Below are 72,089 nucleotides of genomic sequence, written 5' to 3' on the forward strand. Positions count from 1 at the left end.
CTGTCATCTCTCTAAATAGATATAAGTGAAGCAAGAGAGTTCAATTCTTTCTACAAAAGATATGCCCACGCTCTAACAATTATAAGTGAAGCAAAAGAACATTCTACAAATGGCGGTTTTCTATGTAAGGAGAAACAGGCAATCCAAACTTCAAATGATATAAGCGAAGCACATGAAGCATTCTATAAAGCCATACTCAAACGATATAAGTGAAGTGAATAGAGCATTATATAAATCAACCAAGGACTATCTCATACCAGCATGGTTCATAAAATAAAAATGAAAACTAAATGCAAAAGACGCTCCAAGATTGCACATATCGCATGAACGAAACGAATCCGAAAACATACCGATATTTGTTGAAGAAAGAGGGGATGCCTTCCAGGGCATCCCCAAGCTTAGATGCTTGAGTCTCCTTGAATATTTACTTGGGGTGCCTCGGTCATCCCAAGCTTGAGCTCTTGCCTCTCTTCCTTCTTCTCACATCGAGACCTTCTCGATCATCGAACACTTCATCCACACAAAACTTCAACAGAAAACTCGGTAAGATCCGTTAGTATAATAAAGCAAATCACTACTCTAAGTACTGTTGCAAACCAATTCATATTTTGTTTTTGCATTGTGTCTACTGTAATATAACTTTCTCATGGCTTAATCCACTAATATAAATTGATAGTTTCATCAAAACAAGCAAACTATGCATCAAAAACAGAATCTGTCTAAAACAGAACAGTCTGTAATAATCTGAACATTCACCATACTTATGATACTTGAAAAATTCTGCAAAAATTAGGAAAAATAAAAATTTTGTATCGGAAGACAGTTCAAAAAGAATCAGAACCATTTGACGTTCCAGCTAAAAATGTAAAATCGTGCACTACAGCCAAAGTTTCCGTCCTGCACCGTACAAACCATCAAGCAAATGTAAACATCCTAAAGGAAAACCTTGGCACATTATTTTTATTTCTAAACTTTATAAAAGCGCACAACAGAAATAAATGACTCTCTAAAACTTCCGGGTTGTCTCCCTGGCAGCGCTTTCTTTAAATCCATTAAGCTAGCCATATAGTGCTCAAGTAATGAATCCACCCGGATCCCAAGGTATATCAAAGCCAATTTTAATTAACAATGATTTAGCATTTAGTAGTGAGCACAAAGTAACATATATCATGTAACAACGAAGTCTAAATCTCTTCCTATGCATCGGCATGTCATAAAAGAATAATTCATGCACACATAGTAAAGGCCAATGCATAGTATAAATAGTTTCTTGCAATTTTATCATATTGGAAACATAGAGAGTTGGACATATAGTTCCTCTCTCATAATAATTGCAAGTAGGAGCAGCAAGCACATGCGTATTATATCTATCAAAATCATCATGTGTAGTAGTAAAAGGCAACCCATCAATATAATCCTTAATAAGGGCAAACTTCTCCGATATAGTGTAGTTTGGAGAATTCAAAAAGATAATAGGACTATCATGCGTGGGTGCAATAGCAACAATTTCATATTTAATAGTCATCATAACAGTCATCATAGCAATCATCCTTCGGTAAGCACGAAGGGGAATTAAACAATGTATGAGTTGGAGAGTTACTCTCATTAGAAGGTGGGCACGGGTGATCAATCCGCTCTTCCTCCTTTTGTTCTACGCTCTCTTCCTCATCTTTTTCATCCAATGAGCTCACAGTTTCATCAATTTCTTCTTCCATAGATTCCTGCAAAATATTAGTCCCTTCTTGGACAGCGGAGACTTTCTCAATAAGCGCATTAATTTCGTAATTGTATTCATAATTCTCATAGCAATATTTGAGGATAACTAAATTTTCAGATGTATAAACAGCATCATCAAAATCTTCAAACTCTTTACACATAGATTCAATTTCATAAGCACCCATAAAAGCAACAAATTCTTCTATTTGTTCCACATCATAGTAATCATATATACCATTAGCATAAGAAGCTAAGGTTTTATTATCATTGAATTTGCATGAAAAGGGAAGGTGTGGAGCCTTCATCCTAGAGCAACAAGTATAATCATAACTCACGCATAATTGCCAAGCATACCACTTCAATATATGAATTTGATCCCATAATATTTTCCCCTTCGTGTCAAGCGATAATCCCTAAAGTATTCACGTTGATCCAACGTTACTCCCATTACATAATTGAATGGGGTTTTCTCAGGATTATTAAAGTAGTACAAAATATCTTTCACATAACCAGCATCGAAGGTTTTAGTGTTGGAAATATGCCCTAGAGGCAATAATAAATTGGTTATTATTATATTTCCTTGTTCATGATAATCGTTTATTATCCATGCTAGAATTGTATTGATAGGAAACTCAGATACATGTGTGGATACATAGACAACAACATGTCCCTAGTAAGCCTCTAGTTGACTAGCTCATTGATCAATAGATAGTTACAGTTTCCTGGTCATGGACATTGGATGTCATTGATAACGGGATCACATCATTAGGAGAATGATGTGATGGACAAGACCCAATCCTAAGCCTAGCACAAACATCGTGTAGTTCGTATGCTAAAGCTTTTCTAATGTCAAGTATCATTTCCTTACACCATGAGATTGTGCAACTCCTGGATACCGTAGGAGTGCTTTGGGTGTGCCAAACGTCACAACTTAAGTGGGTGGCTATAAAGGTACACTACAGGTATCTCTAAAAGTGTCTGTTGGGTCGGCATGAATCGAGACTGGGATTTGTCACTCCGTGTAAACGGAGAGGTATCTCTGGGCCCACTCAGTAGGACATCCTCATAATGTGCACAATGTGACCAAGGAGTTGATCACGGGATGATGTGTTACGGAACAAGTAAAGAGACTTGCCGGTAACGAGATTGAACAAGGTATCGGATACCGACGATCGAATCTCGGGCAAGTACAATACCGCTGGACAAAGGGAATTGTATACGGGATTGATTGAATCCTCGACATCGTGGTTCATCTGATGAGATCATCGTGGAACATGTGGGAGCCAACATGGGTATCCAGATCCCACTGTTGGTTATTGGCCGGGGAGTTGTCTCGGTCATGTCTGCATGGTTCCCGAACCCGTAGGGTCTACACACTTAAGGTTCGATGACGCTAGGGTTATAGGGAAAGTATGTACGCGGTTACTGAATGTTGTTCGGAGTCCTGGATGAGATCCCGGACGTCACGAGGAGTTCCGGAATAGTCCGTAGGTAAAGATTGATATATAGGAAGTATGGTTTTGGCCACCGGAAGTGTTCCTGGCATCACCGGTAGTGTACCAGGACCACCGGAGGGGTCCGGGGGTCCACCAGGTGGGGCCACCAGCCCCTGAGGCATACATGGGCCAATAGTGGGAAGGGACCAGCCCCTAGGTGGGCTTGGCGCCTCCCCACCAAGGCCCATGCGCCTGGAGAGAAGAGGGGGCAAACCCTAAGGGCAGATGGGCCCTAAGGCTCATGCCTGGTGCGCCTCCCTCTCCCCCCACTTGGCCGCCACCCCAGATGGGGATCTAGGGCTGCCGCCACCCCTAGGGAGGAAACCCTAGGTGGGGGCGCAGCCCTCCCTCTCCCCCTATATATAGTGGAGGCAAAGGGGCAGCCCAACACATGAAGTTCCTCCCCTATTGGCGCAGAACTACCCCTCTCCCTCCTCGTCTCGCGTAGTGCTTGGCGAAGCCCTGCTGGAGTCCCGCGCTCCTCCACCACCACCACGCCGTCGTGCTGCTGCTGGACGGAGTCTTCCCCAACGTCTCCTTCTCCCCTTGCTGGATCAAGGCGTAGGAGACGTCACCGGGCTGTACGTGTGTTGAATGCGGAGGTGCTGTCCGTTCGGCGCTAGGATCATCGGTGATTTGGATCACGACGAGTACGACTCCATCAACCCCGTTCACTTGAACGCTTCCGCTTAGCAATCTACAAGGGTATGTAGATGCACTCTCCTTCCCCTCGTTGCTAGATTACTCCATAGATTGATCTTGGTGGTGCGTAGAAAATTTTAAATTTCTGCTACGATCCCCAGCAATGGCATCATGAGCTAGGTCTATGCGTAGTTTCTATGCACGAGTAGAACACAAGTTGTTGTGGGCGTCCATTTTGTCAATTTACTTGCCGCTACTAGTCTTATCTTGATTTGGCGGCATCGTGGGATGAAGCGGCCCGGACCGACCTTACACGTACTCTTACGTGAGACTGGTTCCACCGACTGACATGCACTAGTTGCATAAGGTGGCTAGCAGGTGTCTGTCTCTCCCACTTTAGTCGGATCGGATTCGATGAAAAGGGTCCTTATGAAGGGTAAATAGAAATTGGCATATCACATTGTGGTTTTCGCGTAGGTAAGAAACGTTCTTGCTAGAAACCTATAGCAGCCACGTAAAAACTTGCAACAACAATTAGAGGACGTCTAACTTGTTTTTGCAGCATATGCCTTGTGATGTGATATGGCCAAAAGGATGTGATGAATGATATATGTGATGTATGAGATTGATCATGTTATTGTAATAGGAATCACGACTTGCATGTCGATGAGTATGACAACCGGCAGGAGCCATAGGAGTTGTCTTAATTTATTTATGACCTGTGTGTCAATATAAATGTCATGTAATTACTTTACTTTATTGCTAAAGCGTTAGCCATAGTAGTAGAAGTAATAGATAACGAGACAACTTCAAGAAGACACGATGATGGAGATCATGGTGTCATGTCGGTGACAACGATGATCATGGAGCCCCGAAGATGGAGATCAAAAGGAGCAAAATGATATTGGCCATATTATGTCACTATTTGATCGCATGTGATGTTTATCATGTTTTACATCTTATTTGCTTAGAACGACTGTAGCTTAAATAAGATGATCCCTCGTAATAATTTCAAGAAAGTATTCCCCCTAACTGTGCACCGCTGCGAAGGTTCGTTGTTTCGAAGCACCATGTGATGATCGGGTGTGATAGATTCTAACGTTCGAATACAACGAGTGTAAGCCAGATTTACACACGCAATACACTTAGGTTGACTTGACGAGCCTAGCATGTACAGACATGGCCTCGGAACACGGAAGACCGAAAGGTCAGTCCATCTCACGTGATGATCGGACACGTCCTAGTCAATTCGGATCATGTTTCACTTAGATGACTAGAGGGATGTCTATGTGAGTGGGAGTTCATTAAATAATTTGATTAGATGAACTCAATTATCATGAACATAGTCTAAATTGTCTTTGCAAATATGTTGTAGATGAATAGCTCACGTTGTAGCTCCCTGTTTCAATACGTTCCTAGAGAAAGATTAAGTTGAAAGATATTGTAAGCAATGATGCAGACTAGGTCCGTAGTCCGAGGAGTGTCCTCACTGCTACACAGAAGGCTTACGTCTTTGATGCACCGCTCGATGTGCAAACCCCTACAACGTCGTCTGTGGATATTGTGAACACCTGACAGACACATCCTGATGACTACTTGATAGTTTAGTGCACCATACTTTACGTCTTAGAATCGGGATTCCAATGATGTTTTTGAACGCCATAGAACATATGAGATGTTCCAAGAGCTGAAATTGGGATTTCAGGCTCATGCCCGTGTTGAGAGGTGTGAGACCTCTGACAAGTTCTTTTGCCAACAAGATGGAGGAGAATAGCTCAGCTAGTGAGCATGTGCTCAGAATGTCTGGGTGCTACAATCACTTAAATCAAGTGGGAGTTAAACTTCTCGATAAGATAGTGATTGATAGAGTTCTCTAGCCACTATCACTAAGCTACTAGATCTTCGTGATGAACTATGACATGCAAGGGATGGAGTTGATCCCGGAGCTGTTCGCGATGCTTAAGACCGCAAAAGGTAGAAATCAAGAAGGAGCATCAAGTGTTGACGGTTTAACAAGACCACTGGTTTCAGGAAAGGCAAGGGCTAGAAGGGAAACTTCATGGATGGCAAACCAGTTGCCGCTCCAGTGAAGGATCCCAAGGTTGAACCCAAACCCGAGACTAAGTGCTTCTATTGTAAGGGGAACGGTCACTGGTAGCGGAATTACCCCAAATGCATGGTAGATAAGAAGGCTGGCAACTTCAACAAAGTATATATGTGATATTAATGTGTACCTCACTAGTACTCCTGGTAGCACCTGGGTATTGGATACCGGTTCAGTTGCTATTATTGGTGACTTGAAGCAAAAGCTACGGACTAAACGGAGACTGGCTAAGGGTGAGGTGATGATGTGTGTTGGAAGTGTTTCCAAAGTTGATGAGATCACCATCGCACGCTCCATCTGCCTTCGGGATTAGTATTGAACCTAGATAAATGTTATCAGGTGTCTACATTGAGCATGAATATGATTAGATCATGTTCATTGCAATACAGTTATTCATTTAAGTTAGAGAATAATGGTTATTCTGTTTACATGAATGATACCTTTCATGGTCATGCACCCTATGTGAATGGTTCATTGAATCTCGGTCGTGGTAATACACATGTTCACGCCAAAAGATGTAGAGTTAATAATGATGGTACCACTTTCTCGTGGCACTGCCGCTTAGGTCATATTGGCGTAAGATGCATGAAGAAACTCCATATCGATGGATGTTTGGAGTCACTTGATTTTGAATCGCTTGACACATGCGAGCCATGCCTCATGGGCAGGATGACTAAGACCCCGTTTTCAGGTACAATGAAACGGGCAAGTGACTTGTTGGAAATCATACATGCTGATGCATGTGACCCAATGAGAATTGAAGTGTGTGGTGGATATCGCTATTTTCTCATCTTCACTGACGATTTGAGTAGATATAGGTATATTTACTTAATGAAGCACAAGTCTGAAACATTTGAAAAGTTCAAGCGATTTCAGAGTGAAGTTAAGAATCGTCATAACAAGAAGATCAAATTCCTACGATATGATCAATGAGAAGTTCTGAGTTATGAGTTTGGCAAACACTTAAGACATTGTGGAATTGTTTCACAGTTGAAGCCACCTGGAACACCACAGCGTAATGGTGTGTCCGGACGTCGTAATCGAGCCTTATGAGATATGGTGCGATCTATGATGTCTCTTACCAATCTACCGCTATTATTTTGAGGTTATGCGTTAGAGACAGCTGCATTCACTTTAGATAGTACACCATATAAGTCCGTTGAGACGACATCGTATGAACATTGGTTTGGCAAGAAACCAAAGTTGTCGTTTCTTAATGTTTGGGGCTGCGATGCTTAAGGCTTCAGCCGGAGAAGCTCGAACCCAAAGCGGACAAACACATCTTCATAGGATACCCAAAGGTTACAGTTGGGTATACCTTCTATCTCAGATCCGAGGGAAAATTGTTTGTCGCTAAGAACGGGTCCTTTCTCGAGAAGGAGTTTCTCTCGAAAGAATTGAGTGGGAGGAAGATAGAACTTGATGAGGTTGTCGAACCCTCACTTCAATTGGAGAGTAGTGCAACACAGAAAGATGTTTCTGTGGAACCTACGACTGTTGAAGAGGAAACTAATGATAGTGATCATGAAGTTTCAGATCAAGTTGATATTGAACCTCGTAGGTCGACAAGGATATGTACTACTCCTGAGTGGTACGGTGATCATGTCTTAGATGTCATGTTGTTGGACAACAATGGACCTACGAACTATGGAGAAACGATGGTGGGTCCGTATTCTGACAAATGGTTAGAAGCCATGAAATCTGAGATAGGATCCATGTATCAGAACAAAGTGTGGACTTTGGTGGACTTGCCCGTTGATCGGCAAGCCATTGAGATAAATGGATCTTTAAGAAGAATATGGACGTGGGCGGTAATGTTACCGTCTATGAAGCTCGACTTGTGGGAAAGAGTCTTTTCACAAGTTCAAGGAGTTGACTACAATGAGAATTTCTCACCCGTAGCGATGCTTAAGTCCGTCGGAATCATGTTAGCATTAGCTGTATTTTTCGATTATGAAATCTTACAGATGGATGTCAAAACAAGTTTTCTTACCAAGTTTTCGTAAGAAAAGTTGTATGTGATACAATAAAAGGTTTTGTCGATCCTAAGGATGCTAAAAGGTATGCTGGCTCCAGCAATCCTTCTATGGACTAGAGCAAGCATCTCGGATTCGGAATATATGTTTTGATGGAGTGATCAAAGCTTTTAGGTTTATACAATGTTTGCTAGAAACTTGTATTTACAAGAAACTGAGTGGGAGCACTACAACATTTCTGATAAGTATATGTGGATGACATATTGTTGATCCAAAATGATATAGAATTTCTGGAATGCATAAACGGTTGTTTGAAGAGTGATTTTCAAAGGAAGACCTGGATAAAGCTGCTTACATATTGGGCATCAGGATCTATAGAAATAGATCAAGACGCCTGATGATACTTTCAAAGAACGCACACCTTGACATGTTTTTGAAGGAGTTCAAAATAGATCAGTCAAAGAAGGGGTTCTTACCTGAGTTTTAAGGTGTGAAGTTGAGTAAGACTCAAAGCTTGACCATGGCATAAGAAAGAGGAAGGACGAAGGTCGTCCCCTATGCTCTTGTCATAGGCTCTATACGGTATGCCATGCTGAGTACCGCACCTGATGTGTGCCTTGCCACATGTCTGGCAAGAGGGTACAAAGGTGATCTAGGAATGGATCACCAGATAGCGGTCAAAATTGTCCTTAGAGGAATAAGGAAATGTTTCTCAGTTATGGAGGTGATAAAGAGTTCGACATAAAGAGTTACGTCGATGCAAGCTTAACACCTATCCGGATAGCTCTGAGTAGAGATACCGGATACGTATAATGGAGCAACAATTTGGAATAGCTCCAAGTGGAACGTGGTAGCATCATCTACAATATGACATAAAGTTTTGCGAAGTACATAGGGATCTGAATATGGCAAGACCCGTTGACTACAACCTCTCTCACAAGCATAACATGATCAAACCCAGAACTCTTTGAGTGTTTATCACATAGTGATGTGAACTAGATCGTGGAGTCTAGTAGACTCTTGGATGTTGGTAACATGGCGATGTGAACTAGATTATTGACTCTAGTGCAAGTGGGAGACTGTTGGAAATATGCCCTAGAGGCAATAATAAATTGGTTATTATTATATTTCCTTGTTCATGATAATCGTTTATTATCCATGCTAGAATTGTATTGATAGGAAACTCAGATACATGTGTGGATACATAGACAACAACATGTCCCTAGTAAGCCTCTAGTTGACTAGCTCATTCATCAATAGATGGTTACGGTTTCCTGACCATGGACATTGGATGTCGTTGATAACAGGATCACGTCATTAGGAGAATGATGTGATGGACAAGACCCAATCCTAAGCCTAGCACAAAGATCGTGTAGTTCGTATGCTAAAGCTTTTCTAATGTCAATTATCATTTACTTAGACCATGAGATTGTGCACCTCCCGGATACCGTAGGAGTGCTTTGGGTGTGCCAAACGTCACAACGTAACTAGGTGTCTATAAAGGTACACTACAGGTATCTCCGAAAGTATCTGTTGGGTTGGCATGAATCGAGACTGGGATTTGTCACTCCGTGTAAACGGAGAGGTATCTCTGGGCCCACTCGGTAGGACATCATCATAATGTGCACAATGTGACCAAGGAGTTGATCACAGGATGATGTGTTACGGAACGAGTAAAGAGACTTGCCGGTAACGAGATTGAACAAGGTATCGGATACTGACAATCGAATCTCGGGCAAGTACAATACCGCTGGACAAAGGGAATTGTATACGGGATTGATTGAATCCTCGACATCGTGGTTCATCCGATGAGATCATCGTGGAACATGTGGGAGCCAACATGGGTATCCAGATCCCGCTGTTGGTTATTGGCCGGAGAGTTGTCTCGGTCATGTCTCCATGGTTCCCGAACCCGTAGGGTCTACACACTTAAGGTTCGATGACGCTAGGGTTATAGGGAAAGTATGTACGCGGTTACCGAATGTTGTTCGGTGTCCCGGATGAGATACCGGACGTCACGAGGAGTTCCGTAATGGTCCGGAGGTAAAGATTGATATATAGGAAGTATGGTTTTGGCCACCGGAAGTGTTCCGGGCATCACCAGTAGTGTATTGGGACCACCGGAGGGGTCCGGGGGTCCACCAGGTGGGGCCACCAGCCCCGGAGGCATACATGGGCCAATAGTGGGAAGGGACCAGCCCCTAGGTGGGCTGGCGCGCCTCCCCACCAAGGCCCATGCGCCTGGAGAGAAGAGGGGGCAAACCCTAAGGGCAGATGGGCCCTAAGGCTCATGCCTGGTGCGCCTCCCTCTCCCCCCCACTTGGCCGCCACCCCAGATGGGGATCTAGGGCTGCCGCCACCCCTAGGGAGGAAACCCTAGGTGGGGGCGCAGCCCTCCCTCTCCCCCTATATATAGTGGAGGCAAAGGGGCATCCCAACACATGAAGTTCCTCCCTTGTTGGCGCAGCCCTACCCCTCTCCCTCCTCGTCTCTTGTAGTGCTTGGCGAAGCCCTGTTGGAGTCCCGCACTCCTCCACCACCACCACGCCGTCGTGCTACTGCTGGAGGGAGTCTTCCCCAACCTCTCCTTCTCCCCTTGCTGGATCAAGGCGTAGGAGACGTCATCGGGCTGTACGTGTGTTGAACGCGGAGGTGCCGTCCGTTTGGCGCTAGGATCATTGGTGATTTGGATCACGACGAGTACGACTCCATCAACCCCGTTCACTTGAACGCTTCCGCTTAGCGATCTACAAGTGTATGTAGATGCACTCTCCTTCCCCTCGTTGCTAGATTACTCCATAGATTGATCTTGGTGACGCGTAGAAAATTTTAAATTTCTGCTACGATCCCCAACATTTAGGAGGTTCCCCATCTCCATGAGCAGAAAGTACACCTAATGTTTTTTGTATTTCGTGTTCCATATCCATAACTAAAGATACAGAACAACTAAGAACAGCAAATAAAAATTACTTAGTGATAAAGCAAACAAGCACACAGGAGAATATTCACCCCACGCTATGACTCCCCGGCAACGGCGCCAGAATAAGGTCTTGATAACCCAAAAGTATAGGGGATCGCAACAGTTTTCGATAAGTAAGTGTGTCGAACCCAACGAGGATCTAAAGGTAGAACAAATATTCCCTCAAGTTCTATCGACCACCGATACAACTCTACGCACGCTTGACGTTGCTTTACCTAGAACAAGTATGAAACTAGAAGTACTTTGTAGGTGTTGTTGGATAGGTTTGCAAGATAATAAAGAGTACATAAATAAAAAGTAGGGGATGTTTATATAAAGAAATAATAAAGTAAATATAGCGAGTGTGGAAAAGTGGTGGTAGGAGTTGTGAAATTGCCCCTAAGCAATTGACTACTTTACTAGACCGATATCAAGTATTATGTGGGACAGGCCACTGCTAGCATGTCATCCCTGACTTGGAATTCTATGCACTTATGATTGGAACTATTAGCAAGCATCCGCAACTACTAATGTTCATTAAGGTAAAACCCAACCATAGCATTAAGGTATATTGGTCCCCCTTCAATCCCGTATGCATTAATTTCTATGTTAGGTTGAAGCTTCTATCACTCTTGCCCTCCAATACATAGTCCTATCAACATACAACTAACCCTAGGGTGTGATCCACGTGCGCAATCATATGATGGGCACCAAAGGACAGAAACATAACCACAAGCAAATTAAATCAATCATAGCAATTCATCAACCACCGATAGGACAACGAAAATCTACTCAGACATCATAAGATGGCAACACATCATTGGATAATAATATGAAGCATAAAGCACCCTGTTCAAGTAGAGGGTACAGCGGGTTGCGGGAGAGTGGACCGCTGTAGATAGAGGGGCGAAGGTGATGGAGATGTTGGTGAATATGGCGGAGGTGTTGGTGTAGATCGCGGTGATGATGATGGCCCCCGGTGGAACTCCGGTGCCACTGGAAGTGAGGGGGAGAGAGCCCCCCTCCTTCTTCTTCTTCCTTGACCTCCTCCCTAGATGGGAGAAGGGTTTCCCCTCTGGTCCATGGCCTCCATGGCACGGGAGGGGCGAGAGCCCCTCCGAGATTGGATCTGTCACTCTGTCTCTCTCTGTTTCTGCGTTCTGGTCTGCTGCCCTTTCACCGTTTCTTTTATATCCAGAGATCCGTAACTCCGATTGGAAAGAAATCTTCGCCGTGATTTTTTTCCAAAAATTAGCTTTCTTGCGGCCGAAGAAGGGCGTCAACCGTCTTATAGGTGGGTCACGAGGGTCAGGGGCGCGCCCCCCTACCTCATGCCCACCTCGGATACTGGTTCGCGTTGATTTTTCTTCCAGATTTTCCAAATATTCCGAAAAGTATCTCCGTCCGTTTTTATCCCGTTTGGACTCCGTTTGATATGGATATTCTACGAAACCAAAAACATGCAACAGACATGAACTGACACTGGGCACTGGATCGATATGTTACTCCCAAAAATAGTATAAAAAGTTGCCAAAAGTATATGAAAGTTGTAGAATATTGGCATGGAACAATCAAAAATTATAGATACGACGGAGACGTATTAGTCCTCAAGATGCCGGGAAGCGGCGGGATCATCACGGTCCCATGTGAAGAAAGAGATGCGGTGTGCTCCCTCGAGCGTGCCTTCCAAGCTGCAGCAATCGACGACCCCGACCAGCAAGGGCGAGGGCCCTCCTGAGGTCATCCCCAAGAAGAATAAGAAGTTGTGCCATGCAGGACCTTGGGAGGGTGGCGTCACAGCCGGAGTCTCGTCAGGATCAGCGCCCACTCCCGAGATGCCTCCCTCCATCGCATAGGAAGGCGCGCCCGGCACCCTTCTCGGGCAGGGCTAGGGGGCTTTCTTCTGGAAGGCCTCTGACCTTGCCCACATCACGAGGGACGCGCTTGGGCACCACTTGGAGGCATGCTTCACGTCATGTTTCCCTCAGGAGGGCACAGGGCAAGGATTGCCCACCGTTCAGGAGTTCATCACCAAGACCACCCAGGAGTTCATCATAGCAAGGGCCATGTGCGGCCACCGCCTCTCACGAGGCGCGGCTTCCCATCTAGGCGAGGATGCCAGGCTGCGCGTCTGCATCAACGTTCCTCGGGCTCAACTGGGCTGCTTCTCAAGAGCTTTTCTGGCCTTCGTGTGTGGGACGCTGCAAGGGCCCACCGCACAGCTACGTTCGCATGCCCTTCGGCCTGCCGAGCGTGTCGTCCACCTACCAGCGCAACTTGTGGCACATCCTAGCGGCTCAGGAGGCCAGGCACCACGCCGTCCTGATGGAGATGGAGACGGTCCTCAAGGAACCACCTGAGCCCCCAGAGCCTCCTGAAGCTCAGGGCCCCGGTAGCTTGTGAGGAGCAACCCCTTCGCTGCGCACCTTCAGCTGCCTCAACTCTCCATCGTCAACATAACCAGGTGACATTTCCAAGTTCATTTAGCTGGAAGCGCCCCTCAGGCTGCATCATTCCCAGGATGCGTGGGTTCGTCCCTGTGGCATGTATCCCTGTTTATGTCTTTAGTTTACCTTGTTGGGAGCGCCCCTCGGGCTGCATCATCCCCAAGACGCTCGGGCCTGACCCACAGGCATGTATCTCCCATGCACTTACTTAAGCCTGCTACTCTCATGTTTAATCTACCTATGATTACCACCTGCTCAATCGTCACCTCCCACGGGGCCTCCTCACGTCGGCACGGCGCTGGTGCACGGGTCCGTCCCTGCCACGTCAAAAAACCTGAGCGGTCGAGCTCTGGCTCGCGGCACGCCCCGCACAAGTCACCTCACCGCGCCCTCAGTGCCTTCACCCCCTCGTGGAGCAACCAGCGGCAGGCTAGTAAGCATAACGGCAGATCGTGTTCTTCCTTGTGCTGGCTCGCAAGAATCTCACGAGGATAACACCAGGTGGCACCATGAGCTCCCACCTCTTCCAAGTAATCCTAAAGGGGGGCTCCTGAGCATCGCGACTCAGGAGCTCTTACTGGCTCTCCAGCCCTCACCCCTGGCCTTGCCCATGGCACGCGACCTGGCATACTAGCGGCAGCTGAGCTTGCTCGAGGGCCGGGACCTGAGGACGTAGAGCACAAAGGAGAGCATAGCAAAGGGGAAGGATCGTATGGGCCTGACCTAGCTACGTTGCGGATGTTCGCGCACAGGTCAGGCACATCACGAAGAATCGACCCCGGAGCGCCAAGATATATAAGTCACGAGCTCCGATCAACTAATCGTTGGAACCTAGGGGACACGCTCGCTGCAGCCCTGTTGCGGCAACATCGCCTCCCTTTCTTATCTTACCACGACTGCTTGAGCGCTAAAGGGGACCCCCTGAGCATCGTGCCTCAGGAGCTCTTACTGGACCTCGGGCCGCTCACCTCCTGGCCTTGACCACGGCACGCAACCTGGCATACCAGTGACGGCTGAAGCTTTCTTGGGGACCGGGACCTGTCAGCGTAGAGCAACAAGATGTCGCAAGATTGGAAAGGGAAGACCGAGCCTAAACAGGACTTGCGCTCACAAGGATTCCAAAAATTGGGATAATATCAACAAATGACATTGCAGACTCTTTACACGCCCCCACGGGGTACTTCTCGATTCCTCGCGGGGAACAAAAGACGAGAACCTAGGAGAATCCTATCTACACACCCCCGCAACCGACGCCATCATCAACAATGGGCCGCGGGAGGCCGGCGCCAACCCCATCCAGATCAGCGACGGCGGCGGCCGGGCTTTGCGGCCCTGCTCAGGTCGCGGCAAGAGCTCGGGGGCACGTAGCTGTCGTCGCTCGTCTCTGGAATCTCGTAGAGCTTGGGAGAACTGCTAGACTCCCAAGAGTCGCTGCTGCTGGAGCAGCTGCGAGCGGGGCGCGCCTCATCCTGGTGCTCCCCTTCGGGGCAACACTCCAAGCAGCGACCCTCCGCGTCGAAGACCTTGAAGAATAGCATGGAGGCGCCGTCATACTTGAAGTGGATCGCGAGGGCGCCCTCCACACGGCAAACCCGAGCGGCCTCACCCCAGCCACGGGTCATGAAGATCTTGCCGGTGGAGACTGCTTCAACCTTTGCTTCGGTCGCCGGAGCGTCGCAGTCGGCACGCTGCAACCAGAGTTCGAGAGGCCCCTTCGGCGGCATCACGTTAGAGAAGAAGTGCGGGAAGCAAATCCAGGAGCTTGGGGCATCATCGCCCATAGCACAAGCTCGCGTGAGGAGTCCGCGGCATGGACTCCAGGAGCGACGGCACTCGTCGCCGCAACGCGTCGACCTTGGCCGTGGTGCACGCGTCGACGCTCGTTGCTCCTTCCACCCGATCCCCCGGCTTGGGCATGCAAGGGCAGTGGATACCCAGGAGGAGGCCGCTCGCACCAAGGCCTCATCACCACGTGCAAGGGCAGTGGATACCCAGCAGGAGAAGGCCAACCAGCGCCCCCCACGATCACAGGTAATGATGGTTGAGGGAGTCCTGGATTAGGGGGTGTTCGGATAGCCGAATTATACCTTCAGCCGTACTCCTGGACTATGAAGATACAAGATTGAAGACTTCGTCCCGTGTTCGGAAGGGATTTTCCTTGGCGTGGAAGGCAAGCTTGGCGATACGGATGTTCAGATCTCCTACCATTGTAACCGACTCTATGTAACCCTAACCCTATCTGGTGTCTATATAAACCGGAGGGTTCTAGTCCGTAGGACAACATACACATCAACAATCATACCATAGGCTAGCTTCTAGGGTTTAGCCTCTCTGATCTCGTGGTAGATCAACCCTTGTACTACCCATATCATCAATATTAATCAAGCAGGACGTAGGGTTTTACCTCCATCGAGAGGGCCCGAACCTGGGTAAAACTTCGTGTCCCCTGCCTCCTGTTACCATCCGGCCTAGACGCACAGTTCGGGACCCCCTACCCGAGATCCGCCGGTTTTGACACCGACATTGGTGCTTTCATTGAGAGTTCCTCTGTGTCGTCGCCGTCAGGCCCGATGGCTCCTACGATCATCAATGGCGACGCAGTCCAGGGTGAGACCTTCCTCCCCGGACAGATCTTTGTCTTTGGCGGCTTCGCACCGCGGGCCGATTCACATGGCCATCTAGAGCAGATCGAAAGCTACCCCCCTGGCCGTCAGGTCAGATTCGGAAGTTTAAACTACACGGACGACATCTGCGGGGACTTGATATTCGACGGATTTGAACCATTGCCGAGCGCGCCGCTCTGTCACGACGAGCATGATCTAGCTCTGCCGCCGAACATAGCCCTAGAGGCCGCACCCGCATCGGCTCCGACCCCTAGTTCGGAGCCGACTGCGCCGATCGAGGATGGGCGGTTGGACGCCACCTCGGGGGCTGCGATCCCAATGGCGGTTGAGCCGAACACCAGCCCCGTACTCTACAAGACTCGTGACTCCATGGAGCCAGATTCTTCTCCGGACTCCGAACCCTCCGCGCCCCTGCCGAGCGAATCCGATTGGGCGCGGATCATGGAGTTCACGGCCGCGGACGTCTTTCAGCACTCGCCTTTCGGCGACATCCTGAAATCACTGAAGTCTCTCTCTTTGTCAGGAGAGCCCTGGCCGGACTACGGTCAGCAAGGTTGGGGTATGGACGATGAAGAAATTCAAAACCCACCCACCACCCACTTTGTAGCCACTGTCGACAACTTAACCGACATGCTCGACTTCGACTCCGAAGACATCGACGGTATGGACACCGATGAAGGAGATGATGAAGAACCAGCGCCCACTAGGCCCTGGAAAGCCACCTCATCATATGACATATACATGGTGGACACCCCAAAAGAGGGAGAGGGCGATGGAATAGCGGAGGATGGTCCCTCCAAGAAACAGCAAAAGCGCCGGCGTCAGCGGCGCCGCTCAAAATCCCGCCAACACAAAAATGGCGATTCCAGCACGGGAGATAATAATACCCCGGAAAGCGCCGAAGAACATCCCCCCGAGCAAGATTTAGCACAGGAGGATGGAGAAACCAGCCCTCATGAGAGAGCGGCCGACAAAGAGGTCGAGGACAATAATTGTATGCCTCCCTCCGAAGACGAGGCAAGCCTCGACGACGGTGAATTCGCCGTGCCAGAGGATCCCGTCGAACAAGAGCATTTTCAATGCAGGCTTATGGCCACGGCAAGAAGCCTCAAGAAAAAACAGCAACAGCTTAAAGCTGATCAGGATCGGCTAGTCGATAGATGGACTAAAGTCCTTGCAGCCGAAGAGCATAAACCCGAACGCCCCTCCAAGTGCTACCCGAAGCGCAGGTTGCTACCCCGATTAGAGGAGGAAGCACTTGACGCGGCCGACAGGTCACCTCGTGGCCGCGACAGAGAGGCCCCATGGTCCTCCACCCAAGCCGCACCCCGTACCAAGGCACGGGAATATGCGCCGAACTTACGAGACATGTTGGAGGACAAGACAAGGCAAACAAGATCAATCTACGGATCGCGTAGGCACCCCACGGCTCGAGACGACAACCGTCACGCCGGTCACAAATTCGGCAGGGCCGAACACAATAGACAAAGCTCATTGGAGCTATGTCATGATATCGCCCAATACGGAGGCGCCGCACACCCATTGTGCTTCATAGACGAAATAATGGATCATCAAATCACCGAGGGTTTCAAACCCGTAAACATCGAATCATATGATGGCTCAACAGATCCCGCGGTATGGATCGAGGACTATCTCCTTCATATCCACATGGCCCGCGGCGATGATTTCCATGCCATCAAATACCTCCCACTCAAGCTTAAAGGACCAGCCCGGCAGTGGCTTAACAGCCTGCCAACAGGGTCAATCAGCTCTTGGGAGGACCTGGAAGCCGCATTCCTCGACAATTTCCAGGGCACTTATGTGCGACCCCCAGGCGCTGACGACCTAAGCCACGTAATTCAGCAGCAAGACGAATCGGCCAGGCAATTCTGGACACGGTTCCTAACAAAGAAAAATCAAATACTCGACTGTCCGGACGCAGAGGCCTTAGCAGCCTTCAAGCATAATATCCGTGACGAGTGGCTTGCCCGGCACCTAGGACAAGAGAAGCCGAAATCTATGGCAGCACTCACGGCACTCATGACCCGCTTTTGCATGGGAGAAGACAGCTGGCTTGCTCGTAGCAACAATATGACCAAGAACCCTAGTCGTTCGGACACCAGGGACATTAGTGGCAGGGCGCGTCGCAACCAACAGAAGCACCCCATCAACGGCGACAATGATAAGGATACGGCAGTTAATGCCAGATTCAGAGGCTCTAAATCCGGTCAGCGGAAAAAATCATTCAAAAGGAATTCCAGGGGCCCGTCCAGCTTGGACCGAATACTCAACCGCATAGTGATGACGACGAGGAGCCCCGGCCGCCGAACAACAATGGACAGAAGGGTTTTCCCCCACAAGAGTGGACGGTGAACATGATATACGCCACCCATGTCCCCAAAAGGGAGCGGAAGCGCGCGTTAAGGGATGTATACGCGGTAGAGCCAGTCGCCCCAAAGTTCAACCCATGGTCCTCCTGCCCGATCACCTTTGATCAAAGAGACCATCCCACTAGCATCTGTCATGGCGGATTCGCCGCATTGGTTCTCGACCCAATTATTGACGGATTTCATCTCACTAGAGTCCTTATGGATGGCGGCAGTAGCTTGAACCTACTTTACCAGAATACAGTGCGGAAAATGGGCATAGATCCCTCGAGGATTAAGCCCACCAAAACGACCTTTAAAGGCATAATACCAGGTGTAGAGGCCAGCTGTACAGGCTCAGTCACACTTGAAGTGGTCTTCGGATCTCCGGATAATTTCCGAAGCGAGGAGTGAATCTTCGACATAGTCCCGTTCCGCAGTGGCTACCATGCACTGCTCGGGCGAACCGCATTCGCCAAGTTCAATGCGGTCCCGCACTACACATACCTTAAGCTCAAGATGCCAGGCCCTCGAGGAGTAATTATGGTCAATGGAAATACCGAACGCTCCCTCCGAATGGAGGATCACACGGTGTCCCTTGCAGCGGAAGTACAAAGCAGCCTCTCCAGGCAGTTCTCCAGTCCGGCCATTAAACGTCCGGACACAGTCAAGCGCGCCCGGAGTAACCTACAACAAGACCGCCTGCCACATTCCGAGCAGGCGTAGCAATGCGGCCCCAACCCCAACCCCCGCAAAAAGGCAACGCCAGTACTTTGCGTACATAACTACGCCCTAGAAATACCATGGGCATAGGGGGAGGGGCACCATCACGGCATGCCCAAAACACGGCTTAAACCGCACCAGGGGTTGCCGACTTTTTTATACTTTTCTCTTACTTCCAGGACTCTACTCTTCGGAAGGCTTGTTCGGCAGTTCAATTGCCGCACAAATGATGCAAGGACCAGGGAAGCAGATAAGCCATGCCGCATTACGGAAATCCCAGGTGGTCTCTATCACGAGCAGTATACCTGTTTCGCATACTATCCCGCAGCTTGCCCCTGAAGCAGACATGTTAAATAGTCCAACTTTTCGTTTATCGCATCACTTGTATCGTTCTGCTTTGATCGCAGCTATTTTAATGAGCAATGCATAGCTTTTGTCAATTTTTTGCATTACCTTTTTTTAATAATATATATATATATGTTCCTTAATGAGATGTTGCACCCGTACACTTTGGTACGGCCAAAATACGCCAGGGGCGTCAGTACCCCTCAACATGGTGTGAGAAGTCCGAACACTTTAACCAGTGCGGCACCCCGAACTTATAGCATTATATGCATCGGCTCCGAATCATGTCTTGGGTCAATAGTTGGGTTTGCCCGGCTCCTAAGTTTTGGTGCCTTACGTTCCGCTATATCGGCTAAGGTAGCACTAGGAGAACCACTGCGATTGTGCCCCAGTTAAGCTGGGCCGAGCACCTCAGTGGAGAAAGCTAAAACTGACTGTCATGATGAAGCGAGAGCTGGTCGCTGTTCGAGAGATTTTTTCAAGTCCCTAAAGACTTATGCCGCTTCGGGCGAGGAGTCGGCTCTGTCCGGCCAAGGCGTGGATAGCGCCCCGAAATCGGTCTTCCGAATACTAGGGGCTTCGCCAAAATTTAAAATTATAGAATTCTATGGCTAAGTGAGAGTGTTCATGCATTATAGTCCGGTTGCCTCGTTCGTTGGGCTGAGCGCCTCCCTCGAAGGACCCAAATATGGGAAAAAGAGCGCCCAGGTTTATACCTGAACACCCCAGCACTAGCGGCATGGGGGCAGAAGCCGACGACTCGCCATCTCTCAGTATTGATAAACAGCCGCACAGAAGGTAATATTTTAAATTCAAGCAGCATTGCTTAGCGCATATGAACAAGTTTTCAGCGCACAGGATAACACGAGCGAGTTTACTCAAAAAATACATCCTTGGTACATTCATCCGCAACAAGGCGGGCACCCTTGAGAACATCCTTATAATAATTCTTGGGCTTGCGATGCTCTTTCCCCGGAGGTGGCCCTTCCTTCACAAGCTTCTCCGCATCCAGCTTGCCCCAGTGCACCTTAGCACGGGCAAGGGCCCTACGGGCACCTTCAATGCAGACGGAGCGCTTGATGTCTTCAAGCCTCGGACAGGCCTCCACCAGCCGCCGCACCAGCCCGAAATAGCTCCCAGGCGGAGCCTCTCTAGGCCACAGGCGAACTAGGAGGCCTTTCATGGCCTGTTCGGCCGCCTTGTGGAGCTCGACCAGTTGCTTCAGCTGGTCGCTCAGGGGCACGGGGTGTCCGGCCTCAGCGTACTGAGACCAGAACACCTTCTCCGTCGAGCTGCCCTCCTCGGCTCGAAAGAATGCGGCGGCATCAGATACACTCCGGGGAAGATCTGCGAACACTCCTGGAGAGCTCCGGATTCGGGTAAGTAACAGGTAACTCACGTTTATGTGTTTACTTTGCATAAAGAATGCCTTACCCGCCGCAATCTTCTTCACCTCATCCAACTCCTAGAGGGTCTTCTGGGACTCGGCCTTGGCAGACTTGGCATTTTCTATAGCTGCCGCGAGCTCGGACGCTCGCGTCTTCGAGTCAAGCTCCAAACTCTCATGTTTCTTCATGAGAACCTGGAGCTCTTGCCGCACCTTGCCAACCTCAGCCTCATACCTCTCCCGCTCGGTGCGCTCCACGGCCGCACTCTTCTCGGCCTCGAGCAGCGCTTGCTTAAGGGTCCCCACCTCGGACGTGGCCCCTGCAATAGCCATGTCAATCCTGTCATTTTTTGCAATTGCACCTTTATATATATATATATATATTCAAACAGGGTATTTCTTACCTTCCTTCTCCTCGAACTGCTTCTTGGCATGCCCGAGCTCTTGCTCAAACTTCTCGAGACTCTGCTTCAGCACGTCCACTTCCGCAGTCAATGCGGCGGATGCTAGCAGAGAAGCCTGCATACGCATATTGACTCCTTTTCTTAGACTCCTGCGAATTCTTTGATCCTCTATTCGGCTTTTCTTCCCAAACGCCCAACAGAGCATCAGGGGCTACTGTCTATGCGGTAACATTATTTGAACATTCTTTACTTACCTCAAAGCCTGTTAAAAGGCTTTTACAAGCTTCAGTCAGTCCGCTTTTGGCGGACTGAACCTTCTGGATCACCGCACTCATAATAGTGTGGTGCCCCTCGTCGATGGAGGCACCTTGGAGCACCTCCAACATATTGTCCGGCGCCTCCGGTTGGACGGAGGTCACCGGCATGGCAGGCTTGCTCCTCTTGGAAGGAGGTCGCCCGTCGGACTGTGGAACCATGAAGATTCCGGAGCTGTGTCCGGCCTTAAGCCGGACTTGGAGCCCTGGGGGGTTTCATCCCCTTTACTCCTAGGGTCCGGGAGGTCGCCTTGCGGCGCCTCCAGGACCACCTCCTCCTTGCTTGGAACCTGTTGGGACAACACTTCGTTGTCGTCTGCAGGGCGGGGGGATGAAGCCGTTGGAAGTGAGTTCACCTCCGACGGGTCCAGTGAGCCGCTCGACGATGCGTCGAGCTGGTCTTTGGGTGGGCTGCATAAACATATTTGACATAAGGAAAAGCTATGCGAAAAACGAATACTATGAATTACCCGGTATCCGGACACTTATGATTTTGCCAGGGGCTTGGCCCTGGGCTGCCACTCCTCTTCGTCATCGGTGGCGTCGGTGGAGCAGTCCGGAGGAAGGGTTTTCCCCTTCTTGGACCCTCCGGCCTCCTCGGAGAGGGCGGCCTTCCTTTTCTTCTCTCCTCCCGCTGGAGGGGGAGAGGTCTCTTCTTCTTCCTCCTCATCTTCACGAGAGGAAGGCGCTTCGGGACCGTCGGATGACGAATCCAACACCTCCTGGCGCCGGGCACTCTTTCGAGTCCCCGTGGCCCTTTTCGTGGCCTTCTTCTCCAGCACCACATAGGGCGCTGGAACCAGCAGCTTCGCCAAGCGAGCGTCCACTGGGCCTTCGGGCAGAGGAGCCGGACAGTTGATTTGTCCGGACGTCACCACGCAATCCTATCAAAGATAAGGGAACTCAGATCCCGCATAGAGTCAAACTATGAAAAACTGATACCCTATAAAAGGACAAAAACGGCTTACCGCATGAGCGTGATGCTGAGTATTGAATCCGCGATCCTTGGCAGCGGATGCGGGAGCCTCGGCGCCCTTGAAAAACACCCTCCAGGCATCTTCGTACGTCGTGTCGAAGAGCCTGTTTAGAGTTTGATGCTGCGCCGGGTCGAACTCCCACAGGTTGAAGGCCCGTCGTTGACACGGGAGGATCAGGCGGATGAGCATAACCTGGACTACGTTGACAAGCTTGAGCTTCTTGTCCACCAGGGTTTGGATGCATGTTTGGAGTTCGTTCAGCTCTCCTTTTTTACCCCACGACTGGCCGGTCTCCTTCCAGGAGGTAAGCCGCGTAGGGGGTCCGGACCGAAACTCGGGGGCTGCGACCCATTCGGGGTCGCACGGCTCGGTGATGTAAAACCACCCCGATTGCCACCCCTTCAGGGTCTCCACAAAGGAGCCCTCGAGCCATAGGATGTTGGCCATCTTGCCAACCATGGCACCTCCGCACTCCTCCTGGCTGCCGCGCACCACCTTCGGCTTGACGTTGAAGGTCTATAGCCATAAGCCGAAATGAGGGCGGATGCGGAGGAAAGCCTCGCACACGACGATAAACGCCGAGATGTTGAGGACGAAGTTCGAGGCCAGATCGTGGAAATCCAGGCCGTAGTACAACATGATCACCAGGACAAATGGATGCAGAGGGAAGCCAAGTCTGCGGAGGAAATGGGGGAGAAATACCACCCTCTCATGGGGCCTAGGAGTGGGGATGAGCTGCCCCTTCTCGGGGAGTCGGTGCACAATGCCGCTGGCCAGATATCCGGCCTTCCTCAGCTTCTTTATGTGTCCCTCCGTGACGGAGGAGACCATCCACTTGCCTCCCGCTCCGGACATGACTGGAGAAGGTCGAGGTGGTAGTGCGAACTTGGGCGCTGCAGCTCGAGTGTGCAAGAATGGATAGGCAAAGGAGGAAGAAGGTGTGGGTGAAAAGGTGGATCCTTATCCCCTTATATGGGTGGGCGCGACTACATGCCCCCACCAGCCTGGTAAAACTTGCTTATCTCCAAGCGCCGTAATCAAAGGCGCGGTTGGGTTACCATGCCCGTATTGATGAGAATCCTGGAATAAAGGGACACGATCTCTGCTTTGACAAGACGTGCCAAGGAAACCGCCTCGCATAATGCGTTGAGGTGGGATAATGAAACGATTTGGATAAAGGCTTGGTCGTGGCATGTCGCACCATGGAATACGTCAGCAGATTAGATTTGTGTTAGTATTATTATTCTCTCTATGGCAATATGTGGAAACTTATTTTGCAGAGAAGGACACTATCTTTGTGTTCAAGATCTTCTATGAAGTGCTTGGAGGAGGAACCCGCCTTGCAATGCCGAAGACAATTTGCGCACCAGAATCGTCGTCATTGAAGCCTGTTCAGGGGCTACTGAGGGAGTCCTAGATTAGGGGGTGTTCGGATAGCCAAATTATACCTTCAGCCGGACTCCTGGACTATGAAGATACAAGATTGAAGACTCCATCCCGTGTCCGGAAGGGATTTTGCTTGGCGTGGAAGGCAAGCTTGGCGATACGGATGTTCAGATCTCCTACCATTGTAACTGAATCTATGTAACCCTAACCCTATCCGGTGTCTATATAAACCGGAGGGTTCTAGTCCGCAGGACAACATACACATCAACAATCATACCATATGCTAGCTTCTAGGGTTTAGCCTCTCTTATCTCATGGTAGATCAACTCTTGTACTACCCATATCATCAATATTAATCAAGCAGGACGTAGGGTTTTACCTCCATCGAGAGGGCCCGAACCTGGGTAAAACTTCATGTCCCCTGCCACCTGTTACCATCCGGCCTAGACGCACAGTTCGGGACCCCCTACCCGAGATCCACCGGTTTTGACACCGACAATGGTTTTCCTTGCATGTCGCAGGGACTTCTCAAGACGGTCAGTTGCCGAGGCAACGTGGGGAAGCGGAGACGCCCACGTCCAATGAACCACCACGCGTCAACCGAGGCCGCGAGCTTTTGGGGCCCACGGTGCTCCGCGCTTGACCTTTGGCTTCGACTTGAAGCCAAGCCCGAGCGCACCTTGGGCCTAGGGGCTACTGTCGGTGTTCTAGGAATGGGGGTCCCCAGACTTGCCTGCCTGCGGCCCACGGCGTGGCTGAGCTAGCAGGTCTGTATGGCCCATCTTCATCGATGAGGTATTCAAGACCCTCGCGAGGGGCCAAGCCTCACGATGCGGACGACACAAGACCTCCTCAGGAGCGGCCTCGCCAGGCAGGCTCACAAGGGGCGGAGAGATCAAGGCAAGGCAAACCTTGTGAGGCCTTCGTGACGTGAGCCATGACGATCGAGACCAGGCGGGCGCCAGCGCACGCAGCGTCCTTGCTTCCTCTTTGGTGCCAAGGTGGCAAGCACAGGCGCGGAGTACCGAGGCATCAAGCAAAGGTTCCCATATCGGTGCAATGAGACCAAGACTAGCATGACGGCAAGACGGAGGTCACCATGGAGCCCAAGACAGCGTCACCACCAGAGCCTTTTCAGGCGAAGACTACTTTTGTCAGGATAAGCTGTACTAGTTGTCCCCTTTCAAATTGGTCTTTGTTGGCTCCCTTCCCGCTCAATATTTGGGGAGAGGACCAGGGCCTATATAAGTAGAACTGGCCACCACAGTAGAGGGAGAGAGAACTCATTCGGAAGCACCTCACCCACACAAGTTCGCCAATCACAAGAACACCTCAACCTCAGGAGGCTGTTCTTCCCCTTGTACTATTCATCATCAGCCCAAGAGGCAATCCGCCACCACCACACTGGAGTAGGGTATTACACCACAACGGTGGCCCGAACCAGTATAAATCTTGTGTCTTTGTCTTGTGAGTTCGTCGAGTTCGTCTGCAAGATCTTAGAGAGCTAGGGGGTGGATCGATAGGGAGAAAACCTTTGCACGCACCCCAGTGTTCGAACCGCGAGGGTTTTGCCGGACCCCGTGATCCGACATATAAGCCATGAAGAAAGCAATAGCAATAAAACTTAATGATCATTATGCTAAGCTGAAGGATGGGTATTGTCCATCACATCATTCTCCTAATGATGTGATCTCGTTCATCAAATGACAACACATGTCTATGGTCAGGAAACTTAACCATCTTTGATTAACGAGCTAGTCAAGTAGAGGCATACTAGGGACACTCTGTTTTGTCTATGTATTCACACATGTATCAAATTTCCAGTTAATACAATTCTAGCATGAATAATAAACATTTATCTTGATATAAGGAAATATAAATAACAACTTTATTATTGCCTCTAGGCATATTTCCTTTAGTCTCCCACTTGCACTACAGTCAATAATCTAGTTCACATCGCCATGTGATTAACACGAATATTTCACATCACCATGTGATTAACACCCATAGTTCACATCGCCGTGTGAAGAACACCCAAAGGGTTTACTAGAGTCAGTAATCTAGTTCACATCGCCATGTGATTAACACCCAAAGAGTATTAAGGTGTGATCATGTTTTGCTTGTAAGAGAGGTTTAGTCAACGGGTCTGCCACATTCTGATCCGTATGCATTTTGCAAATTTCTATGTCTACAATGCTCTGCATGGAGCTACTCTAGCTAATTGCTCCCACTTTTAATATGTATCCAAATTGAGACTCAGAGTCATCTAGATCAGTGTCAAAGCTTGCATCGACGTAACCCTTTATGATGAACTCTTTGTCACCTCCATAACCGAGAAATATTTCCTTGGTCCTCTTAGGTAACTAAGGATAATTTTTACCGTTGTCTAGTGATCCACTCCTGGATCACTATTGCACCCCCTTGCCAAAATCATGTCAAGGTACACAATATGTATGGTACACAGCATGGCATACTTTACAGAACCTATGGCTGAGGCATAGGGAATGACTTTCATTCTCTCTCTATCTTCTGCCTTGGTCGGGTTTTGAGTCTTACTCAACTTCATAACTTACAACTCAGGCAAGAACTCCTTCTTTGACTGATCCATTTTTAACTCCTTCAAAAACTTACCAAGGTATGTGCTCATCGAAAGTCTTGTCAAGCGTCTTGATCTATCTCTATAGATCTTGATGCCCAATATGTCAGGAGCTTCACCGAGGTCTTTCTTTGAAAAACTCCTTTCAAACACTCCTTTATGCTTTCTAGAAAATTCTACATCATTTCTGATCAACAATATGTCATTCACATATACTTATCAGAAAGGTTGTAGTGCTCCCACTCACTTTCTTGTAAATACAGGCTTCACCGCAAGTCTGTATAAAACTATATTCTTTGATCAACTTATCAAAGCGTATATTCCAACTCCGAGGTGCTTGCACTAGTCCATAGATGGATTGCTGGAACTTGCATATTTTGTTAGCACCTTTAGGATTGACAAAACCTTCTAGTTGCATTATATACAACTCTTCTTTAATAAATGCATTAAGGAATGCATTTTTGTTTATCCATTTGCCAGATTTCATAAAATGCGACAATTGCTAACATGATTCGGACAGACTTAAGCATCGTTACGAGTGAGAAAAACTCATCGTAGTCAACACCTTGAACTTGTTGAAAAACTTTCGCAACAAGTCGAGCTTTGTAGATAGTAAATGAAGATGCGCTCATATGGTGTCTTGCTAAACCATAGTTCATATGGTGTCATCTCCGAAGGTACCCAAAGGAAACCTAAGAAACCCAAATCGGAGGTGTCATCTCCGAAGGTACCCGAAGGTACAACAAATTTCGCAACCCCAAACTTTAAGAAATGATAGCTTAGGTTTCTTGCTAAACCACAGTTCATATGGTGTCATCTCAACGGATTTAGATGGTGCCCTATTTAACGTGAATGCAACTGTCTCTAATGCATAACCCCAAAATGATAGTGGTAAATCGGTAAGAGACATCATAGATCGCACCATGTCTAATAAAGTATGGTTACGACGTTTGGACACACCATTACGCTGTGGTGTTCCAGGTGGCGTGAGTTGTGAAACTATTCCACATTGTTTTAAATGAAGGCCAAACTCGTAACTCAAATATTCACCTCCATGATCAGATCATAGAAACTTTATTTTCGTGTTACGATGATTCTCCACTTCACTCTGAAATTCTTTGAACTTTTCAAATGTTTCAGACTTGTGTTTCACTAAGTAGATATACCCATATCTGCTCAAATCATTTGTGAAGGTCAGAAAATAACGATACCCGCCGCGAGCCTCAACACTCATCGGACTGCATACATCGGTATGTATTATTTCCAATAAGTCATTGGTTCGCTCCATTGTTCGGTGAAACAGAGTTTAGTCATCTTGCCCATGAGGCATGGTTCGCAAGTACCAAATGATGCATAATCAAGTGATTCCAAAAATCCATCCATATGGAGTTTCTTCATGCGTTTTACACGGCAGTGCCACAAATATGTTGTACTATCATTATCAACTTTGCATCTTTTGGCATCAATATTATGAATATGTGTATCACTATGATCAAGATTCAATAAACCATTCACATTGGGTGTATGACCATTGAAGGTTTTATTCATGTAAACATAATAACAATTATTCTCTGACTTAAATGAATAATTGTATTGCCATAAACATGATCTAATCATATTCATGCTCAACGCAAACACCAAATAACATTTCTATAGGTTCAACACTAATCCCGAAGGTAGAGGGAGTGTGCGATAGAGACTGTATCAATCTTGGAATCACTTCCAACACACATCGTCACTTCGCCCATAACTACTCTCTGTTCATTCTGCAACTCTTGTTTTGAGTTACTAATCTTAGCAACTGAACCGATATCAAATACCCAGGGGTTACTATGAACACTACTAAAGTACACATCAATAACATGTATATCATATATACCTCTGTTCACTTTGCCATCATTCTTATCTGCCAAGTATTTGGGGTAGTTCCGCTTCCAGTGACCATTTCCATTGCAGTAGAAGCACTCAGTTTCAGGCTTGGGTTCAGCTTTGGGTTTCTTCACGGGAGTGACAACTTGCTTGCCATTCTTCTTGAAGTTCCCTTTCTTTCCCTTTACCCTTATTCTTGAAACTAGTGGTCTTGTTAACCATCAACACTTGATGCTCTTTCTTGATTTCTACCTTCGCCGATTTCAACATCACGAAGAGCTCGGGAACCATTTTTGTCATCCCTTTCATATTATAGTTCATCACGAAGTTCCAGTAACTTGGTGATAATCACTAGAGAACTCTGTCAATCACCATCTTATATGGAAGATTAACTCCCACTTGATTCAAGAGATTGTAGTACTTAGACATTCTAAGCACATGCTCACTGGTTGAGCTATTCTCCTCCATCTTGTAGGCAAAGTACTTGTCAAAGGTCTCATACCTCTCGACACGGGCATGAGACTGAAATACCAATTTCATCTCTTGGAACATCTCATATGCTCCATGGCGTTCAAAACATTTTTGAACTCCCGGTTCTAAGCCGTAAAGCATGGCGCACTAAACTATAAAGTAATCATCATATCGAGCCATGTCAAACGTTCATAACGTTTGCATCTGCTCCTGCAATAGGTTTGACACCTAGTGGTGCATCAATGACATAGTTCTTCTGTGCAGCAATGAGGATAATCCTCAGACCATGGTCCAAGTCCGCATCATTGCTACTATCATCTTTCAACTTATTTTTCTCTAGGAACATATCAAAAATAAATGGGGAGCTACATCGCGAGATATTGATCTACAACATAATTTGCAAATACTATCAAGACTAAGTTCATGATAAATTAAAGTTCAGTTAATCATATTACTTAAGAACTCCCACTTAGATAGACATCCCTCGAGTCATCTAAATGATCACGTGATCCAAATCAACTAAACCATGTCCAATCATCACCTGAGATGGAGTAGTAATCAATGGTGAACATCTCTATGTTGATCATATCTACTATATGATTCATGTTCGGCCTTTCAGTCTCGAGGCCATGTCTGTACATGCCAGGCTCGTCAAGTTTAACCCAAGTATTCCGCATGTGCAAAACTGTCTTGCACCTGTTGTATGTGAACGTAGAGCTTATCACACCTGATCATCACGTGGTGTCTCGACATGATGAACTGCCGCAACAGTGCATACTCAGAGAGAACACTTATACCTTGAAATTTTAGTGAGGGGTCATCTTATAATGCTACCGACGTACTAAGCAAAATAAGATGCATAAAAGATAAACATCACATGCAATCAAAATACATGACATGATATGGCCAGCATCATCTTGTGCCTTTGATCTCCATCTCCAAAGCACCATCAGGATTTCCATCGTCACCGGCTTAACACCTTGATCTCCATCGTAGCGTTGTTGTCATCTCGCCAACTATTGCTTCTACAACTATCGCTAACGCATAGTGATAAAGTAAAGCAATTACATGGCGTTTGCATTTCGTACAATAAAGCAACAACCATAAGGCTCCTGCCAGTTGTCGGTAACTTTTACAAAACATGGTCATCTCATACAATAACATATATCACATCATGTCTTGACCATATCATATCACAACATCCCTACAAAAACAAGTTAGACGCCCTCTACTTTGTTGTTGCAAGTTTTACGTGGCTGCTACGGGCTTCTAGTAAGAACCATTCTTATCTACGCATCAAAACCACAACGATTTTTCGTCAAGTGTGTTGTTTTAACCTTCAACAAGGATCGGCTGTAGTCAACTTCGATTCAACTAAAGTTGGAGAAATAGACACCCGCCAACCACCTTTATGCAAAACAAGTTGCATGTCTGTCGGTGGAACCGGTCTCCTGAACATGGTCATGTAAGGTTGGTCCGGGCCGCTTCATCCAATAATACCGCCGAATCAAAATAAGATGTTGGTGGTAAGCAGTATGACTATGATCGCCCACAACTCTTTGTGTTCTACTTGCGCATATCATCTACGCATAGACCTGGCTCTGATGACACTGAGGAATGTAGCATGCAATTTCAAAAAAATCCTATGATCACGCAAGATCTATCTAGGAGATGCATAGCAATGAGAGGGGGGGAGTGTGTCCACGTACCCTCGTAGATCGAAAGAGGAAGCGTTAGCTTAACGCGGTTGATGTAGTCAAACATCTTGATAACCCACAAGTATAGGGGATTGCAACAGTTTTCGAGGGTAGAGTATTCAACCCAAATTTATAGATTCGACACAAGGGGAGCCAAAGAATATTTGAAGGTATTAGCAGTTGAGTTGTCAATTCAACCACACCTGGAGATTAATTATCTGTAGCAAAGTGATCAGTAGCAAAGTAGTATGATAGTTTTGATAGTAGTGACAGTAGCAACGGTAATGGTAACAGTGATAGCAGTAATTTTGTAGTGAGTGTAACAGTGATCATAGGAGTAGTAACTTAGCATAAACAATATAAGGTAAATTCATAGGCATTAGATCAGTGAATTGTTCGATGATATTCATCATGAGACAGTTATAACCTAGGGAGATACAACACTAGCTCCAATTCGTCAATATAATGTAGGCATGTATTCTATAAATAGTCATATGTGCTTATGGAAAGAACTTGCATGACATCTTTTGTCCTACCCTACCGTGGTAGCGGGGTCCATATTGGAAACTAAGGGATATTAAGGCTCCTTTTAATAGAGAACCGGAACAAAGCATTAACACATAGTGAATACATGAACTCCTCAAACTACGGTCATCATCGGGAGTGGTCCCGACTATTGTCACTCCGGGGTTGCCGGATCATAACACATAGTAGGTGACTATAACTTGCAAGATCGGATCTAGAACATGGATATAATGATGATAACATAAATGGTTCAGATCTGAGTTCATGGCACCTAGGCCCAAAGTGACAAGCATTAAGCATAGCAAAGTCATAGCAACATAAATCTAAGAACATAGTGGAAACTAAGGATCAAGCCCTAACAAAACTAACTCGATTACATGATGAATCTCATCCAACTCCTCATCGACCAGTGAGCCTACGAAGGAATTACTCACTCCCGGTGGGGAGCATCATGGAATTGGCGATGGAGAAGGGTTGGTGATGACGAAGAACGAAGATCCCCCTCTCCGGAGCCCCAAACGGACTCCGGATCTGGCCTCCCGATGAAGAACAGGAGGTGACAGTGGCTCTGTCTTGTGGGTCGCAATAATTCTTTCTCCTTGATTTTTTCTGGAAAAATAGGATTTTATAGCGTCGGTTTCAGGGTCTGCGGGGCCAGCAGGTGGGGACAACCCACCTGGGCGCGCCAGGAGAGGAGGGCATGCCCTGGTCAGTTGTGCCCACTGTCGTGGTTCTAAGTCTGATAGTACTGTAGGGGGGTAAGTATGGAGAGGCAAGATCTTAGCTATGGAGAAGTTGTAAGGACGCAAGGTTTACGAGTTCAGGCCCTTCTCGGAGGAAGTAAAAGCCCTATGTCTCGGAGCCTGGAGGCGGTCGACTAGATTATGTGAGTATGAGTTACAGAGGTGTGAACCCTTGTCTCGGAGGAGGGGTGGCTTATATAGAGTGCGCCAGGACCCCGACCAGCCCACGTTACGAAGGGTTCAATGTACATTAAGGCAGGGCGTTACTAATAACGCTAGTAATAAAGTGCTATGATGACCATAAAAGCTACTTAATGACCGACCGTTGGCGTGCAGAGTGACTTTAGGTCTCCTGGCCGTCGAGTGGTTGGATCTTGGTCGAGTAATTGCTTCTTGGTCGAATGTCTTCGAGTCTGTCGAGTGGAACACCTCCAAGTCGATTGAAAGATGATTTATTCTAGAGGTGTCCTTGGGTAGGGCAGTTAGGACAGGTCCGTGACCCTACCCTAGGTACATAGCTTCATCATTAGCCCCCGAATGGATTGAGGTTTGAGTGGGGAAGGAGTTGAGGACTTCTCCAACTTGTTTTCTATGCCGTGAGCATATCTTGTTTCGGATCAACGGACCTGAGTGATGACAGCAACTCCCTTTTCAGTCGCCTTGATCCATTCTTAATTCTTCGCCGAGTGAGTTCCTTTACTTGTAAGGCTCCGAGTGACGGTGCGGAGGAGATCTTTGGTTTGACAAGTTATTTGCTGCCCGCGGATTTAGTGGGATCCGAATTTTGGGAAGCGCGCGGGACGGGGGAGGCCGCAGTAATCAGACGGGATAGAGTGTAGCCGCCTCGATCCCCGCGCCACCTTTTTCGCCACGTATCGCTCGCGCGGTCATTACAGGATTTGACAGAGCCATCTGGGCCTACCTATCAGCCACTCGGAAGCGGCCTCATATAAGGCGTTGGACCGGAGTCTCCCGAACTGTGCGCCCCATTACCTCTTCTCCTCCTCACGCCTCTCCTCTGCACTCGCTCTCGCCCCAGCGCCACCGCACCACACGTGTCTCGTCGGCGACAATGGTGAAGGAGAAGACAGCGGCTCTGGAGCGGGCGAAGAAGGTGACGGCAAGGTCGAAGGGGAAGGCAACGAGCCGGGGCGGATCTTCCTCGCGGACTGGCCTGCCGAAGGGTTAGATCCAGGGCGACTGGATCCACTCGAGGATCTCCCAAGAAGACCTCGATGACCTGGCCGAGGGAGGGCTGATCCCCTATGACTCAGCGCGGCTTCCGGGGAAGGAATCCGAACCGAAACCCCGGGAGGGTGAGCGCGTTCTTCTTGCCACCCACGTCGACCGTGGTTTTTCCTTGCCCCCTCATCCTTTCTTCCGAGGGTTTCTGAACTTCTTTGGGGCTCAACTCCACCATTTTACCCCCAACTCAATCGTTTATCTTGCCGCGTTCATTTCCTTGTGTGAGAACTTCTTGGGTTGTCGACCTCACTGGGGTATTTTCAAGCATATTTTCACTTGTCGCTCCCAGACAGTGAAAAAGGCTAATCCGAGTGACGAGAGGACCCAAGTGATCCAGATGTGTGGGGGTCTTGGCATCCAGACGAGGGGAAAAAGCTCCTTTCCGGCCATGATTCTTCCCGATTCAGTTCGCGGATGGCAGTCGGCCTGGTTCTACTGTAAAGACCAGTCGACGCCAGGACAATCAACTGGCCTCCCTCCCTTTACCATGGACCGAGTGGAAAAACCCTCCCCTTTGAAGGTGCTCCCAGAGGAGAAGGCGCACGTGAAGGTGTTGGTCAACCGAGTGGTCCATCTCATTCATGACGGGGTCACTGATATGGATCTCTTGGAGGTCTTCCTTCAGCGGCGCATCCAGCCTCTCCAAGCCCGAGACCATCCAATGTGGATGTATTTGGGTCTAGAAGACTCCACTCGGATCCACCCGGAGGAGGTCGATGACGACACACTGGAGAAGTGGCTGTCGAGCATTACCGAGAACAAGGACAACCCCAGAGGAGCCAGGAGAGTTCCCCCATTCGACCAGTCGCATGCACCAGAGCAGGTCTGATTCTGAGTTTTTGCTTGTAATCTGAATTCACTCGCGCAGCTGTCTGTATTGCGTCGACTGACTTTGTTCTCCTTGCTTTCTTTCAGGCCATTATTGAAATGTATTCGATGCCTAACGGGGCGCAAGAGCAAGCTCTGGAAGGCGAGGCGAGCGGTGGCGAAAGCGGCGAGTGGACTTCCGATGGTGAAGGGGATGGAGGAAGCAACGACTCAAGTGATGGGGAAGAAGTCGAGTCGCCTCCTCGCATAGAGAGACGATCCAAGCTTGACCAGGATCGGCCGAGTGCTTGCGACAAGGCAACTGCTCAGGCTAGTCAGTCTTCAAAGCGTCCTCGGATCTCTTCACCAATCACGATTGAGAAGGCGCCAAAGCACCCCAAAGTTGCAGAACCGAGGATTCGGAAGGCGCTGCCGAAGATCAAGATTGATATCCCTATCGCCTCCGCGTAAGTGTCTCTCCTTGTATTCACTCGACGCTCCGCACTATTTATTTTTCTTGTTTTAACTGGATGAACTTTGGAATTGTCAGCGCTGCCACTTCCGGGACCTCATCTTACAGGGATGATGATGAGGTGATGGAAGATGCGGTCACTTCTAATCTGGGTATGATTTCTGCCATACCATCTTTCTTCGGTCGATTCAACTGCAACGTGCATCACTGGGTGACGTGATTTTGGCAATTGAACTCTGCACGGCACCCAACATTATTGACCTCCCTGATGATGATGAAGAGCCCGAGAGGCCTTTTCCGAGGAAGAATAGGCGAACTCCTGCAAGCGAGGCGCTACGGTCGACGCCGAGGGCGGAACCAGTCGTTCAGGACACTGGTGATGTCAATCGGGGTTCTGTTACCTTCGCGGAGCCCCTGTCGAGTGCCTTGCCTTCTTCTTCGACTGCTCAGGCCCCTGTCGACCTGCCTTCAGTTTTTTCGACCCATCATGTCCCAGAGGACGAGGTGAATGCTGCTAGGGAAGCCATACGCCAGGCGGGCATTATGATGGAGCAGATGAAGACGGTGCGGGACGCCAGCCAAGCCGCCTATGATGCCAGCTCGGCTCTCCAGAGCAACGTTCAGGTTAGTCGGCTATCTGAAGACTCTTTCCGAAAATATTTGCATCTGTACACCCACTAGGTGCGTCGATTGAAGTTTTGGACTAGTGGGGGCACGCTGAGTGCACCCACTGGGTGTAGTCCCCGAGGCTACGGTGGACTGCTGGCAGTCGACCGTAGTCTTCGTATTTTGTCGAGTAAAACTGAACTGGTAGTTTGTTTCTTCCGCTCGATCCGGTCGAGTGGGATCAGAACTGGTGGGGGCACGCAAAGTGCACCCACTGGGTGTAGTCCCCGAGACCGCGGTCTACTGTTGGCAGTCGACTGTGGTCTGAGCTCTACTTTCTCTCCCCTCTTTTTTTTGAACTCGACTCCGGCGGGCCAGTTGAGTGGGATCAGAACCGGTGGGGGCACGCAAAGTGCACCCACTGGGTGTAGTCCCCGAGACTATGGTGGACTGTGGGCAGTCGACTATAGTCTTAGTATTTGTTGTTTTTGCTGTGGAATAATTTCTCCCCTTTGATTTCAGAAATCTTGTGATCTTGGAACTCGCTTCACTGATTTGGAGAGGCAGCAGATTCAACTGAAACTTGACTTGGAGCTGGCCAGGACAGAACTGCAGACGGTCAGAGACGGCGCCGCTGGTAAGACAAGCTTGTCGACTGGTCAGTTTTAGGCTCGAGCATCCTTCTGCTATTTCTGAATCAATCATCATTTCTTTGCAGAAAAACTAAGGGAAGCTTTGGCGAAAAAGGATCAGGATTTGGCTGCTGCCTAGAAGGAGGCCGACGACCAGACCGCTCTGGCCGGACAGAAGCTGGCTTCAGTCGGCCAGTTGGAAGAAGAGAATACCAGGCTGAAGACTGCTCTGAATGAAGCCAACAGAGAGTGCACACGTTGGAAGAAGGATAACCTCAACCTGAACGAAAAGATGCAAGGCGTCGCTCGCAGGAGGGACGATCTGGAGAGCTTCCTGAGGAGCCTTGCCAAGAAGTTGTATATCAAGCTTGAAGGTGCACATTTAGTTCCGACTGATTTTTTGTGTCGACTCAGTGTATGAAAATTGACTTATCCTTGGATCGTGAATGCAGAGTTTTGCCAGAACTTTGAAGAAGAGACTGGGTGGATCGAACCAGGTTTGGATCCAATCAACTCTCCCGTGAAAGATGAAACTGCCATGAATCTGCTCCGACTGGAATCTCGCATCGATGGTGCCGTGGACTACTTGGCTCGACTGAAGGTTGCCATGTGACGGATCGACCCAGCACTTTGGCCAGAGGCTTCGCTCCAAAACGATCTTGAGTCTCTGATGACTCGACTTAACGGAATCCCTGACCGAGTGCAGGAGTGGAAAAAGTCTTCTGCTCATTGTGGCGCTGACGTGGCTCTGTCCTTGGTTCGTGTCCACTGCAAGGAGGTGCGACAAGACAAGCTGGCTGCAATCAAGGTCGCAAACACCTAGAAGCATGACTTCCGAACTTTTATGGAGACCTTCATAGCTGCCGCCACTCGGATTGCCGATGGCGTCGACCTGGATGAGTTCGTCGAGCCTGCTAGCCCTCCTCCCGCGAAGTGAACAAACTCTTATGTCCTACCTTAAATTTGCCTCGGAATGCCGAGTGGTTTTTGTAACCATTAAACTTTTTTGGGCTGCATGCTCGAGTACCTCGATCTGAGACCCAGAACCTTTAGAATTTTATCTGAACTTGGTTTATCGTTGAATATCTTTATGAATCTCCTGCTGAGTGAATCCATTCTTCATTCGAGACAAATTTCTATATTCGCAGCGCAACCCCGAAGGAGCGGGAAGCAGACGATCCATGTCTTGTATTTGTGGCGAAGCTCTCCAGGAGAAGGTGGCGGTCGACCCACATCCTGTTATTGCAGAGTGGGACGGAGCGCACATTGTGTTTGTGGCGAAGCTCTCCAAGAGAAGGTGGCGGTCGACCCACACCCTGTTATTGCAGAGTGGGACGGAGCGCACATTGTATTTGTGGCGAAGCTCTCTAGGAGAAGGTGGCAGTTGACCTGCCCCTCGTCGTTCTTGAGGATTGAGATGTGTTTCGTACTTAGGAGAGTACTGTACTACAGCTAAGCCCTCGAGTGAGAGGATTGCTCTCCACTTGGTAGGATTTTTTCAAACTTAGGCGAGTGTCGGACTGCAGATAAGTCTTCTAGTGAGAGAACTTAGGCGAGTACTGGACTATAGCTAAGCCCCCGAGTGGGAGGGTTGCTCTCCACTCGGTAGGATTTTTCAAACTTAGGCGAGTGCCGGACTGCAGCAAAGTCTTCTAGTGAGAGAACTTAGGCGAGTACTGGACTGCAGCTAAGCCCCCGAGTGGGAGGATTGCTCTCCACTCGGTAGGATTTTTCAAACTTAGGCGAGTGCCGGACTACAGATAACTCTTCTAGTGAGAGAACTTAGGCGAGTACTGGACTACAGCTAAGCCCCCGAGTGGGAGGGTTGCTCTCCACTCGGTAGGATTTTTCAAACTTAGGTGAGTGCCGGACTGCAGCTAAGTCTTCTAGTGAGAGAACTTAGGCGAGTACTGGACTGCAGCTAAGCCCCTGAGTGGGAGGATTGCTCTCCACTCAGTAGGATTTTTCAAACTTAGGCGAGTGCCGAACTGTAGCTAAGTCTTCTAGTGAGAGAACTTAGGTGAGTACTGGACTGCAGCTAAGCCCCCGAGTGGGAGGATTGCTCTCCACTCAGTAGGATTTTTCAAACTTAGGCGAGTGCCGGACTGCAGCTAAGTCTTCTACTGAGAGAACTTAGGCGAGTACTGGACTGCAGCTAAGCCTCCGAGTGGGAGGATTGCTCTCCACTCGGTAGGATTTTTCGAACTTAGGCGAGTGCCAGACTGTAGCTAAGTCTTCTAGTGAGAGACCTTAGGCGAGTACTGGACTGCAGCTAAGCCCCCGAGTGGGAGGATTGCTCTCCACTCGGTAGGATTTTTCAAACTTAGGCAAGTGCCGGACTGCAGCTAAGTCTTCTAGTGAGAGAACTTAGGCGAGTACTGGACTGCAGCTAAGCCTCCGAGTGGGAGGATTGCTCTCCACTCGGTAGGATTTTTCAGACTTAGGCGAGTGCCGGACTACAGCTAAGTCTTCTAGTGAGAGAACTTAGGCGAGTACTGGACTGCAGCTAAGCCCCCGAGTGGGAGGATTGCTCTCCACTCGGTAGGATTTTTCAAACGTAGGCGAGTGCCGGACTGCAGCTAAGTCTTCTAGTGAGAGAACTTAGGCGAGTACTGGACTGCAGCTAAGCCTCCGAGTGGGAGGATTGCTCTCCACTCGGTAGGATTTTTCAAACTTAGGCGAGTGCCGGACTGCAGCTAAGTCTTCTAGTGAGAGAACTTAGGCGAGTACTGGACCGCAGCTAAGCCTCCGAGTGGGAGGATTGCTCTCCACTCGGTAGGATTTTTCAAACTTAGGCGAAACGGATTCGCAGCTAAGCCACCCCCTGGAGGATTTCTTACGCAAACAAAACAATAATAATCACTTGGAAAATTATAACGCTCTTGTCTTTGATAAATAAACTACAGGAGTTTTTCTTATTACATCTCATCCGATTGAGAATTCAAGTATAAAAGGGGTGGAGTAGTTCCGCATTCCAGGCTCGTGGCTCATCAATCTGGCGATTGACATTGTAGAGGTGGTATGCTCCATTGTGGAGGACTCTGGTGACTATGAAGGGGCCTTCCCAAGTAGGAGCGAGCTTGTGTGGTTTCTACTGATCCACTTGGAGGACTAAGTCTCCTTCTTGGAAGGCTCGGCTCTTCACGTTTCTGGCATGGAATCGACGCAAGTCTTGCTGATAGATAGTCGATCGAATCAAGGCCATTTCTCTTTCTTCTTCTAGGAGGTCGACTGTGTCCTGTCGGGCTTGCTCTGCTTCATCTTCTGAGTAGAGCTCGACTCTGGGAGTGTTGTGAAGCAGGTCACTCGGTAAGACCGCCTCGGCTCCGTAGACCAGAAAGAATGGGGTTCTTCCAGTCGATCGATTCGGGGTTGTCCTCAATCCCCAAAGGACTGATGGGAGTTCGTCGACCCATGCACCTGCTGCGTGCTTGAGATCGCGCATCAACCGGGGTTTCAGTCCTTTGAGAATTAGGCCATTTGCCCTTTTTGCTTGCCCATTCGACTGGGGGTGAGCGACCGAAGCATAGTCGACCCGAGTGCCCTGAGAGGCGCAAAAGGCCCTGAACTTCTCGGAATCAAAGTTTGACCCATTCTCCGTGATGATACTGTGTGGAACTCCATATCTGAATATTAACTCTTTGATGAAACTGATAGCGGCGCAAGCATCGAGATTCTTGATAGGCTTGGCTTCAATCCATTTGGTGAACTTGTCGACTGCTACCGGCACATGAGTGAAGCCGCTCCTGCCTGTTCTCAGTGGCCCAACCATGTCTAGCCCCCAAACAGCGAAGGGCCAGACGAGTGGAATGGTTTTCAGGGCTGACGCGAGCTTGTGCGGCATATTGGAGTAATACTGACATCCTTCACATTTGTCGACTATCTCTTTTGCCATCTCATTGGCTCTCAGCCAGTAGAACCCTGCTCGGTATGCTTTAGCCACAATGGTCTGAGAGGACGCATGATGACCACAGGTCCCCGAGTGGATATCGTTAAGGATCAGCTGACCTTCTGGCCGACCCCAGTCGTGCTTTCTCTATATAATTGTCCCTTTATGACTGTAAAGGCCTTGGATCGTCGGACGATCTGTCGAGCCTCTTCTTCGTCTTCTGGGAGTTCTTTCCTTAGGATGTACGCGAAGTATGGTTCTGTCCAGACGGGAGTGATAACCAACACTTCCATGATCAGATCGATCACAGCTGGAACTTCAACTTCAATCGGATCTGTGGTGCTTTTTGGCCGCGGGGCCTCTTCTGTGAAGGGATCCTCCTGGACTGACGGTGTGTGGATGTGCTCCAGAAACACATTGCTGGGAATGGCTTCTCTTTTGGAACCTATTTTTGCCAAATCATCAGTTGCTTGATTTTTCAGTCGGGGTATGTGGTGAAGCTCTAACCCCTCGAATTTCTTCTCCAGCTTTCTCACTGCATTGCAATAACCAATCATGGCTGGACTTCTGACATCCCATTCCTTCATCACCTGATTAACCACCAAATCTGAGTCGCCATAGACCATGAGGCGACGGACGCCGAGTGAGATGGCCATGCGCAAACCATATAAAAGTGCTTCGTATTCTGCCTCGTTATTGGAGGAATCAAAGTGGATTTGAAGAACATATCTGAGTTTATCTCCTCTGGGGGAAACCAACACCACTCCGGCACCAGAACCACTCAGCACCTTGGAGCCGTCGAAGAACATAGTCCAATGCTCCGAGTGAATCTGAGTCGGCAGCTGCTGTTCAATCCACTCGGTGATGAAATCTGCGATTGCCTGGGACTTGATAGCCTTCTTTGCCTCAAACTTGATATCTAGGGGAAGGAGTTCGATCGCCCATTTTGCCACTCGACCAGTTGCATCCCTGTCATGCATGATCTCTGACAACGGAGCGTCACTAACGACTGTAATGGAATGATCAGAGAAGTAGTGAGCAACTTTCTTTGTGGTCATGTAAATCCCATATACAAGCTTCTGATAGTGAGGATATCTTTGCTTTGATGGGGTTAAGACTTCAGAAATATAATATACTGGGCGCTGAACTTTGAAGGTTTTCCCTTCCTCTTCTCGCTCGACCGTAAGTACCGTACTGACGACTTGTCCTGTGGCTGCAATGTAAAGCAGCAAAGGCTCCTTGCTGATTGGGGCAGCAAGCACCGACTGGGTGGAGAGCAGAGCTTTGAGCTCTGCAAATGTTGCATCAGCTTCAAGAGTCCACTCGAACTTGTCGGACTTCTTCATCAATCGGTAAAGAGGCAATGCCTTTTCACCGAGACGGGATATGAATCGACTTAGGGCGGCCAAGCAACCAGTAAGCTTCTGGACGTCATGCACTCGCACAGGGATTTTCATTCGAAGTATAGTGCCAACTTTTTCTGGATTGGCGTCGATTCCCCGTTCGGAAACGAGAAAACCGAGTAACTTTCCGCCAGGGACTCCGAATGTGCACTTTGATGGATTAAGCTTGATATCATACCTCCTGAGGTTGGCAAAGGTTTCAGCAAGGTCAGTCAGCAGGTCAGAACCCTTCCGTGACATGACCACGATATCATCCATGTATGCTTCTACATTTTGACTGATTTGAGTGAGTAAACACTTCTGAATCATCCTCATGAATGTGGCTCCGGCATTCTTGAGGCCGAACGGCATGGTAACATAACAGAAGCACCCGAATGGAGTGATGAAAGCTGTCTTGATCTCGTCAGGTCCATACAAACGGATCTGATGGTACCCGGAATAGGCGTCCAAGAAAGACAGTCACTCACATCCCGCGGTCGAGTCGACTATCTGGTCGATGCGGGGGAGAGGAAAATGATCTTTTGGGCAGGCTCGGTTGATATGTTTAAAATCAATGCACATGTGAAGTGACTTGTCCTTCTTGGGGACCATGACAATGTTGGCGAGCCATTCGGAGTGGTAGATTTCTCGGATGAACTCCGCTGCTAAGAGCCGAGCCACCTCCTCACCAATAGCCTTTCTCTTTTGGACGGCGGACCGTCGGAGATGTTCCTTGACAGGTTTTACTTTTGAGTCGACTCTCAGGCGATGCTCAGCCAGCTCCCTGGGAACACCTGGCATGTCAGAAGGCTTCCATGCGAAAATGTCCCAGTTCTCACGGAGGAACTGGATGAGCGCTTCTTCCTATTTGGAGTCGAGTGTTGTCGAGATATGAGTCGGAGCGGCGATGGGGTCGGTCGGGTGGATGTGAGCTGTCTTCGTATCGCCAGTCGACTGGAAAGTTGACTCTATAGCGGGCTTCTTGGCTCGCAATAGATCACTCGGGTCTGCAGTCTTCTGGTATTCCTGCAACTCCACCACTGCCATCTATGCGTCAGCGATCTTCGAAACTTTCTGAAAACATTCCTCCACTTTCTTCCGATTGCCCGTAATGGTGATCACACCTTTGGGGCTAGGCATCTTCAATTTGAGATACACGTAACATGGTCGGGCCATGAAGCGTGCATAAGCCGGCCTGCCCAGAATAGCGTGATAGGCACTCTGGAAGTCCACAACTTCAAACATCAACTTTTCTTTGCGGTAATTCTTGGAATCACCGAAAACCACATCAAGAGCAATCTGGCCGAGTGATTCAGCCTTCTTCCCAGGAATGACTCCGTGGAAACTCATGTTGCTGGCACTGAGTCTGGACATCGGAATGCCCATCCCTTTCAACGTCTCAGCGTATAATATGTTCAAACCACTGCCACCATCCATCAGGACTTTGGTCAGTCGAGTGCCTTCAACAACTGGGTCGACCACCAAAGCTTGCCTCCCAGGGGTGGCGATGTGTGTTGGGTGGTCGGACTGGTCGAATGTTATGGCAGTCTGAGACCATTTCAGGTAACTAGGTGTCGCCAGAGCGACCATATTCACCTCTTGGTTAATAACTTTTAGTCGACTTTTGCTCTCAACATCAGCAAAAATCATCAGGGTGGAATTGACTTGAGGGTATCCGTCATCACTGTCCTCTTTGTCCTCGACCTTGTCTGACTCCTTTTCCTTACCCTTGGGCTGCTTGCCCTGGAACTGCTGGATCAAGAGTCGACACTGCCGAGTGGTATGTTTCAGGTAAATAAAATTACCCTCTTCATCTTTCTTTGTGTGGACGAGACATGGTAAGTCCAACACATCATTTCCCTCCTGGTCTTTAACCTTTTTGGGGTTCCAAGGCCCTTTAGGTTTCCCTTTAGACTTTCCTTGGGCCAAAGCTAAGGCTTCCCCGGGAGCCGCTGGCTCGGCTTTCCGCTTCTGCTTCCGATTGGAATTGCCTCCGGTTTCTTGGGCTTGCCACTCCTGAGTCAATCCTCATCATCACCATTAGCGTACTTGGTGGCAATCTCCATCATCCGATTCAGGGACATATCTCTAGTTCGACCGAATTTCAAGTTCAGTTCTCTGTACTTGACGCCTTCCTTGAAGGAACAAACTGCTTGGTGGTCAGGCACATTCTCCACCGAGTGATGTAATGTGATCCCTCTCTGGATGTAATCCCTCAAAGTTTCATTCATCTTTTGCACACAAGACCACAGTTCCGTCAGTCCTGCTGGTCGCTTGCATGTGCCTTCAAATGTGGTGATGAACACTCAGGAGAGATCTTCCCAAGTGTAAATGCTGCTAGGCGCTAACTGGTTTAGCCACGCTCTGGCCGAGCCCTCCAACATGAGAGGCAGGTGCTTCATGGCCACTTCATCATTGCTGTCGCCAATCTGGACGGCCACTCGGTAGTCCTCAAGCCAAGTATCGGGCTTGGACTCGCCAGCGAGCTTACTGACTCCAGTCGCCAACCTGAAATTGGGAGTAATCACAGCAGCCCTGATGGCTCTACTAAAGCACTCTGGCCCCGAAACATGTGCTCTGCTGCTGGCAGGCGCATCTCCGTCGTGGCCTTCTCGGTGAGCCCTGTTCCTGTCGACCAGACCTTGGACGAGGATGGATCTCGCGTCAAATCCTGGCCCTCTGGGGTCGACTGGAATCCTTCGCCCACCACTATGAGGGCGCCTGTCATCCTGCTGGTGAGGCACATACGACCTGCTCCTCGGGGAAGGCATGGGCACTCGACGTCGACCGTCACGATCGACTCAGTGATCATACTGCTCATGGGTCCCATACTGGTCATGCCAGTCTCCATGTCCCTCACGCCTCGGGGGCGATCTCGGGCTGTGAGCCGACTGGACTATGTCCGCGACAACGGATCTGCTGTGAATTCTGTTCCGCGACTGAGAAACAGCGGAATTCTGATCTCCTGCTGCCCGGAGTAACGCTTTGATCTGCAGCAAGCCTCTGCCAGCCTCCGACTGGGAAGGCTGAATCGACTCCGCTATACGGGCCGCAGCTGCTAAATTCTAGATCGGGGTCCGATATACCTGCGGGGGCGGGAAGAGCTGACGTCGACTGGATTCGGGAACCCATTGTCGCGCACGCTCATCAAGTGCTCGCTGGAGGTTCTCCAGTCGAGTGCGCTCAGCCAAGTTTGCCAGGCGCGCGTCCTCCAAGGCACGAGCCTCGGGGGTTTCTCCGACGATAGGAGTGTGCAGCGCATCCACATTCCGGCGGCGAAGTTCTTCTCTCTGCAGCGACGTGAGAGGCTCGGGAAGATACTCCTCATGGGGACGCGACGGGTCGCCTCCTCCTGCGCCTCCGTCGGTGTGGGCAAAACCGGGGGGACTGGGCGGTCCATCGACCATCAGAACCTCCGCCGCCGGATTGCTGCTATCGCACTCGGATGCAGTCTCTTCGGAGCCAGTCGAACAGGCCGTAGAGGGATTCGTCGGGCTCGATCGCCGTGACTTGAGAGGTGGCCGACTGACGGGCCACCGTGTGTCTCACCCACCGCTGAAGTCTCGACCGACCAGAGCGCTTGCGCCGGCGGGAAACGGGGAGGGAGGACAACACAGGAGCCGGCCGGTAGGGGGTCGACGGTTGCCGCAGGAGAACGCTGCGGACGCACGCGCTAAAGTGCGTTGCCCCGCGGACAGGGAGCGCGTCCACATTGAGCGGAGCCTCCTAAAGCCAGGCGGAGTCGTCGGCGATGAACGTGAGCGCGCCGAGACGGATCTCGCGGCCCTCCACCAAAACTCTATCGAAAACCATGATGATTCGGGTCGGAAAAGATCGCAACTCCTCCAACAAAACGCTAAAACACCTGCCCCACGGTGGGCGCCAACTGTCGTGGTTCTAAGTCTGACAGTAATGTAGGGGGGTAAGTATGGAGAGGCGAGATCTTAGCTATGGAGAAGTTGTAAGGACGCAAGGTTTACGAGTTCAGGCCCTTCTCGGAGGAAGTAAAAGCCCTACGTCTCGGAGCCCGGAGGCGGTCAACTGGATTATGTGAGTATGAGTTACAGAGGTGCGAACCCTTCTCTCGGAGGAGGGGGTGGCTTATATAGAGTGCGCCAGGACCCCGACCAGCCCACGTTACGAAGGGTTCAATGTACATTAAGGCAGGGTGTTACTGATAACGCTAGTAATAAAGTGCTATGATGACCATAAAAGATACTTAATGACCGACCGTTGGCGTGCGGAGTGACTTTAGGTCTCCTGGCCGTCGAGTGGTTGGATCTTGGTCGAGTAATTGCTTCTTGGTCGAATGTCTTCGAGTCTGTCGAGTGGAACACCTCCAAGTCGATTGAAAGGTGATTTGTTCTAGAGGTGTCCTTGGGTAGGGCAGTTAGGACAGGTCCATGACCCTACCCTAGGTACATAGCTTCATCACCCACCCAGGGGCCCCTCTCCGGTAGGTCTTGGCTCCAGAAATTCTTATTTATTATATAAAAATTCCTCGCAAAGTTTCATTCCATTACGAGAACTTTTATTTCTACACAAAAACAACACCATGGTAGTTTTGCTGAAAACAGCGTCAGTCCAGGGTTAGTTTCATCCAAATCATGCAAATTAGGGTCCAAAACAAAGAGGAAAAGCGTTAGGAAAAGAAGATACGTTGGAGACGTATCAACTCCCCCAAGCTTAAACATTTGCTTGTCCTCGAGCAATTCAGTTGATAAACTGAAAGTGAAAGAAAAAACTTTTACGAACTGTTTTGCTCTTGGTTGCATAAATAAGCTTAAACAACACCCAGGTTTTCAGCTAACATTATAACTAATCATGCCGACGATAACTCTTAAAGATTATAATGACTCATATCAATGACATAATTAGCTAGCGAGCAATAATAAGGTATCTCAAACAGCAACACGTTGTCAAAACACCCGTGATATAATATGACAATAGTGGTATCTCGCTAGCCCTTTCTGAGACCGCAAAACATAAATGCAGAGCACCTCCAAAGTTCAAGCAGTGACTAAACATTGTAATTCATGGTAGAAAAGATCTAGTCATGATGCACCCAACATTAGCTAAACACAATGCATAAGTCATGACAACTATGCTCTCAGGTTCTAGCGCTTGTTTTAGAAGGTGATGACACAACATAAAAGTAAATAGATAGTCCCTTCGTAGAGGGAAGTAGTGATTTGCAGAGGTGCCAGAGCTCAAGTTTTTAAAACGGAGATAAATGATATTTTGAGACATGCACCTTTCTCATTTACTTCAGGACCATCGGTTTTCAATATCTTCCATGCTAAGCACGCTAGTGGCGGTTCCCAAGCGATAAAGTAAAGGTTTTGACTCCATTGGGAGTTTTTGTTTGATTATTTGAGAGATCAAATCTTTTTCTGTTTGCAGTTTGGGACTGGACATCCCTATTACCGCCCTTTTCTCGTGCGATGGCGAGTGAATAAACACTTGACCTAAGAATAACCCGCTTACCATGGAAGATACCGACCACCTCCTGTCATTCCATGAACGATCCAGGCACACAAAAAGGATATTTATTTAGAAGTTTTTAGAGGTGGCACATGCAAATTTACTTAGGACGGTAAGGTAATACTGCATATAGGTAGGTATGGTGGACTCATCTGGAATAACTTTAGGTTCATGGTTTTTGATGTACAAGCAGAGTTCCCACTTAGTACAAGCAAAGGCTAGCAATTAGATTGAGAAGCGGCCAACTAGAGAGCAACAACGGTCATAAACATGCATTATGCATAAGTAACATTGGACACTAGCATGAGTAGGATATGAACACCATGAACATAAATATCATAGAGGCTATGTTGGTTTTGATTCAACTACATGCATGAACATGTGCCAAGTCAAGCCACTCGAACATTCAGAGGACGATACCATATCATCATACTACATCACAATCATTTTAATGCAATGTTGATATTGTAGGAAATATGCCCTAGAGGCAATAATAAAGCTGTTATTTATATTTCCTTATATCATGATAAATCTTTATTATTCATGCTAGAATTGTATTAACCGGAAACTTAGTACATGTGTGAATACATAGACAAACAGAGTGTCACTATTATGCCTCTACTTGACAAGCTCGTTAATCGATGATGGTTAAGTTTGCTAGCCATGGAGAAAAGAGTTGTCATTTGATGAACGGGATCACATCATTAGAGAATTATGTGATTGACTTGACCCATCCACTAGCTTAGCACTTTGATCGTTTTATTGCTATTGCTTTCTTCATAACTTATACATGTTCATATGACTATGAGATTATGCAACTCCCGAATACCGGAGGAACACTTAGTGTGCTATCAAACATCGCAACGTAACTGGGTGATTATAAAGATACTCTAGAGGTGTCTCTGATGGTGTTTGTTGAGTTGGCATAGATTTAGATTAGGATTTGTCACTCCGAGTATCGCAGAGGTATCTCTGGGCCCTCTCGGTAATGCACATCACTATAAGCCTTGCAAGCATTGTGACTAATGAGTTAGTTGCGGGATGATGCATTACGGAACGAGTAAAGAGACTTTCCGGTAACGAGATTGAACTAGGTATTGAGATACCGACGATCAAATCTCGGGCAAGTAACATACCGATGACAAAGGGAACTATGTATGTTGTTGTGCGGTTTGACCGATAAAGATCTTCATAGAATATGTAGGAACCAATATGAGCATCCATGTTCCGCTATTGATTAGTGACCGGAGATGAGTCTCGGTCATGTCTACATAGTTCTCGAAACCATAGGGGTCCGCACGCTTAACGTTTGGTGACGATGGTATTATGAGTTTATGTGTTTTGATGTACCGAAGGTTGTTCGGAGTCCCGGATATGATCACAGACATGACGAGGAGTCTCGAAATAGTCGAGACATGAAGATCGATATATTGGATGACTATGTTTGGACATCAGAATGGTTTCCGGTGAGTTTGGGCATTTACCGGAGTACCGGGAGGTTACCGGAATCCCCTGGGAAATATATGGGCCTTATTGGGCCATAGTGGGAGAGAGGAGAAGGGAGCCTTGGAGGGGTCGCGTCCCCCTCAAGCCTAATCTGAATTGGGTGGGGGGCCGGCCCCCCTTTCCTTCCCCCTCTCTCCCCCTTCCTTAATCTCCTAATCCAACTAGGGAAGGGGGGAAATCCTACTCCCACCATAGAGGGCCGGCCCTCCCCCTCCTCCACTCCTTTATATATGGGGGAGGGGGCACCCCATAGACACATAAGTTGATTGTTTAGCCGTGTGTGGTGCCCCCCTCCGCAAATTTACACCTCGGTCATATCGTTGTAGAGCTTAGGCGAAGCCTTGTGTTGGTAGCTTCATCATCACCGTCATCATGCCGTCGTGCTGATGAAGCTCTCCCTCGACACTCAGCTGGATCTATAGTTCATGGGACGTCACCGAGCTGAACATGTGCAGATCACGAAGGTGCCGTACCTTCGGTGCTAGGATCAGTCAGATCGTGAAGACGTACGACTACATCAACCGTGTTGTCATAATGCTTCCACTTACGGTCTACGAGGGTACGTAGACAACACTCTCCCCTCTCGTTGCTATGCATCACCTAGATGGATCTTGCATGTGTGTATAATTTTTTTTGAAATTATTGCGTTCCCCAAAAGTGGCATCCGAGCCAAGTCTATGCACGAGTAGAACACAAAGAGTTGTGGGTGATAATAGTCATATTGCTTACCAGCATGTCATACTTTGATTCGGCGGTATTGTTGGATGAAGCGGCCCGGACCGACATTACGCGTACACTTACGCGAGGCTGGTTCTACCGACGTGCTTCGCACATAGGTGGCTGGCGGGTGTCAGTTTCTCCAAATTTAGTTGAATCGAGTGTGACTACGCCCGGTCCTTGTTGAAGGTTAAAACAGCACACTTGATGAAAAATCGTTGCGGTTTTGATGCGTAGGTAAGAACAGTTCTTGCTCAGCCCGTAGCAGCCACGTAAAACTTGCAACAATAAAGTAGAGAACGTCTAACTTGTTTTTGTAGGGCATGTTGTGATGTGATATGGTTAAGACATGATGCTAAATTTTATTGTATGAGATGATCATGTTTTGTAACATAGTTATCGGCAACTGGCAGGAGCCATATGGTTGTCGCTTTATTGTATGAAATGCAATCGCCATGTAATTGCTTTACTTTATCACTAAGCGGTAGCGATAGTCATGAAGGCAATAGTTGGCGAGATGACAACGATGCTTCGATGGAGATCAAGGTGTCAAGCCGGTGATGATGGTGATCGTGACGGTGCTTTGGAGATGGAGATCAAAGGCACAGGATGATGATGGCCATATCATATCACTTATATTGATTGCATGTGATGTTTATCCTTTATGCATCTTATTTTGCTTAGTTCGGTGGTAGCATTATAAGATGATCTCTCACTAAATTTCAAGGTATAAGTGTTCTCCCTAAGTATGCACCGTTGCTATAGTTCATCGTTCCGATACACCACGTGATGATCGGGTGTGATAAGCTCTATGTTCACATACAATGGGTGCAAGCCAGTTTTGCACATGCAGAATACTCGGACTAAACTTGACGAGCCTAGCATATGCAGGTATGGCCTCGGAACACTAAGACCAAAAGGTCGAGCGTGAATCATATAGTAGATATGATCAACATAGTGATGTTCACCATTGAAAACTACTCCATCTCACATGATGATCGTACATGGTTTAGTTGATATGGATCACGTGATCATTTAGATGACTCGAGGGATGTCTATCTAAGTGGGAGTTCTTAAGTAATTTGATTAAATTGAACTTAAATTTATCATGAACTTAGTCCTGATAGTATTTGCATATCTATGTTGTAGATCAATAGCTCGTGTATAGCTTCCCCGTTTTATTTATGATATGTTCCTAGAGAAAACTAAGTTGAAAGATGATAGTAGAAATGATGCAGAATAGGTCCGTGATCTGAGGTTTATCCTCATTGTTGCATAGAAGAATTATGTCCTTGATGCACCGCTAGGTGACAGACCTATTGAAGGAGCAGATGCACATGTTACGAACATTTGACAAAGCTCGGTACGATGACTACATAATAGTTTAGTGCACCATGCTTTATGGCTTAGAACCGGGACTTCAAAAATGTTTTGAATGCCACGGAACATATAAGATGTTCTAAGAGTTGAAATTGGTATTTCCTACTCATGCCTGTGTTGAGAGGTGTGAGACCTCTGACAGTACTTTGCCTACAAGATGGAGGAGAATAGCTCAACCAGTGAGCATGTGCTCAGATTGTCTGGGTACTACAATTGCTTGAATCAAGTGGGAGTTAATCTTCTAGATAAGATAGTAATTGATAAAGTTCTCTAGTCACTATCACCAAGTTACTAGAACTTAGTGATGAACTATAATATGCAAGAGATGACGAAACTAATTCCCAAGCTGTCCGCGATGCTGAAGTCGGCGAAGGTAGAAATCAAGAAATAGCATCAAGTTTTGATGGTTAACAAGACCACTAGTTTCAAGACAAGGGCAAAGGGAAAGAAAGAGGAACTTCAAAGAATAATAGAAAGCAAGTTGCTACTCTCATGAAGAACCCCAAAGCTAGACCCAAGCCTGAAACTGAGTGCTTCTACTACAAAGGAAATGGTCATTGGAAGTGGAACTGCCCTAGATACTTGGCGGATAAGAAGGATGGCATAGTGAACAAAGGTATCTTGGCTATACATGTTATTGTTGTGTACTTTACTAGTGTTTATAGCAACCCCTCGGTATTTGATACTGGTTCAGTTGCTAACAGTAGTAACTCGAAGTGGGAGTTGCAAAATAAACAGAGACTAGTTAAGGGTGATGTGATGATGTGTGTTGGAAGTGATTCCAAGGTTGATAAGATCACCATCGCACACTCCCTTTACCTTCGGGATTAGTGTTGAACCTAAAATAAATGTTATTTGGTGTTTGCATTGAGAATGAATATGATTGAATCATGTTTATTGCAATACAGTTATTCATTCAAGTCAAAGAATAATTATTGTTCTATTTACATGAATAAAAACATCTATGGTCATACACTCAATATAAATGGTTCATTGAATCTCGATCGTAGTGATACACATATTCATAATATTGAAGCCAAAAGATGCAAAGTTAATAATGATAGTGCAACTTATTTTTGGCACTACCGTTTAGGTCATATTGGTGTAAAACGCACATGAAGAAACTCCATGTTGATGGGCTTTTGGAATCACTTGATTATGAATCACTTGATGCTTGTGAACCATGTTGGGTAACGTAGTAATTTCAAAAAAATTCCTACGCACACGCAAGATCATGGTGATGCATAGCAACGAGGGGAGAGTGTGATCTACGTACCTTGTAGATCGACAACGGAAGCGTTTGGTTGATGTAGTCGTACGTCTCCACGGCCCGACCGATCAAGCACCGAAACTACGGCACCTCCGAGTTCTAGCACACGTTCAGCTCGATGACGATCCCCGGACTCCGATCCAGCAAAGTTTCGGGGAAGAGTTCCGTTAGCACGACGGCGCGGTGACGATCTTGATGTACTACTATCGCAGGGCTTCGCCTAAGCACCGCTACAATATTATCGAGGACTATGGTGGCAGGGGGCGCCGCACACGGCTAAGAATAAGATCACGTGGATCAACTTGTCTATGGGGTGCCCCTTGCCTCAGTATATAAAGGATGGAGGAGGAGGAGGCCGGCCAAGGCAATTGGTGCGGCCAGGATGTGGAGTCCTACTAGGACTCCAAGTCCTAGTAGGAGTCCACCAAGAGGGGAGGAAGGGAGAAGGAAGTGGAGGAGAAGGAGAGGTGGCCGGCCCCCTTTTCCCTAGTCCAATTCGGACTAGAGGGGAGGGGAGGCGCAGCAGCCCCTTGGCCCTTTCTCCTCTTCCCACTAAAGCCCATCAAGGCCCATTGCTTCTCCCGTAACTACTCGGTACTCCGAAAAATACCCGAATCACTCGAAACCTTTCCGATGTCCGAATATAGTCGTCCAATATATCAATCTTTACATCTCGACAATTTCGAGACTCCTCGGCATGTCCCCGATCTCATCCGGGACTCCGAACTCCTTCGGTACATCAAAACTCATAAACTCATAATATAACTGTCATCGAAACCTTAAGCGTGCGGACCCTACGGGTTCGAGAACAATGTAGACATGACCGAGACACGTCTCCGGTCAATAACCAATAGCGGGACCTGGATGCCCATATTGGCTCCTACATATTCTACGAAGATCTTTATCGGTCAGACCGCATAACAACATACGTTGTTCCCTTTGTCATTGGTATGTTACTTGCCCGAGATTCGATCGTCGGTATCTCAATACCTAGTTCAATCTCGTTACCGGCAAGTCTCTTTACTCGTTCCGTAATACATCATCCTGCAACTAACTCATTAGTTGCAATGCTTGCAAGGCTTCAGTGATGTGTATTACCGAGAGGGCCTAGAGATACCTCTCCGACAATCAGAGTGACAAATCCTAATCTCGAAATACGGTAACCCAACATGTACCTTTGGAGACACCTGTAGAGCACCTTTATAATCACCCAGTTACGGTGTGACGTTTGGTAGCACACAAAGTGTTCCTCCGGCAAACGGGAGTTGCATAATCTCATAGTCATAGGAACATGTATAAGTCATGAAGAAAGCAATAGCAACATACTAAATGATCGGGTGCTAAGCTAATGGAATGGGTCATGTCAATCAGATCATTCAACTAATGATGTGATCCCGTTAATCAAATAACAACTCCTTTTTCATGGTTAGGAAACATAACCATCTTTGATTAACGAGCTAGTCAAGTAGAGGCATACTAGTGACACTCTGTTTGTCTATGTATTCACACATGTATTATGTTTCCCGTTAATACAATTCTAGCATGAATAATAAACATTTATCATGATATAAGGAAATAAATAATAACTTTATTATTGCCTCTAGGGCATATTTCCTTCAGTCTCCCACTTGCACTAGAGTCAATAATCTAGATCACATCGCCATGTGATTTAACATCAATAGTTCACATCTTTATGTGATTGGTTCACATCTCCATGTGACTAACACCCAAAGGGTTTACTAGATTCAATAATCTAGTTCACATCGCTATGTGATTAAGACCCAAAAAGTGATCATGTTTTGCTTGTGAGAGAAGTTTAGTCAACGGGTCTGCCAAATTCAGATCCGCATGTATTTTGCAAATTTCTATGTCAACAATGCTCTGCATGGAGCTACTTCTAGCTAATTCCTCCCACTTTTAATATGTATCCAGATTGAGACTTAGAGTCATCTGGATCAGTGTCAAAGCTTGCATCGACGTAACCCTTTACGACGAACCTTTTGTCACCTCCGTAATCGAGAAACATATCCTTATTCCAGTAAGGATAATTTTGACTGCTGTCCATTGATCTACTCTTAGATCACTATTGTACTCCCTCTCTTAACACAGTGTATGGTATACAATAGATCTGGTACACAGCATGGCATACTTTATAGAACCTATGACTGAGGCATAGGGAATGACTTTCATTCTCTTTCTATCTTCTGCCGTGGTCGGGCTTTGAGTCTTACTCAACTTCACACCTTGTAACACAGGCAAGAAACTTTTTCTTTGACTGTTCCATTTTGAACTACTTCAAAATCTTGTCAAGGTATGTACTCATTGAAAAACTTATCAAGCGTCTTGATCTATCTCTATAGATCTTGATACACAATATGTAAGCAGCTTTACCGAGGTCTTTCTTTGAAAAACTCCTTTCAAACACTCCTTTATGCTTTGCAGAATAATTCTACATTATTTTCGATCAACAATATGTCATACACATATACTTTATCAGAAATGATGTAGTGCTCCCACTCACTTTCTTGTAAATACAGGCTTCACTGCAAGTCTGTATAAAACTATATGTTTTGATCAACTTATCAAAGCGTATATTCCAACTCCGAGATTCTTGCACCAGTCCATAGATGGATCGCTGGAGCTTGCATATTTAGTTAACACCTTTAGGATCGACAAAACCTTCTAGTTGCATCGTATACAACTCTTCTTTAGTAAATCCATTAAGGAATGCAGTTTTTTTATCCATTTGCCAGATTTCATAAAATGCGGCAATTGTTAACATGATTCGAACAGACTTAAGCATAGATACGAGTGAGAAAATCTCATCGTAGTCAATACCTTGAACTTGTCGAAAACCTTTTGCAACAATTCTAGCTTTGTAGATAGTAACACTACTATTAGCATCCGTCTTCCTCTTGAAGATCCATTTATTTTCTATGGCTTGCCGATCATCGGGCAAATCCATCAAAGTCCATACTTTGTTCTCATACATGGATCATATCTCAGATTTCATGGCCTTAAACCATTTTGCGGAATCTGGGCTCATCATCGCTTCCTCATAGTTCGCAAGTTCGTCATGGTCTAGTAACATGACTTCCAGAATAGGATTACCGTACCACTCTGGTGTGGATCTCACTCTGGTTTACCTATGAGATTTGGTAGTAACTTGATCTGAAGTTACATGATCATCATCATTAGCTTCCTCACTAATTGGTGTAGTAGTCACAGGAACAGATTTCTGTGATGAACTACTTTCCAATAAGGGAGCAGGTACAGTTACCTCATCAAGTTCTACTTTCCTCCCACTCACTTCTTTCGAGAGAAACTCCTTCTCTAGAAAAACTCCGAATTTAGCAACAAAAGTCTTGCCTTCGGATTTGTGATAGAAGGTGTACCCAACAGTCTCTTTGGGTATCCTATGAAGACATATTTCTCCGATTTGGGTTTGAGCTTATCAGGATGAAACTTTTTCACATAAGCATTGCAACCCCAAACTTTAAGAAACGACAACTTTGGTTTCTTGCCAAACCACAGTTCATACGGTGTCGTCTCAACAGATTTAGATGGTGCCCTTTTAACGTGGATGCAGTTGTCTCTAATGCATAACCCCAAAACGATAGTGGTAGATCGGTAAGAGACATCATAGATTGCACTATATCCAATAAAGTACAGTTATGATGTTCGGACACACCATTATGCTGTGGTGTTGCATGTGGCATGAGTTTGTGAAACTATTCCACATTGTTTTAATTGAAGACCAAACTCGTAACTCAAATATTTGTCTCCGCGATCAGATCGTAGAAACTTTATTTTCTTGTCACAATGATTTTCCACTTCACTTTGAAATTCTTTGAACTTTTCAAATGTTTTAGACTTATGTTTCATCAAGTAGATATACCCATATCTGCTCAAATCATCTGTGAAGTTCAGAAAACAACGATACTTGCCGTGAGCCTTAACACTCATCGGACCGCATACATCAGTATGTATTATTTCCAATAAGTCAGTTGCTCGCTCCGGAGAACGGAGTCTTAGTCATCTTGCCCACGAGGCATGGTTCGCAAGCATCAAGTGATTCATAATCAAGTGATTCCAAAATCCCATCAGCATGGAGTTTCTTCATGCGCTTTACACCAATATGACCTAAACGGCAGTGCTACAAATAAGTTGCACTATCATTATTAACTTTGCATCTTTTGGTTTCAATATTATGATTATGTGTATCACTACGATCGAGATCCAACGAACTATTTTCATTGGGTGTGTAACCATATAAGGTTTTATTCATGTAAACAGAACAACAATTTATTCTCTTACTTAAATGAATAACCGTATTACAATAAACATGATCAAATCATATTCATGCTTAACGCAAACACCAAATAACACTTATTCAGGTTCAACACTAATCCCGAAAGTATAGGGAGTGTGCGATGATGATCATATCAATCTTGGAACCACTTCCAACACACATCGTCACTTCACCCTTAACTAGTCTCTGTTTATTCTGCAACTCCCGTTTCGAGTTACTAATCTTAGCAACTGAACTAGTATCAAATACTGAGGGGTTGCTATAAACACTAGTAAAGTACACATCAATAACATGTATATCAAATATACTTATGTTCACTTTGCCATCCTTCTTATCCGCCAATCACTTGGGGTAGTTCCGCTTCCAGTGACCAGTCCCTTTGCAGTAGAAGCACTTAGTCTCAGGCTTAGGACCAGACTTGGGCTTCTTCACTTGAGCAGCAACTTGCTTGCTGTTCTTCTTGAAGTTCCCCTTCTTCCCTTTGCCCTTTTCTTGAAACTAGTGGTCTTGTCTACCATCAACACTTGATGTTTTTCTCGATTTCTACCTTCGTCAATTTCCGCATTATGAAGAGCTTGGGAATCGTTTCCGTTATCCCTTGCATATCATAGTTCATCACGAAGTTCTACTAACTTGGTGATGGTGACTAGAGAATTCTGTCAATCACTATCTTATCTGGAAGATTAACTCCCACTTGATTCAAGCGATTGTAGTACTCAGATAATCTGGGCACATGCTCACTAGTTGAGCGATTCTCCACCATCTTTTAGCTATAGAACTTGTTGGAGACTTCATATCTCTCAACTCGGGTATTTGCTTTGAAATATTAACTTCAACTCCTGGAACATCTCATATGGTCCATGACGTTCAAAACGTCTTTGAAGTCCCGATTCTAAGTCGTTAAGCATGGTACACTAAACTATCAAGTAGTCATCATATTGAGCTAGCCAAACGTTCATAACGTCTGCATCTGCTCCTGCAATAGGTCCGTCACCTAGCGGTGCATCAAGGACATAATTCTTCTGTGCAGCAATGAGGATAAACCTTAGATCACGGATCCAATCCGCATCATTGCTACTAACATTCAACACAATTTTCTCTAGGAACATATCAAAATAAACATATGAAACAACAACGCGAGCTATTGATCTACAACATAGATATGCTAATACTACCAGGACTAAGTTCATGATAAATTAAAGTTCAATTAATCATATTACTTAAGAACTCCCACTTAGATAGACATCCCTCTAATCCTCTAAGTGATTACGTGATCCAAATCAACTAAACCATGTCCGATCATCACGTGAGATGGAGTAGTTTCATTGGTGAACATCACTATGTTGATCATATCTACTATATGATTCACGCTCGACCTTTCGGTCTCCGTGTTCCGAGGCCATATCTGTATATGCTTGGATCGTCAAGTATAACCTGAGTATTCCGCGTGTGCAACTGTTTTGCACCCGTTGTATTTGAACATAGAGCCTATCACACCCGATCATCACGTGGTGTCTCAGCACGAAGAACTTTCGCAACGGTGCATACTCAGGGAGAACACTTCTTGATGATTAGTGAGAGATCATCTTAAAATGCTACCGTCAAACTAAGCAAAAATAAGATGTATAAAAGATAAACATCATATGCAATCAAAATATGTGACATGATATGGCCATCATCATCTTGCGCCTTTGATCTCCATCTCCAAAGTACTATCATGATCTCTACCGTCACCGGCATGACACCATGATCTCCATCATCTTGATCTATATCAATGTGTCGTCACACGGTCGTCTCGCCAACTATTGCTCTTGCAACTATTGCTATCGCACAGCGATAAAGTAAAGCAATTATTTGGCGCTTGCATCTTATGCAATAAAGAGACAACCATAAGGCTTTTGCCAGTTGCCGATAACTCTAACAAAACATGATCATCTCATACAAAAACTTATATCTCATCACGTTTTGACCATATCACATCACAACATGCCCTGCAAAAACAAGTTAGACGTCCTCTACTTTGTTGTTGCAAGTTTTACGTGGCTGCTACGGGCTTAAGCAAGAACCAATCTTACCTACGCATCAAAACCACAACGATAGTTTGTCAAGTTGGTGCTGTTTTAACCTTCACAAGGACCGGGCGTAGCCACACTTGGTTCAACTAAAGTTGGAGAAACTGTCACCCGCAAGCCACCTATGTGCAAAGCACGTCGGGAGAACCGGTCTCGCGTAAGCGTACGCGTAATGTCGGTCTGGCCACTTCATCCAACAATACCGCCGAACCAAAGTATGACATGCTGGTAAGCAATATGACTTATATCGCCCACAACTCACTTGTGTTCTACTCGTGCATATAACATCAAACCATAAAAACCTAGGCTCGGATGCCACTGTTGGGTAACGTAGTAATTTCAAAAAAATTCCTACGCACACGCAAGATCATGGTGATGCATAGCAACGAGGGGAGAGTATGATCTACGTACCTTGTAGATCGACAACGGAAGCGTTTGGTTGATGTAGTCGTACGTCTCCACGGCCCGACCGATCAAGCACCGAAACTACGGCACCTCCGAGTTCTAGCACATGTTCAGCTCGATGACGATCCCCGGACTCCGATCCAGCAAAGTGTCGGGGAAGAGTTCCGTCAGCACGACAGCGTGGTGACGATCTTGATGTACTACTGTCGCAGGGCATCGCCTAAGCACCACTACAATATTATAGAGGACTATGGTGGCAGGGGGCGCCGCACACGGCTAAGAATAAGATCACGTGGATCAACTTGTCTATGGGGTGCCCCTTGCCTCAGTATATAAAGGATGGAGGAGGAGGAGGCCGGCCAAGGCAATTGGTGCGGCCAGGATGTGGAGTCCTACTAGGACTCCAAGTCCTAGTAGGAGTCCACCAAGAGGGGAGGAATGGAGAAGGAAGTGGAGGAGAAGGAGAGGTGGCCGGCCCCCTTTTCCCTAGTCCAATTCGGACTAGAGGGGAGGGGAGGCGCAGCAGCCCCTTGGCCCTTTCTCCTCTTCCCACTAAAGCCCATCAAGGCCCATTGCTTCTCCCGTAACTACCCGGTACTCCGAAAAATACCCGAATCACTCGGAACCTTTCCGATGTCCGAATATAGTCGTCCAATATATCAATCTTTACATCTCGACCATTTCGAGACTCCTCAGTATGTCCCCGATCTCATCCGGGACTCCGAACTCCTTCGGTACATCAAAACTCATAAACTCATAATATAACTGTCATCGAAACCTTAAGTGTGCGGACCCTACGGGTTCGAGAACAATGTAGACATGACCGAGACACGTCTCCGGTCAATAACCAATAGCGGGACCTGGATGCCCATATTGGCTCCTATATATTCTACGAAGATCTTTATCGGTCAGACCGCATAACAACATACGTTGTTCCCTTTGTCATCGATATGTTACTTGCCCGAGATTCGATCGTCGGTATCTCAATACTGATGGGTTTCGTAGTAATTTCAAAATTTACCTACGCTCACGCAAGATCATGTGATGTATAGCAACGAGAGGGGAGAGTGTTGTCTACGTACCCACGCAGACCGACTACGGAAGCGTTGACGCAACGTAGAGTAAGTAGTCGTACGTCTTCACGATCCACCGATCAAGTACCGAAACTACGGCACCTCCGAGTTCGAGCACACGTTCAGCTCGATGACAATCCCCGGACTCCGATCCAGAAAAGTGTCGGGGAAGAGTTCCGTCAGCACGACGGCATGGTGATGATCTTGATGCACTACAGCAGCAGGGCTTCGCCTAAACTCCGCTACAGTATTATCGAGGAATGTGGTGGCTGGGGGCACCGCACACGGCTAAGGAATAGATCACGTGGATCAACTTGTGTGTTCTAGGGTGCCTCTACCTCAGTATATAAAGGACTAGAGGGGGGAGGCTGGCCGGCCAAGGTGTGGCGCGCCAGGAGAGTCCTACTCCCTCTGGGAGTAGGATTCCCCCCCCCCCAATCCTAGTTGGAATAGGATTCGCGGAGGGGGGAAAGAGAGAGAGGGGGCCGGCCACCTCTCCTAGTCCTAATAGGACTAGGGGAAGGGGGGAGGCGCACAGCCACCTTGGGCTGCCCCTTTCTCCTTTCCACTAAAGCCCACTAAGGCCCATATAGATCCCGGGGGGTTCCGGTAACCTCCCGGTACTCCGGTAAAATCCCGATTTCACCCGGAACACTTCCGATATCCAAACATAGGCTTCCAATATATCAATCTTTACGTCTCGACCATTTCGAGACTCCTCGTCATGTCCGTGATCACATCCGGGACTCCGAACAACCTTCGGTACATCAAAATGCATAAACTCATAATATAACTGTCATCGTAACCTTAAGCGTGCGGACCCTACGGGTTCGAGAACAATGTAGACATGACTGAGACATGTCTCCGGTCAATAACCAATAGCGGGACCTGGATGCCCATATTGGCTCCTACATATTCTACGAAGATCTTTATCGGTCAGACCGCATAACAACATACGTTGTTCCCTTTGTCATCGCTATGTAACTTGCCCGAGATTCGATCGTCGGTATTCCAATACCTAGTTCAATCTCGTTACCGGCAAGTCTCTTTACTCGTTCTATAATACATCATCCCGCAACTAACTCATTTAGTTGCAATGCTTGCAAGGCTTAAGTGATGTGTAATACCGAGAGGGCCCAGAGATACCTCTCCGACAATCGGAGTGACAAATCCTAATCTCGAAATACGCCAACCCAACATCTACCTTTGGAGACACCTGTAATGCTCCTTTATAATCACCCAGTTACGTTGTGACATTTGGTAGCACCCAAAGTGTTCCTCCGGTAAACGGGAGTTGCATAATATCATAGTCATAGGAACATGTATAAGTCATGAAGAAAAGCAATAGCAACATACTAAACGATCGGGTGCTAAGCTAATGGAATGGGTCATGTCAATCAGATCATTCAACTAATGATGTGACCTCGTTAATCAAATAACAACTCTTTGTTCATGGTTAGGAAACATAACCATCTTTGATTAACGAGCTAGTCAAGTAGAGGCATACTAGTGACACTCTGTTTGTCTATGTATTCACACATGTATTATGTTTCTGGTTAATACAATTCTAGCATGAATAATAAACATTTATCATGATATAAGGAAATAAATAATAACTTTATTATTGCCTCTAGGGAATATTTCCTTCAGTCTCCCACTTGCACTAGAGTCAATAATCTAGATTACACTGCAATGATTCTAACACCCATGGAGCTTTGGTGCTGATCATGTTTTGCTCGTGGAAGAAGCTTAGTCAACGGGTCTGCAACATTCAGATCCGTATGTATCTTGCAAATCTCTATGTCTCCCACCTGGACTAGATCCCGGATGGAATTGAAGCGTCTCTTGATGTGTTTGGTCCTTTTGTGAAATCTGGATTCCTTTGCCAAGGCAATTGCACCAGTATTGTCACAAAATATTTTCATTGGACCCGATGCACTAGGTATGACACCTAGATCGGATATGAACTCCTTCATCCAGACTCCTTCGTTCGCTGCTTCCGAAGCAGCTATGTACTCCGCTTCACATGTAGATCCCGCTACGACGCTTTGTTTAGAACTGCACCAACTGACAGCTCCACCGTTTAATGTAACCATGTATCCGGTTTGTGATTTAGAATCGTCCGGATCAGTGTCAAAGCTTGCATCAACGTAACCTTTTACGGTGAGCTCTTTGTCACCTCCATATATGAGAAACATATCCTTAGTCCTTTTCAGGTATTTCAGGATGTTCTTGACCGCTGTCCAGTGATCCACTCCTGGATTACTTTGGTACCTCTCTGCTAAACTTATAGCAAGGCACACATCAGGTCTGGTACACAGCATTGCATACATGATAGAGCCTATGGCTGAAGCATAGGGAACATCTTTCATTTTCTCTCTATCTTCTGCAGTGGTCGGGCATTGAGTCTGACTCAACTTCACACCTTGTAACACAGGCAAGAACCCTTTCTTTGCTTGATCCATTTTGAACTTCTTCAGAATCTTGTCAAGGTATGTGCTTTGTGAAAGTCCAATTAAGCGTCTTGATCTATCTCTATAGATCTTTATGCCTAATATGTAAGCAGCTTCACCGAGGTCTTTCATTGAAAAACTCTTATTCAAGTATCCCTTTATGCCATCCAGAAATTCTATATCATTTCCAATCAGCAATATGTCATCCACATATAATATCAGAAATGCTACAGAGCTCCCACTCACTTTCTTGTAAATACAGGCTTCTCCGAAAGTCTGTATAAAACCAAATGCTTTGATCACACTATCAAAACGTTTATTCCAACTCCGAGAGGCTTGCACCAGTCCATAAATGGATCGCTGGAGCTTGCACACTTTGTTAGCTCCCTTTGGATCGACAAAACCTTCCGGTTGCATCATATACAACTCTTCTTCCAGAAATCCATTCAGGAATGCAGTTTTGACATCCATCTGCCAAATTTCATAATCATAAAATGCGGCAATTGCTAACATGATTCGGACAGACTTAAGCATCGCTACGGGTGAGAAGGTCTCATCGTAGTCAACCCCTTGAACTTGTCGAAAACCTTTTGCGACAAGTCGAGCTTTGTAGACAGTAACATTACCATCAGCATCAGTCTTCCTCTTGAAGATCCATTTATTCTCAATTGCTTGCCGATCATCAGGCAAGTCAACCAAAGTCCATACTTTGTTCTCATACATGGATCCCATCTCAGATTTCATGGCTTCAAGCCACTTTGCGGAATCTGGGCTCACCATCGCTTCTTCATAGTTCGTAGGTTCATCATGATCTAGTAGCATGACTTCCAGAACAGGATTACCGTACCACTCTGGCGCGGATCTTACTCTGGTTGATCTACGAGGTTCAGTAGTATCTTGATCTGAAGTTTCATGATCATCATCATTAGCTTCCTCACTTATTGGTGTAGGTGTCGTAGAAACAGTTTTCTGTGATGTACTACTTTCCAATAAAGAAGCAGGTACAGTTACCTCGTCAAGTTCTACTTTCCTCCCACTCACTTCTTTCGAGAGAAACTCCTTCTCTAGAAAGGATCCATTCTTAGCAACGAATGTCTTGCCTTCGGATCTGTGATAGAAGGTGTACCCAACAGTCTCCTTTGGGTATCCTATGAAGACACATTTCTCCGATTTGGGTTCGATCTTATCAGGTTGAAGCTTTTTCACATAAGCATCGCAGCCCCAAACTTTAAGAAACGACAACTTTGGTTTCTTGCCAAACCATAGTTCATAAGGCGTTGTTTCAACGAATTTTGATGGTGCCCTATTTAACGTGAATGCGGCCGTCTCTAAAGCATAACCCCAAAACGATAGCGGTAAATCAGTAAGAGACATCATAGATCGCACCATATCTAGTAAAGTACGATTACGACGTTCGGACACACCATTACGCTGTGGTGTTCCGGGTGGCGTGAGTTGCGAAACTATTCCACAATTTTTCAAATGTACACCAAACTCGTAACTCAAATATTCTCCTCCACGATCAGATCGTAGAAACTTTATTTTCTTGTTACGATGATTTTCAACTTCACTCTGAAATTCCTTGAACTTTTCAAATGTTTCAGACTTATGTTTCATTAAGTAGATATACCCATATCTGCTTAAATCATCTATGAAGGTGAGAAAATAACGATATCCGCCACGAGCCTTAATATTCATCGGACCACATACATCTGTATGTATGATTTCCAACAAATCTGTTGCTCTCTCCATAGTACCGGAGAACGGTGTTTTGGTCATCTTGCCCATGAGGCACGGTTCGCAAGTACCAAGTGATTCATAATCAAGTGGTTCCAAAAGTCCATCAGTATGGAGTTTCTTCATGCGCTTTACACCGATATGACCTAAACGACGGTGCCACAAATAAGTTGCACTCTCATTATCAACTCTGCATCTTTTGGCTTCAACATTATGAATATGTGTGTTACTACTATCGAGATTCAACAAGAATAGACCACTCTTCAAGGGTGCATGACCATAAAAGATATTACTCATATAAATAGAACAACCATTATTCTCTGATTTAAATGAATAGCCATCTCGCATTAAACAAGATCCAGATATAATGTTCATGCTCAGCGCTGGCACCAAATAACAATTATTTAGGTCTAATATTAATCCCGAAGGTAGATGTAGAGGTAGCGTGCCGACCGCGATCACATCGACTTTGGAACCGTTTCCCACGCGCATCGTCACCTCGTCCTTTGCCAGTGCCCGCTTATTCCGTAGTCCCTGTTTCGAGTTGCAAATATTAGCAACAGAACCAGTATCAAATACCCAGGTGCTACTGCGAGCTCTAGTAAGGTACACATCAATAACATGTATATCACATATACCTTTGTTCACCTTGCCATCCTTCTTATCTGCCAAATACTTGGGGCAGTTCCGCTTCCAGTGACCAGTCTGCTTGCAGTAGAAGCACTCAGTTTCAGGCTTAGGTCCAGACTTGGGTTTCTTCTCCTGAGCAGCAACTGGCTTGCCGTTCTTTTTGAAGTTCCCCTTCTTCTTCCCTTTGCCCTTTTTCTTGAAACTAGTGGTCTTGTTAACCATCAACACTTGATGCTCCTTCTTGATTTCTACCTCCGCAGCTTTCAGCATTGCGAAGAGCTCGAGAATAGTCTTGTTCATCCCTTGCATATTATAGTTCATCACGAAGCTCTTGTAGCTTGGTGGCAGTGATTGGATAATTCTGTCAATGATGCAATCATCCGGAAGATTAACTCCCAATTGAATCAAGTGATTATTATACCCAGACATTTTGAGTATATGCTCACTGACAGAACTGTTCTCCTCCATCTTGCAGCTATAGAACTTATTAGAGACTTCATATCTCTCAATCCGGGCATTTGCTTGAAATATTAACTTCAACTCCTGGAACATCTCATATGCTCCATGATGTTCAAAACGTCTTTGAAGTCCCGATTCTAAGCCGTAAAGCATGGCACACTGAACTATCGAGTAGTCATCAGCTTTGCTCTGCCAGACGTTCATAACATCTGGTGTTGCTCCAGCAGCAGGCCTGGCACCCAGCGGTGCTTCCAGGACGTAATTCTTCTGAGCAGCAATAAGGATAATTGTAACATCCCAAATTTGCAATTTGGAATGTTATACACTAGATCATCATGCATGTCATATTTTTCTTGCATTTTGGTTGATCCTAGAAATTTCATGCAACTCAAGGACCCACGGAGAGAGTTGGAGATTTCGTTATTTTCATATTTGAGTTTTCTCAAATTTTGAAAAGAGGATCATTTGATTTATTTATTTCATCTTCAATTATTTTTCCAATATCAAAATATGAGAGAGGGAAATAATATGACTTTTCCCAAATCTAGGAAAAATGAAGATTTAATAAATAAATCAAATTTTGGATTTTCCGGTGTTTATTTGCATTTTTTTGGATAGGGAAAAATGCGTGTTTTCAAAAATTGCATTCTAGGTCCGGAGTAAAGTTCATTTTGTTCGACTCATTTTTAGGAGTCGGGGAAAATTTACTTAAGATTTTTCGGAGTTCGTTTAGATAGTTTTTCTTTTGGTTTTTCTGCGCGCGTAACCGACTTAAAAAAAAGGAGACCGCAGGCCCAGCCGCCTGGGCCAAGGCCGGCCCAGCCGCCCCGCGCGCCAGCCAGCCCCGCCGCCAGGCCGAGTCCTGGAAGGACTCCAGGCCGCCGCCGCCGCCCTTGCCCCTTGCCCCTTCCCCAAGCAACACCCCCCCCTCCTATATAAATACCCAACACCCCCCCCCTCCCCCCACACCACCCCAAGCCCCAAGCCGCCGCCGCCGCCTTAAGCCGCCGCCGCCGGAGCCCGCCTCCTGAGGTAGCCCTGCGCCGCGCCTCTTTTTCTTTCTTCGGTTCGGTTTTTCTTCTAGAAACCGTTCCGGTTCCTCTCTTTTTTCTTCCGGTTTCTTTTCTTTCCGGTTTTTCTTTTCGGTTTCTTTTCCGAAAACCCTAGATCGGTTTTCGTTCTTCTTTCGGACCGTTCGTCTCAACGAACGTGATCACCGATCTTTCCTGGTTAACAACGCCCGTTCGTTTAACCGTTCTTCGTTTCCTTTTCGTCGGATTTATTCCGCGACTTTCTGATCGCGATCTCAGATCCGATCTTCGTTCTAGTCTTTCTTTCCGCTCGTTTATCGGAATCAGGTGATTCAAGCGCCTAGAGTTTCGTTTCGAAACCGCCGTTCCGTCTAATCAACTTAAACAAGTTTTTGCTACGGTAAAATTTGACCTAGATTCAACTTGCTAGAACCGAGTTGTTTTCTTCCGCCGTTTGTTTTCTGTTTTTTTTGTTCGGTTCGTTCTTCTTTTGCAACCGGAGTTCTTAAGTTGAACTTTCTGGTTCTTTCTCTTGTTTGAGTTTTACCTGTGCATTAGATGAGTACTTATTGTGTGCTTGTTGTTTGTCTGCGATAGATTACCCGGATTGCGCCGCTTGTTACTTCAAAACCCTAGGACTCACGGATTCTCAGCAAGGCAAGTAACACTTTGATCATACCTTTTCTACAACCCATGTTTTATTGCATTAGATCAATCCTCTCACATTGCATAATTAGGATCTAATTAAATTGTGGGATGGGAAGTAGATGAGGTAGTACCTATCACCTGTATTATTATGAAACCTTTGGGAGTTACTTCTACGTTTGCTTATTATGCCATGCTATGCTAGTAGACGTGGATTGGGTGAGTGATATCCATGACAGATGTGAGATTGATAATTTAATGGTTTACTTAAGGTGGCAACTTAAACACACATCTGGGTGGATTGAGGCACCTGATGTCTATCAGGACTTGCCTGTTTTATTTCGGACCGCCACCCAGGCTCAAAGGGATCATAAGATCATTCATGCTAGTAACTTCCGTGTGCAGCCACAAGCCATTATGGGCTCTGGCATAGTTGACTAAGTTGTGCGAACTCTTACGGGTAGACTAGCAGATGTAGGGGATATAGGTGGTACGGTCTACCAACATGTAAGGTGCTAGCACTTCTGAAAGACTGTGTCTCGGTCATCCGTCTTCTCAAACACCATGTAGTGCGAGAAACCAAAAGGAGGCGATCGAGTCTTGTGGGGAAAAGTGCGCAAACCTCTGTAGAGTGTACAAACTAATCATGATTAGCCGTGTCCCCGGTTATGGACAACTTGAGTATCTAGTACTTGAATATCATGTGAATCTCATCATGTTACTTCTAATTAATGTTGTTGGGTTTTAATTGTTCACTTAATTGGGATCGGAATGCTGTCAACCATTCTCGATGTTTAACAACCACCCTGATAGTTAAATAAATTTATTCCTTTGCAGTAGGGAAAAACTGGCTTTACGCAAAACTGTAACCATAGAGTTTTCCACCAGCCATACATGCATATAGTATAGCTGTTTCATTCCATTACTCTCTATGTGTTACATTGCCAGCATATTCCATGTGCTGACCCGTTTTCGGGCTGCAACTTCTCATGTTGCAGACTTTTCAGACGACGAGTAAGGTGCTTTTAGGTCGTGGTCCTATACTCAGTGATGTCGTTGGAGTTGATGGACCCATTTATCTTCCGAGTCTTCCGCTGTTATCATTATTAGATGGCCTTAAGCCATATTTATTGTAATAAGTTCTCTTTTGAGACAACGATGTAATAAGTGTGTGATTGCCACTCTACTATAAATCCTTCGATGTACTGTGTGGTGTCAGCATTACTGATCCAGGGATAACACCTGAGCATAGTAGACTTGATCCACTCGGGTCGGGTCGCCACAGAGATGGTATCAGAGCACACGCTGACTGTAGGACACGACCACTAAGTTAAAGCCATAGATCACCATTCTCTCCTAATTTTCTAACTCCTCATCTTTTCTACTCTTTTAGGATGACGCACGCGAAGATTAAGTACGCTCAACCAGACGAAGACATACCTTTTGGATTTCACTTGAAGGAAGTCACTAGATACCTGAACATTGGATTACCAAGCTTCACGGGAACCTTCAACGCCACTCTTCCTGAAGAGGAGCGCTGGAAGATTCAAGCTCACGTTCCGGGAAGGACATACGCACCAATCACGAAGCCCATAGATAGTGTTTTCAATGCACCAACTTGGAGTCTAGGAAAGAGTATGGCAGCTCACATCACCATGGGACGCATTGGAGAAGTTTACCAAGAAGACCTCAAGGACACTATCTACCAGATTTGCGGATGCCGAGATGAACAATGGGAGTTAGTCAGCACCAAGAAGGATAGATCCATTGCATCTTTCATCCAGGAGTTAAACCAGCACATTCGACGCCACGAGAACCAGATGTGCAATGATATGATAGAGTTGAAGAATGCAAAGGCAAGGATCATCGAGCTAGAAGGAGAACTGAAGTCTACACGCAAGGACTACATGGACGAGATCGTAGCTCTAGCAAGACACAATGGCGATCTTAAGCAGGAGATTGAAGAACTCAAGAGGAAGTTAGCGTCCAAGGAGGAAGACGAGTACGTCGCATGTCCGGACAACTACATCATCATCGACGACACCGATTCGGATCCAAGTGAACCCGACTTTGAAGACGAAGCTGGAGCAGATATCATGGAGTCTTCCACCGGTTCAAATTTCTAGATGACAACCAGATATTAGTAGTATTCCCCCATGTAAACACAATAGTTCGAGCACTTTTGGGATAGTTAGACCGTTTGTAAGCCCTTGTTTGATTGAATGAAGTGATTTTGTGTGCATTTGCTCATGTGCATATGGGTAGTGTTTTCTCTTTAGACCCCCTCTATTCTTATATCTCATCTTTTCTAAACCCTCAGATGCCTCCGAGACATGACCCCGGATTTTCCTTTCCACCGGAGCTCACTCAGTTGATCCAGCAGCAGAATCAATTGATGCAGATGTTAGTCCAGAACCAGCAGAACAACAACCCACCACCACCACCACCTGTTGACCACTTAGCATGTTTCCTTAGGCTGAATCCACCGGTGTTTTCCAGTAGCACCGAGCCGATTGTAGCAGATGATTGGCTCCGCAAGATAGGAAGGGAGTTGGCCACTGCAGGATGCACAGATGGTGAGAAAGTGAAGTTTGCCGCTCACCAGCTTGACGGACCCGCGGCAGCATGGTGGGAGAATTTCACATCCACTTACCCAGTTGACACTGTCACATGGGATCAGTTTCAGCAAGCTTTCTGCACTGCCCATGTTTCAGCAGGAGCTATGGCCATGAAGAAGCGTGAGTTTCGCAACTTACGCCAAGGAGGAAGGACAGTTGGCCAGTATGTGGAGGAGTTTAGTAAGCTAGCACGTTATTCCCCAGATGACGTTGCTATGGATGCAGCTAAGCAGGAGAAATTTCTAGAAGGACTGAATGATGAGTTGAGTATGCAGTTGATGGTAGCCACCTTCAACAACTACCAGGAGTTGGTAGATCGTGCTCTTATGATTGAAGGGAAGCAGCAGCAGATTGAGAACCGCAAGAGGAAATATGGACAGGGGAAGTACAACTCTGGAGCCCAGCAGAAGCCTCGCTTTACCCCTAAACCGGGAGTGCATTTTCAGCATACCCATGGAGGAGGTAGTTCGCACAACCATAATGGCCACAAGAATGGTAATGGGAATGGAGGAAGCAACGGCAAGAATCGGACCACCCCATCGACCCCAACCAAGAGAGACCTGAGTCAAGTCGCCTGTTTCGAGTGTTCCAAGACTGGGCATTATGCCAATGAATGTCCTGAAGGCCAGAATGGAAATGGCAATGGAAGCTCTGGGAACAAGCCGAACACTTCCAATAGAGGACAGCTGAACCACGTTAATGTGGAGGAGGTTGAAGATCAGCCTGATGCAGTAATCGGTAAGTTTTTGGTTAAGACATTTACTGCACTTGTTCTTTTTGACACTGGTGCATCGCATTCATACATATCAAGGGGATTTGTGGATAAATATAACCTGCCAACCCAAGCCCTTAGGTCACCCATGCTAGTAAGCTCACCAGGAGCGGAGTATATGGCTAGACGATGGTGTGATCGGTTACCATTAAGGATTGGTAACTATGTGTTTCCCTCAGACCTAATAGTATTGGAATCTAAAGGATTGGATGTGATATTAGGCATGGATTGGTTATCAAAGTATGAAGGGAATATTGAGTGTGCTAGTAAGTCAATTTTGCTTACCACACCAGAAGGACGAAGGATCAAGTATGTATCCCGGCATGTGCCAAAAAGGACACAAGTAAATTGCCTAACAGGAGTCGTGCAGGAGGAAGTACCAGTGGTAAAGGATTTTCCTGATGTATTTCCAGAAGAGTTGCCAGGCATGCCACCGGATAGGGACATAGAGTTCTTAATTGAGCTTTTGCCAGGTACCGGCCCAATATCAAAGCAACCATACCGGATGCCAGCAAAGGATTTGGTAGAAATTAAGAATCAGATTAAGGAGTTATTGGATAAAAGTTACATTCGCCCAAGTTCTTCGCCTTGGGGATCACCCGTACTTCTAGTGGAAAAGAAGGATGGATCGTTAAGGATGGTTGTTGATTATCGAGGATTGAACGAAGTAACCATCAAGAACAAGTACCCACTGCCAATGATCAACGATCTGTTTGATCGGTTGCAAGGAGCTAAAGTGTTTTCCAAGATCGATTTGCGATCAGGGTACCATCAATTGAAGATTCGGGAGCAGGACATACCTAAGACAGCATTCACCACGAGATATGGACTGTATGAGTATACCGTTATGTCATTTCGATTGACTAACGCAGCTGCCTATTTTATGAACCTGATGAACAAAGTGTTTATGGAGTTTTTGGATAAGTTCGTCGTAGTGTTCATTGATGACATCCTGGTTTATTCAAAGAATGAAGAGGACCATAAGGAACATTTGCGTTTGGTTTTGGAGAAACTAAGGGAACATCAGTTATACGCCAAATTCAGCAAATGTGAGTTTTGGTTGAAGGAAGTTGGATTCCTCGGACATGTTATATCCGGAGAAGGGATAGCAGTTGACCCCACAAAGGTTGAGACCATAACCGAATGGGAAGCACCAACGACCGTTGGAGAGATCCGGAGTTTTCTTGGACTCGCAGGATACTACCGGAGATTTATTGAGAATTTTTCAAAGATTGCGAAGCCTATGACGGAGTTGTTAAAGAAGGATACTAAGTTCAAATGGACTATGGAGTGTGAGGCTAGTTTCCAGGAATTGAAGAAACGTTTGGTTACCTCACCAGTATTGATTTTGCCAGATCAGACCAAGGATTATGAGGTGTATTGTGACGCTTCACGTCGAGGACTTGGAGCAGTGCTTATGCAGGAAGGAAGAGTTGTTTCGTATGCTTCACGACAACTGAAGCCTCATGAGTTGAATTATGCCACGCATGATTTGGAGTTAGCAGCCGTAGTGCATGCATTGAAGACATGGAGACATTTCCTCATTGGAAATCATTGTGAGGTGTACACGGATCACAAGAGTTTGAAGTACATTTTCACTCAGAAGGAGTTGAACCTCAGACAAAGGAGATGGTTGGAGCTCATCAAGGATTATGACATGAGATTGCATTACCATCCCGGAAAAGCTAATGTAGTAGCTGACGCATTGAGCCGTAAGAGCCATGTCAACACCCTAGTGACGGGAGAAGTACCAAAGGAGTTAGCAGAAAACCTTCGAGAGCTATGTTTGGAAATAGTTCCGAGAGGCTATGTAGCAGCATTGGAGATTCAGTCAACATTGATGGATAAAATCAGAGAAGCTCAGAAATCTGACAAGGAGATTTCTGCTATAAAAGAGAAATTGAGCGAAGGAAAATCAAAGGGATTTCGTGAGGATGAGCACGATACCCTATGGTTTGAGGACCGTGTTTATGTGCCAAATGACCCGTAGATCAGGAAGTTGATTTTGCAAGAGGCACATGATTCCCCGTATTCGATTCACCTAGGGAATACCAAGATGTATTTGGATTTAAAGGAAACATTCTGGTGGACCGGAATGAAGAAGGATATTGCAGCATATGTAGCAGTTTGTGACGTATGTCAGAGAGTAAAGGCAGAGCATCAGAAGCCAGCAGGATTGTTACAACCATTGCCGATACCCGAATGGAAGTGGGATAAGATAGGCATGGATTTTATCACAGGACTACCCAGGACAAAATCAGGCTATGACTCTATATGGGTAGTAGTTGATCGTCTGACAAAGGTAGCACATTTTATTCCAGTTAAAACCACTTACACCAGTGCTAAGTTGGCGAAGATATACATGACTAGGATCATTTGTTTGCATGGAGTTCCGAGGGGTATCGTATCAGATAGAGGAACCCAATTTACTTCAAAGTTTTGGAATCAGTTGCGTGAAACTTTAGGTACCAGACTGGAGTTCAGCACAGCTTTTCACCCACAGACGGATGGATAGACCGAGAGAGTCAATCAGATTTTGGAAGATATGCTGAGAGCTTGTGCACTAGATTATGGATCTAGTTGGGACGATAACTTGCCGTATGCGGAGTTTTCTTATAACAACAGTTACCAAACCAGTTTGAAGATGGCACCTTTCGAAGCTTTATACGGAAGGAGGTGCAGGACACCGTTGTCATGGGACGAAGTTGGAGACCGTCAATTCTTT

The sequence above is a fragment of the Triticum aestivum genome, chromosome 5A, assembly GCF_018294505.1.
Source record: "Triticum aestivum cultivar Chinese Spring chromosome 5A, IWGSC CS RefSeq v2.1, whole genome shotgun sequence".
Taxonomy (NCBI): Eukaryota; Viridiplantae; Streptophyta; class Magnoliopsida; order Poales; family Poaceae; genus Triticum; species Triticum aestivum.